This window comes from Trematomus bernacchii, unplaced genomic scaffold (assembly GCF_902827165.1).
Source record: "Trematomus bernacchii unplaced genomic scaffold, fTreBer1.1, whole genome shotgun sequence".
NCBI classification, from domain to species: Eukaryota; Metazoa; Chordata; class Actinopteri; order Perciformes; family Nototheniidae; genus Trematomus; species Trematomus bernacchii.
The window spans coordinates 46,645-118,733 of NW_022987780.1; the positions used below are offsets into that span (position 1 = coordinate 46,645).

Consider the following 72,089-nt stretch of genomic DNA (forward strand, 5'->3'; position numbering starts at 1 on the left):
GTCACGGTCAGTTTTCTATAGAACCTATGTGTTTCATGCCATGCTATTGTTCAGCTTTAGAATAAAGCTCGTTTTTGTTTCGAGACCGTTTACCTTTTCTGATAGTCTGCATTTGGGTCCTACCCTTCCACGCATCCTTACAGAAACATTACTTTCCAAAAATGGAAAGTTATCTTGGTCCCGCTGCCCACGTGAAAAACAGGGTACGTTTAGTGCTGCTAACGTAATGAAAATGGCTAGTGTTTTATTTAAATGGATATTTAGATAGTCAACTAAGAAACATAAAGTACTTGAAACGTACATTTTGGTAACAATTTTGAATATGATCATTTTCTTGAGCTTTAAACTCCTGGGGTCAAAATGACCACCAAGGATAGAGGGTGTAAAGCAAATGTGAAGATAAAGGAGGGTTAAGAATACATTATATAGCAGTTTTTTGTTTTACAATATCCTAAAGTCTATTTTTAACAAACTATTGAGTTGGCTTTTTCATTACATTTAAAATATAAATTGTACCTAAAATAATACGGAGTGAGCGGGGTATACATATTCACACCATATGCAATCATAGGATATTTTGAGTTCGAAAGATATTTGTCCAAATTGACTACAAAATAGTACAAATGCAAAACATAAAAAAAAAAAAATGTTGGTGAGTGAAGTCCAAAGTCGTATTATAGATTATTTGATAATTACAAGGTGAGAGAAAATAGATCCACATCGTCCTATTAAACTTGTATTTTTCAATTTGTTAGTACATTTTTCTCAGAAAAACCTTTTCTAAATGAAAGTAAATTATTTAAAAAGGTTGAATAGTTGAAATTGAACGTAAACTGTGTCAAACACCACTCCTGAAATTGACTTTGGTTGAAGTTTATTATAATATTGATATTATATAAAGATCTATATATAACATTGATTAAGCCTTACGGGTCCCTTTTAAAATATATATATATTTTGTATAATGTTCTGGGCTGACAGTGCCTTATTTTCAATTTGAAAACACATGGCAATTTTATTAATACAGCAGATGAAAAGATTTGCAATTCTTCATGGGTGTCATTGGCTCTCTAGATAAAGGCAGTATCTGTTTGCTAACCTCAGATATTGATTTATTTAAATAAGTGACCTTTGAATACATATTGCAAACATAGCCTTAAAAAGGTGCAGGAAAAGGACTTCAAATATTACTTAAAGACTGGACTTTTTAATTTAGTCAAGAGAAGAGAAAAGAGAAGAAAGGAAAGAAAATTGTTATAAGGGGTTATTAATGACAGACATAATATGGCTAGGGAGGCTGTGACTGGTTCAATCCCCACTGCAGTCAGCATGTCGTTGTGTCCCTGGGCTTCACCCCAAATAGCTCCTGTGAGGATTGTCCACAGTATTGAGTGTATGTAAGTCGCTTTAAGGTAAAAGCAACTAACAAGTGACATGTAGAGGTCAGTGGCACTCAGACTCTACAGGGGTCATTTTTTGATCATGGGGCATCACCCCTGTACAGCATCAGGACAATATCTCTATGGAGTCAGACACTGAAAGTGTGCTGGAGGCTGATGCGTTGACTGGGACTGATGGAAAGATGAGGCTGATGAGACTGAAGAATCTGCGAGGAACGAACTAGGGGCAGAGAAATAATCATATTTTAACCCTTTAATTGCCAGACCAAGAAGAAATCTATGGACAAATTATTTCTTTGCATTTTTTCATCAAATAGGACAAATAACCACAAACCATTTTTATTTTTTTTACTGACCACACAGTTTTGTTTTTATGAGCCTCTACCAACTGGTCGAGCTGGTCAACAATCATCATATAGTACAGTATTTGTATGCATCAAACTCAAATAAAACACAAACTCGAATACATTTTTTTCTTTTATGGAAGATGAGCAATATATACAACCAGATATATTCATAAAAAATTATAAATTATTATTGTAAAACAAAAAAGAAATGGAAAAAAGTAATGGAAAGTGTTTTTCATTATAAAAAGTTTGGCCTAACAACAAACAACTGGCCTAACAGCAAATGTCTACATCCTGTGTTGGCCTAACTTGCTCATCTGTGTGCAACTTTGGGCTGCATTTCATGCATGAAAGGTGCTATATAAATTATTATCGCTCTTTCACTCTGAGACTCATAAGGCAGTACTAGATTTAGTAATATTACCATGAATCTAGCCATTTATTTACCATATTTTATTGGAAAACATCTCTGAAACTCTGAAAAAGTCATATTGCTAGTTTACCATAAAAGGCCAATTCGACCAGTTGATTGAGCATATTTTCAAAAAAGTAATTACACCCTTGTTACAAAAGTTTTTTGTGCATCAAGTTATATAATTCTGTTCAGTAAGTGCTCTGACACTAAAATATGTCAAAAATGATATGGTTACCTTACAAAAGTTGACCAAAAAGAGTGATTTCTTCAGGAGTGATTTTTAGCATGCCAACTTTCTCAGTGGAAGATAGCTGAAGGGCTTTCTGTTTGAACCACAGTGACATCTAGAGGTTGTTTTGTGCATAACATGTCAACCAAACGATAGAGCTGGCTGAATCAGATGGAGTTACACTTTTTTATTTATTTTTCAACAAGATATCAAAACACAAAATGTGCTCTACCAAATGGTGGCGCTGGCTGCTAAAGGTTAAGACAGCATCATCATAAGAGGCCAACAAGAGTGACAGGGTGTGTCACTTTGCTGAAGGATAGACCAGCTATGCAGGATATTCTCTGAAGATTCCCGAAGGGGTAAAAGCTGCTGCTGGAGTACTGACTGGAAGTAGTGCTGATATCATGTCTACCATATCCTCTTAAAATACTCTGTCCAACAATATAAGTCTAATGACACATTTTTATTTAAGATGCATTCTTGTACTAAGGGGGGGAATTTGAAAAAGAATACCTGAAAAAGTACTTGTTGGTGTAGTTAAATTAGTATACTGAGTCAAACAGTATCACTCATTAAGAATTTATTGCAGAACATCATTTTATCTCTCATCAAAGATAGCAGAAAACAAGCATTATTCTACTCAAGAGGCGAGTTTGACAGAGTACACAGTAAAAGTACTCTGAATAGTATTTATCAATCCTCAACCTCCAAGCTATTTTAATACAGATTTGATGAAAAAAACCTCGATGCTGACTCGACCACGCAAACGGGAAATACGGCCGCATCAATTCAGCAGTGTCAGTAACATCAAACAGAGAGGTACTCATACTTTATTTATAAGATAGGGATTCATGGCTGACAGTGCAAGACAGACAGCCAGATAGACAGATCGCGAGACAGACAGACAGACAGACAGACAGACAGACCGACAGATGCGCAAACACATACGCACCCACACACGGACAGACTGTCTTCTGTATGTTTTGCATGTAGCCATATATTCAATGTATATTCGTGCAAACACGCACTGCACTGTCTAGGCAAAGAGTATGAACCTTTATTTTGAAGAGTACAGCGCAAGCAAAGGGCAAACTAGCCAATCAGAAGCAAGGAGGCACTGGAGACCCACCCACCTATGGAAACGAAACATTGAGTGGTATACTTGTTTTAACAGTAAGAACAGAAAAACGAAAAAACGAGTTGAATTTTCGTTTTTTGGTTTTGGGGCAAAATTGAAAAACAAAAAAACGACCCATTTCTGTTTTATTATTAGTTTCAATTAGAACTAAAAAACAAACGGTTAAAACGTAACTTGGTCCAATATTAATCTAACTAATGTTCGTTTATACATTTTAAGAATGGCGTTTATCTTATTTGAGAATGACGAAGGTACGTTTTAACCATTTGTTTTTTAGTTCTAATTGAAACAACAACAAAAAACAGAAACGGGTCGTTTTTTTGTTTTTCAATTTTGCCCCAAAACCAAAAAACGGAAATTCAGCTCGTTTTTTCGTTTTTCTGTTCTTACTGTTAAAACAAGTATGTTTCGTTTCCATAGGTGGGTGGGTCTCCAGTGCCTCCTTGCTTCTGATTGGCTAGTTTGCCCTATGCTTGCGCTGTACTCTTCAAAATAAAGGTTCTAACTCTTTGCCTTTACACAGTGCAAAAATGACAAGCTTCTGCTATCTTTGATGAGCGATAACATTATTTTATATATAAAATAACACGATAACATTTATTTCTGTCAAACACAAGCAGAAACATTACTTTCCAAAAATGGAAAGTTATCTTGGTCCCGCTGCCCACGTGAAAAACAGGGTACGTTTAGTGCTGCTAACGTAATGAAAATGGCTAGTAGTGTTTTATTTAAATGGATATTTAGATAGTCAACTAAGAAACATAAAGTACTTGAAACGTACATTTTGGTAACAATTTTGAATATGATCATTTTCTTGAGCTTTAAACTCCTGGGGTCAAAATGACCACCAAGGATAGAGGGTGTAAAGCAAATGTGAAGATAAAGGAGGGTTAAGAATACATTATATAGCTGTTTTTTGTTTTACAATATCCTAAAGTCTATTTTTAACAAACTATTGAGTTGGCTTTTTCATTACATTTAAAATATAAATTGTACCTAAAATAATACGGAGTGAGCAGGGTATACATATTCACACGATATGCAATCATAGGATATTTTGAGTTCGAAAGATATTTGTCCAAATTGACTACAAAATAGTACAAATGCAAAACATAAAAAAAAAAAATGTTGGTGAGTGAAGTCCAAAGTCGTATTATAGATTATTTGATTGTGTAATTACTGTCACGATCTGTCTGTGTTGTGTTTTGTCTTGTCTTTTTCTGTCTCTGGTTCCTGTTTTGTTTTGAAATGTTTTCCTCCTTGTGTCTTCTCTGTTCCTTCTTCCTGTGTTTGCCTTCCTGTCTTAGTTTCCCTGGTGTGTCTGATTGTTTGATTGTGTTCACCTGTTGCCCTTGTGTTTCTGCCTCCCTTACTCCAGCTGTGTCTCGTCTTGTGATTACCCCTCTCTGTATTTAGTCTTGTCTTCCCCTGTGTGCCTTGTCGGTTCATTGTTGGTTTTTCCTTTCTTCCTCCATGTCAGTCATGTTTGTTTCTCCTGTCTCCCACCATGTTGGTCACGGTCAGTTTTCTGTAGAACCTATGTGTTTCATGCCATGCTATTGTTAAGCTTTGAGAATAAAGCTCGTTTTTGTTTCGAGACCGTTTACCTTTTCTGATAGTCTGCATTTGGGTCCTACCCTTCCACGCATTCCTTACAGAATGAACCGACCAATTATGGACCCAGCGGATTATGTTTTTGATTTTGATGCTGAATTGCTTTCTCTGGATTACTCCCTTCGATGTCTTTATACTGTGTGGAGTGGAACCTCGACTAGCAGGGAGAAAGAGGCTGTCCTGAAAAGAGCACAAATGGAGGTGGATAATGTGCCATGGCTGAGGAGCTCGTTGCCTGAATTTCTCAGAGTTTTTTTGCGTAGCCCTGAGTGCCAGTCTCCATTCTCTGATCCTTTTTTGGGATCCCGCCTGGCGTTTGGAGGTCCACGGAGCCTCCAAAAGACCTCAAAGAGACGCAAGGCCAGGATTCAAGCCGTGGCCCCAGCAGCCATGGTTCCAGCCCCAGCAGCCATGGTTCTAGCTCCAGAACCGGCCCATACAGCCATGGTTCCAGCCCCAGTTCTGGCCCCAGCAGCCATGGTTCCGGCCTCTGTTCCGGTCCAGCACGCCATTTCCCATCAGGGAAATCTTCTGGGCCAACATGAGCAGACGATGCGAGCCTTAGTTGAAAGCCAGCAGTCCTTGGCTCGTCTCCTGTTGGCTCTACGGCCGACGCCAGCCCCCCGTGTCCTGTCGGTGGTCCGGCCGACTCCAGCACCCCGTGTCCTGTCGGTGGTCCGGCCGACTCCAGCACCTCGTGTCCTGTCGGTGGTCCGGCCGACTCCAGCACCTCGTGTCCTGTCGGTGGTCCGGCCGACTCCAGCACCTCGTGTCCTGTCGGTGGTCCGGCCGACTCCAGCACCTCGTGTCCTGTCGGTGGTCCGGCCGACTCCAGCACCTCGTGTCCTGTCGGTGGTCCGGCCGACTCCAGCACCTCGTGTCCTGTCGGTGGTCCGGCCGACTCCGGCCCCCCGTGTTTTGTCAGTGGTTCGGCCCACTCCAGCCCCTCGTGTTCTGTCGGTGGTCCGGCCGACTCCAGCACCCCGTGTCCTGTTGGCTCTATGGCCGACGCCTACCCCATGTCCTGTGATGTTGGAGGTCCCGCCGACTACTCTTCTGCCGGGGGTCCTGCCAACCCTATGTCCTGTGATGTTGGAGGTCCCGCCGACTACTCTCCTGCCGGGGGTCCTGCCAACCCTATGTCCTGTGATGTTGGAGATCCCGCCGACTACTCTCCTGCCGGGGGTCCTGCCAACCCTATGTCCTGTGACGTTGGGGGTCCCGCCGACAACTCTCCTGCCGAGGGTCCTGCCAACTCCACGTCCAGTATCGTTGGAGGTCCTGCCAACACCTGTCCTGCCGGGGGTCTTGCCAAATCCATGTCCTGTCCTGTTGGGGGTCCCGCCGACACCTGTCCTGCCAGGGGTCCTGCCAACTCTGTGTCCTGTCCTGTTGGAGGTCCCGCCGACACCTGTTCCACCGGGGGTCCTGCCAACTCTGTGTCCTGTTCCGTTGGGGGTCCAGTCGACACCAGCCCATGTCATGTTCAGGACCCCGTCTACGCCTGTCCCGTCGGCTCCGGTTCCTGTCCGGCCGATACTGGTTCCTGCTCGTCCTCCGGAGCTGTCCCGTCGGCGCCTTCCTGCCCGTCCTCCGGAGCTGTCCCGTTGGCGCCTTCCTGCCCGTCCTCCGGAGCTGTCTCGTCGCCGCCTTCTTGTTCGCCCTCGAGCCCGGCCCCCTGAGTGCCGCAGTCTTCGCCCTCGAGCCCGGCCTCCTGAGTTCTCCAGCCGCGGTCTTCGCCCTCGGGCTCGGCCTCCTGATTCTTCCAGCCGCTGCCTTCGCCCTCGAGCCCGGTCCCCTGAGAGCCGCTGCCTTTGCTCTCATGCCCGGCCCCCTGAGTTCGCCCGCTGTGGCCGTCGCCCCTTTTTGGACTCTGCCTTGCCCCCGGGCCGTCCGCCCGGGACCCCTTTCGGGCCCGTCCTCCGGACCCCCTCCACCCACCCTTTTGGAAGTGTTAGACTATGTTTTTTGGGACGTCTGGGATCCGTCCCTTGAGGGGGGGGGTTATGTCACGATCTGTCTGTGTTGTGTTTTGTCTTGTCTTTTTCTGTCTCTGGTTCCTGTTTTGTTTTGAAATGTTTTCCTCCTTGTGTCTTCTCTGTTCCTTCTTCCTGTGTTTGCCTTCCTGTCTTAGTTTCCCTGGTGTGTCTGATTGTTTGATTGTGTTCACCTGTTGCCCTTGTGTTTCTGCCTCCCTTACCCCAGCTGTGTCTCGTCTTGTGATTACCCCTCTCTGTATTTAGTCTTGTCTTCCCCTGTGTGCCTTGTCGGTTCATTGTTGGTTTTTCCTGTCTTCCTCCATGTCAGTCATGTTTGTTTCTCCTGTCTCCCACCATGTTGGTCACGGTCAGTTTTCTGTAGAACCTATGTGTTTCATGCCATGCTATTAAGCTTTGAGAATAAAGCTCGTTTTTGTTTCGAGACCGTTTACCTTTTCTGATAGTCTGCATTTGGGTCCTACCCTTCCACGCATTCCTTACAATTACAAGGTGAGAGAAAATAGATCCACATCGTCCTATTAAACTTGTATTTTTCAATTTGTTAGTACATTTTTCTCAGAAAAACCTTTTCTAAATGAAAGTAAATTATTTAAAAAGGTTGAATAGTTGAAATTGAACGTAAACTGTGTCAAACACCACTCCTGAAATTGACTTTGGTTGAAGTTTATTATAATATTGATATTATATAAAGATCTATATATAACATTGATTAAGCCTTACGGGTCCCTTTTAAAATATATATATATTTTGTATAATGTTCTGGGCTGACAGTGCCTTATTTTCAATTTGAAAACACATGGCAATTTTATTAATACAGCAGATGAAAAGATTTGCAATTCTTCATGGGTGTCATTGGCTCTCTAGATAAAGGCAGTATCTGTTTGCTAACCTCAGATATTGATTTATTTAAATAAGTGACCTTTGAATACATATTGCAAACATAGCCTTAAAAAGGTGCAGGAAAAGGACTTCAAATATTACTTAAAGACTGGACTTTTTAATTTAGTCAAGAGAAGAGAAAAGAGAAGAAAGGAAAGAAAATTGTTATAAGGGGTTATTAATGACAGACATAATATGGCTAGGGAGGCTGTGACTGGTTCAATCCCCACTGCAGTCAGCATGTCGTTGTGTCCCTGGGCTTCACCCCAAATAGCTCCTGTGAGGATTGTCCACAGTATTGAGTGTATGTAAGTCGCTTTAAGGTAAAAGCAACTAACAAGTGACATGTAGAGGTCAGTGGCACTCAGACTCTACAGGGGTCATTTTTTGATCATGGGGCATCACCCCTGTACAGCATCAGGACAATATCTCTATGGAGTCAGACACTGAAAGTGTGCTGGAGGCTGATGCGTTGACTGGGACTGATGGAAAGATGAGGCTGATGAGACTGAAGAATCTGCGAGGAACAAACTAGGGGCAGAGAAATAATCATATTTTAACCCTTTAATTGCCAGACCAAGAAGAAATCTATGGACAAATTATTTCTTTGCATTTTTTCATCAAATAGGACAAATAACCACAAACCATTTTTATTTTTTTTACTGACCACACAGTTTTGTTTTTATGAGCCTCTACCAACTGGTCGAGCTGGTCAACAATCATCATATAGTACAGTATTTGTATGCATCAAACTCAAATAAAACACAAACTCGAATACATTTTTTTCTTTTATGGAAGATGAGCAATATATACAACCAGATATATTCATAAAAAATTATAAATTATTATTGTAAAACAAAAAAGAAATGGAAAAAAGTAATGGAAAGTGTTTTTCATTATAAAAAGTTTGGCCTAACAACAAACAACTGGCCTAACAGCAAATGTCTACATCCTGTGTTGGCCTAACTTGCTCATCTGTGTGCAACTTTGGGCTGCATTTCATGCATGAAAGGTGCTATATAAATTATTATCGCTCTTTCACTCTGAGACTCATAAGGCAGTACTAGATTTAGTAATATTACCATGAATCTAGCCATTTATTTACCATATTTTATTGGAAAACATCTCTGAAACTCTGAAAAAGTCATATTGCTAGTTTACCATAAAAGGCCAATTCGACCAGTTGATTGAGCATATTTTCAAAAAAGTAATTACACCCTTGTTACAAAAATGTTTTGTGCATCAAGTTATATAATTCTGTTCAGTAAGTGCTCTGACACTAAAATATGTCAAAAATGATATGGTTACCTTACAAAAGTTGACCAAAAAGAGTAATTTCTTCAGGAGTGATTTTTAGCATGCCAACTTTCTCAGTGGAAGATAGCTGAAGGGCTTTCTGTTCGAACCACAGTGACATCTAGAGGTGTTTTTGTGCATAACATGTCAACCAAACGATAGAGCTGGCTGAATCAGATGGACTTACACTTTTTTATTTATTTTTCAACAAGATATTAAAACACAAAATGTGCTCTACCAAATGGTGGCGCTGGCTGTTAAAGGTTAAGACAGCATCATCATAAGAGGCCAACAAGAGTGACAGGGTGTGTCACTTTGCTGAAGGATAGACCAGCAGGATATTCTCTGAAGATTTCCCAAGGGGTAAAAGCTGCTGCTGGAGTACTGACTGGAAGTAGTGCTGATATCATGTCTACCATATCCTCTTAAAATACTCTGTCCAACAATATAAGTCGAATGACACATTTTTATTTAGGATGCATTCTTGTACTAAGGGGGGGGAATTTGAAAAAGAATACCTGAAAAAGTACTTGTTGGTGTAGTTAAATTAGTATACTGAGTCAAACAGTAGGCTATCACTCTCATTGAATTCTCAAATAAAACATAAACAGTGTAGTATTCTTTTTTTAGTAGACTACACTACTGGATAAATGGGTCTTTGATTTTCCTGCACAAGTTTTGTAAGACATTGTCAATGGATGTTTTGCTTTTCTTAAATGCGACCACCATTTTAATTAGAAAAAAACCACCGGTCATTGTGTAATACAAAATGAACATTTATATGTGAAGTATTCCTTATTTATAAGTTAGAGCATTTTTTCAACCAATAAAGAAACACTCAATCACAGTTTCAAAACTCATTACAGAATCACCAAATTCAAAGTTACATGGTTAAATATAGTTGATTATACATTTAAATCTACCTAACTTTATGAGTTAAGTCAGTCAATTTTTTGGGGGAAAACAATATATAACTGAGTATAAACAGAAACACAGAAATATGTTGACTTCAATTACGGTAAGTGACGCTTGTGTTTAATTGTAGAGGACTGGACAGGAGAGACGCTCACCAGTGTCTTCTACACCGGAGACCTCCTGCCCCTCGAGGCCTCTTACGGTACGTCCAGCGCCATATAGATAGAAGAGTTACGACAGCGGAAGTCCAAAATGCTTGATCGTCACGTGGTTCAGGGAGAGTCAATAGTTCCCCGGAAGTTCGTGGCGGGACATATGAATGCATGATTACCGGAGATAGAACTACGATTTTTGGTAATAAGTAGTGAATAAAGGTCTTGATTTGCAATATTTATACAACATACCGATATGTGTATGTATTTACATCAATGTTTTAAAAAATAAATAGAATCTGCTAATATTTATGGATAATATTAGGAATAGTGTGAACAGCTAGTTTACTTGTTAACATATACATGTTAGGCTGTTGCCTTGGTTAAAGAGCCTGTTGCTGTTGTGTATTGCTTTGAATTATTTAAAACAAATATTATCTTCTTAAACAGGTATGGTAGTCAGGAGCATCACTTCCTAATGTTTATTGATATATTTAGAGGGAGGGGATGGCAAGGAATGCTTCAAAATTTAGATTAGATTAATTTCTACCATTTTTTTAATTCATGGTGGTTTCAGTAATCCCATGGTACTTGAGGACATAAGTAATCTAAATGACTAATGTCATCTGTATGACTTTCAGAAAGGACAGGAGACCAACAGGTGACTATCAATGGACTAGCAGCAACATGATTATGACGTTAAAAGTGTTGTTTTAGGAACATCCATTGTAAATACATGGAATTCAATAAACATTGAATAGCATGTCATGCAGTTTGTCTGTGCCTTTTCCTCCGTGTTGTCCTGGCATATCGTCTCCACCATGGATTGCTGTGCTGCCTGGGGATGCTCCAATCGCTCAGAGAAAGGAGTAAGAATCAGAATGTACGGCTTCCCCACTGACACAGAGAGGAGGAAAAAATGGCTAGCTCAAGTCAGCAGGAGCAATTTAACAATCAAAACAGACAGCCGCAACAAAATATGTGAGGTAATCATATTCAAACACTGCATTTGCACTTTTTCCACAAAACGAAGACCACACCATTGGGAAGCTTAATGTTTGGTTTAATACAAATAACAGGGAAAGGCTTGAAAAACTCTGAGAGTTGAGACTCAGGGTGCAGGGTGAGGGTCTCAGTGCAGGTATTCAGGCTCTATTGAATCCCCCTCTGGTTCTTGTGCTGAAAGAGGGAGAAACAGACAGGAGAAAGGGTTATACACACCTATATAGCACACCTATTGGATGGGAAATTGCCTTGGGGAGATAAGGTGTGGTCTTTGTTTCCAACTGAAGTTATGGAACTTTATTATTTGTGAGTTTAACAAAGTATGACAAATGGCATTAGTAATGGATGTGATATGAATTTGTATAAAGTTGTCTCACATTCTTGGTCATATTTTACGTACAGTATGTAATGAGTGTATACATGTCCAGTAAGTCCTCCACCTGTAACATCACTGCCCCTCCACCTGCCATACAGAAGGTTACTAATATACACTAACAAGATTACTTATATAATACAGTGATAGAATACATGTTTAGTATGCTTACTTATATACAACAGTAGTATTAAATGTACCTTGTGTTTTCACTCTCACTTTGCCATCATTTCAAAATCAGCTGAGCTGCAACATAATACAGACAGGTAATAATCAACAGAATACACTAAAAACACTCACCCATAAATTACGTTTTTGTTTACTGTTTGGAAGTCTCAAATATGCACTCTAAATTAATATCAATAGCGATGTATCACACAAATAGCTCTCTTCCTTATTATTGTGTAACGTTAACTTTATTATACTAGTTTGTAGGTCTACTCCAAAATGGAGATCGTAATTTCTCCACCTCCACTCATTACAATCACACGTGCCCCAATGTTATATTTAACTAATATTATATTCCTCCACCCCACAAAAGAATCACGTTTAGAAGCCCTTTTTCTCTAATTCCACAACGTTGGATGAAATAACATTAGGAGAACGGATTAATAGCTGTTCATGGTTACCGTGTGTTGCTAACTTTATCCGGTATCCTAGCCTAATCTGTTTTCTGTAAACGTTCCCTAAATCTACTGATTTAGGGATAATCCACTAACATCCTTTAATACACATGTTCATTTGACTCAGATGTGCTGATAATATCTGCAATATAAATCTTTAAACGTCTTCTTACCTTTAAAAGTCCATCACGAACGGTCTATTATGCTGCAACTCTACTGTGTTGCTGGTCGCAAAAGTTCCCCGGAAGTCAGCGGCAAGCTAACTTCCGGGGAACTATTGACGGCTGCACGATCCGCCATTGCTGTAAAAAAACTGGTCCATTGGAGTGAACGGAGATGTCGTAACTCTTCTATTATACGGCTCTGGGTACGTCTACACAGCAGCGTTAAAAAAATCTTGGAGGTGGGCGTATCTGAAGCTTGGGGATTTTTTGCGAACAACCAATCACATGAATCTCCCGCCCGCGACATACGAAGCAAAAAAGCCCGAAGTAAACTGGATATAAACTCCCCAAAACAGGCGAAAACATACCACTGTCTCTGCCACCTCCCTCCATGCCTGGCTCCTCCGGTTTATATCCCGGTAGGTCTGGTCATAAAGCACCGGGTGATTGATTCGCTACCGCTAATTTCTCCTGCATTTTTTGGAATATGAGGAAATGACCTGCGGTATGTCTCTCCCAGCATACACGCCGTTTGATTGGCTAGAGCTTGAACTGTCAGATTTGCGTACACGGGATTTGATTGGCTGACGCTTCCACCTCAGCCTCAAAAGTTGAACATTGTTCAACTTTGAATCCTGAAAATCCTGAAAATCTCCGCTCGCCTGCCCACAATGCATTTCGGCGAAAAGTGAGGGAAAGTGACGTCACCCCATTCAAAGTGAATGGGCAGAAGCGTTTCAAGATTTTTTTAACGCTGCTGTGTAGACGCATCGTTAAACAGCGTCCAGTAGTTTCTGGAGTCTCTTGTTCTCCTCTTTGGAAAGAGAGAGCTCCTCCTCGTACTCTGCTATCGTTTTTTCAAACAAAGCAAATATATCTTCAGCAGCAGCAGTGAGTCGCTGCTTCTTCAACAACAGCAGCATTTGGACTTATTAGATTTGTATCACTTGCCAGCAATGAATATCTTAAGTGCTTTGACAAAAAATCCATAAAAAAATGTCATCTGTGGAAGCCGTAGTACTGTAAAAAGCACGACCAATCATTTTAGCCAGCCCGGCTAAAATAACTGGATGGCCTACCTGCCTGTCAGCCTTCCATCTGTGTACAAACTTATCTCGTGCCCTCATTGGTCATGTGCGCGTTCGTGTGTGTTGGAGGAGGGGCTCTGTAAGGAAGTGGCAGATTTTTTCCGGCTGTGTATTTTCAAATTCTAGCGCACTCGAGCTGGTTTCTCCAAAATTACCTACCCCACCTTTAATATTTCTTGCTGCTTAAGTAATCAAGTTACTTAATTAAGGAAACATGTAAATATAAGGATAAATACTTTCTAAAATGAATTTTCCATGCTGTCTCTGTACAGCCAGATCAATGTAACAGTGATGCTTACCTCAGCATTTGGACTGAAACAGTACACATGTGAGAGGAATGTGCTAAATGTAAACTTTAAGAATATTTTAGAATGTTGACGCTGCCCATGGAGTATATGTATACAAATAAATGGCTATTATTTCAACATTGGATTTGGGTGTAAATGCCCTCAACTCAAAGCTAAAGGAAAACAATGATTAATTCTGTATACTAATCATCAGATGGATAAATGTCGATGGCAGTGATGATGTGTGTCGATGTTGCGACGATACATGCTCCAGCTACTCTCCCACCGGTCAAACAAACCTCGGAAGTCTGATCCCTGAAGGTAAACTGTAAATCCTACAGTTGTATAACTTTCATAATCTGTGATCTGTCTGTGAAAACTGTCCCAACTAAATATGATTTGTCTCTCTCTTTCATTTTTATTCCTGTTTCAGATTTGGTGGCACGTGAAACTGTTACTCTGGGCCCTTTGATGGTTTTGCCATACAAGTAGGCGAAGCATAACAATCCAGACAATAAAGGATTCAATATTTGTCTATCAATCTCACCCTCCCTGACCAAACTTCAGCGTAATACTTACTGTATAGCTTAATACTAGCAAAACGATTATTTTAATGATTGTTTAGTAAGGAATGTTTATACAACATAAACATTAAAGAAACAAGAATGTTTAGTCTTTACTGTTAATACCTAACATGGCTCTAAACAAAGCCACACAACTGGTCTGATGAAACATCCCCGTAAATAAAAACAGATTACACTGAATGAACATTACATGTTGATGTCAGGATAGACGCGTATCAGTGTTTGAAAGAGGAAAATAAAATGTGAATTTCTCTTACCTTCAAAAAGCTGAATGAAAATAAGAATGCATGCCAAGCTCGTCTTCATGGCCTTTTCACTTATGAACTCACTAATAAATACCAAAGCTGACTCACATTGTACTCTTTCCTTCAGTCTTTGTGAGGTTTTGTGGACAGCCTCACTTTATTTATTGTTCTTCACCTCTGAGCAGGAAGGGGAAATCAAAGCAAGAACAGCCGTTGAAACGCTGCAGTTGGTTTTGCACACACTGATGTTTAACTGAATTTGAAATAAAACTCAGGATGTTATGCATCAGACTTTAAAACTTGTATCCACTGGATTAACACCACTAATGTGTACAGTTACACAAACAAACCCTTCTCAAAAAGTTTTTCTCAGTATTTCTTAGCAATATAAACATTGCTCCCCATGAAGTACTTTATATATAACACTTTTTTATAGTATCCAAGTCTTCTTATAGCGATCCTGTTATTGATATTATCAAGTGAGAAAAGAAGATATGATAATATCACTTTCATGATGTATCACCGGATATGTCTGGTGTCTGCAAGATGAGTGTGAAAGTGCAGGTCAGGAGGAGAGTCATCAGCAGCAAAGGGGTGGATATATATTAGAAGTTAGTGTCCTGTAAACATGTATGATAGTTTAAAAACAGTTTAAAAACATAATAAAATGACACCATAGACCACAATAATAATGTGATAGTGTGTACAAATTAAGGATCCAGGGGGATGTCAAAATGCTTCCTGCATGGTTTTCATGAACTGCAACAATAACATTTTATCTCAATCAGCCTCATGTCTTGAGTTCAGAGTGTGCAGCCAATTAAGCTGATGGGTGTCTGATTGGATGCAGGTGTGCTGCTCTGATGAGGATAATGATCGGCTAGAGTTTAAAAAGCTCCACCGCTCACACTGAACCATACTGTGAGTCAGTCAGGAAGACAGAGAGCAGCCGACCAGTTTCCTGTCATCAGTTTCACTTATGGAGGCCTTTCATTTTCAGGTTATCCTCCTTGTAGGACTCTGTGTTAGCTCCTCTTTTGCTTTCCCGCCCACACACGATGCTTCATTCCAGAGCCTTGCGAACACAGGCAGGTCAGAACTCGGGCAGCAGCAGCAGAAGTCTCCGGCTGAGGAACAGCAGCAGGTGAATACCATCAGAGTGACCTGTCATCCAGACTCTTTGGAGATTGTTATCAAAGTCGACATGTTTGCGGTTGGAGTTCCTGTTGATGGAGACGAGATACGCCTTGGAGAAGAGAACAACAACCAGTACTGCAGAGCTACAGCGTCTTCAGCAGATGAGTACAGTATCAGTGTTGGACTTGTGGAGTGCGGCACCAGACACTGGGTAACTTTTAAATATATTTCATTTCAAATATGATTCATTCTAGTTTTAAACACATCTACTCTCCACAGGTAACTGAGGACTCTCTGATCTACACAAACCTCCTCATATACTCTCCTGAGGCTTCTCCATATGGTGTTGTTCGAATGGAGGAGGCTGTAATTCCAATTGAATGTCATTACGAAAGGTCTTTGTCTCTTTTTGTTTTTAAAGCTCACATTGTAAAAATCTTTGAATGATGTCTGTCTTTTTTTTTTAAATGCATGTTTTCTGTTTCTTAGGAAGTACAGTTTGTCCAGTTCTTCACTCATGCCTACCTGGATCCCCTTCATGTCGACCCAGGCTGCAGTGGAAATGTTGGAGTTTAACTTGAGAATCATGACAAGTGGGTTTTGGTAATTTTCTCATGTTATGAGTTGTCATGTCTCTATTTGCACTTAGTACTTTTTTTCTGTCCGTGTGCAGGTGACTGGCAGTACAAAAGAAGCTCTAATGTGTTTCATCTCGGTGAGCCCATCAGCATCGAGGCCTCGGTCAGACTTGGGCATCACATGGGGCTCCGAGTGTTTGTGAGCAGCTGCGTGGCTACACTGAGCCCTGACATGCACTCCAGCCCCAGGCATGCCTTCATTGAAAATGGGTAAGGCTGCAAATTGCTAAATGGCAAAAAGGAAAGTATTTTTCTGACCCTAGAGGGAGCTGTTTAATGTGTAAGGCTGTTCAAGTGGTTTAATTCAGACACGAGCAATGCTGACTCGAGTGACAGGTTAATAAAAGATCAGTCCTTTAGTGTCGTCTTCAAGTTAGCCATTAGCTAAGGCTAGCTGCAGTTTGCTTTTTAATCTTTGGTATTCTAGTTCTTCCTTTCTGTGCCACTATTGGCAAATGCACATGTCAGATTTGTGCAGTTCTAACTCTAAATAACTACTTCCAGAACTTGCCTATATGACTAGAAATGTTAGTGGTGCATTGTCGGTAATGTAGACTCTGGTTATAGTAGTCAATGAGTGCTAATTTAGTGTTGCTCTTTTTGTTTTTCCTCATACTGTAGGTGCTTTGTTGACTCTCAGCTTCCAGGCTCAAGGTCTCAATTCTTAGCCAGGACACAGGATGACAAGCTCCACATGTCCATTGATGCCTTCAGATTTTATAATGAGGACAGAGGGGAGGTGAGGCTCTATTCAATTGCCTTAAACATGATTGTGTGTGCATGTTTCCCAACACCTGCTTTTCTCATAGCTCTACATCACATGTCACCTGAATGCTGTGGCAATAAATAACGCAGATGCACCAAACAAGGCGTGCACTTTTGTGAATGGAAGGCAAGTGAGATCCAGCCTAAAATATTTCAAATTACACACAAAAAACAAAGTATTGGTGCTGAATGTTTTTTTATTCATCAGATGGCGGTCCGCTGATGGTAATGACTACTTATGTGGGCAATGCAAAAGACCAATTGGAGTTGAGCAAACTCCCAGTAAGCCCAGCAGCCCGAGCAAGTTTAGGCCTCGAGGGTTTGTGAAGCCAGAAGAGCGTGAACCCCTCTGGAGGAGCGGACTGAAGACCAGTCCAGGTGGGGTGCTTGGAGAAACTTGTATGATGAATATTGGCTGCAGATGTCGTCATAATGATCAATTGTTTGTGACGCATGTTTTTGCATAGGTTTTAGACATGATGATGGCTGGGTAACTGAATTAACATGCATTGTGCTGGTTTGTGTTAGTGTGGGAACATCAGGCCAGAGTGGGTCCGATGATGGTCTTGCCAGCCAAGCAGAAAAGCCAGCCCATACCTGCAGAGGAGCGTTCTTCCATTCTTGATCAAATCGGCAGATCTACAATGTATGGCAGCCAGTGGAGGAGTGGAATAAACGGAGTTGGTAAGTCAATACCGGTATTCAATTATTCTCTGTTCATTTGAAGCCTTTAACAATCTCTAAATTGAGATTAAAATGACCCATAATGAAATCTTAATGTTGAATTGTTTTTCTGTCAAAGATCAGAGGAAAGGACTGCTTCCTGATTCATCATCCACCCAAAACCAGGTGGACTTTCTGACTTTAGCTTCTGAGCAGAATGAAGACGAAGAAGACAAAAGTGGAACAGAAAAAGGTAAAATGTGAAAAGTCTTAACCCTTTTTTAAATGGCACTCTACAATGCACCTTTTACATTAACACATTTATTCTGCGACTACAGATGAAGATGCTGAGGAAATTCCTGAACTTCTAGAAGAAACCTCTCCTGAGCCCCAACTGCAGTTGAAGGAAGTAGTGCTGAACAGTACCAACACAGCGGCGCTCGATGAAGTCTTCCAAACTGCTGCGGTTAATGTGGCTGTGCCCCCACTGTCCAACACCACTGCAACAGAATCTGACCTTTCTGAAACAATGGACTCAAAGAGATAATAAATTATTCAAATTTTAATTTGTTTGCTTTTTAATGTTGCAATACACAAGGAAAACTGATGACCTGCTCACAGCTAAAAACAATTAACAATTGTTTCCTAATTAGCCAAAGTATTCCATATAACGGTAAACATTTAGGGGGGACCCAAAATTGCAATTTGACATCCATGTTCCATGTCTTTTCTTGTGCTTGTCTGCTGCTAAAAATGGTACTACAACATGGCATTTATTTTCTGGGGTGTCATTTGCTTTAGTTGCAACAGCTGTATAAAGGTGATTTATTGGAGGTCAGCCAGTTTATATTTGAACTTCAGTTGCTGCAACAAAGCCTTTGTACATGAGTAGCCCCTTTTTAAAAGGGGAGTTACCATGGGGGCCCTGGCAATATAATGACCTGAACATTAAAATATAAACATGGTCTCATAACTTTGTGTCCAGGCCCATTGGGTTTTTTTGACTGGAGACTGAATTCTAATAGAGTACCCAGACCTCTACTAGGGTAGTCAATAGCCGCGTTCACACCGGAGTACTTTCACCGTACTTTTCGCGTTTTAGTTCCGTGAGTCGCGTTCACACCAAAAATCGTACTTAATCTCGGGTACTTTTACCCCCATTTTTAGAGCCAACTCAGAGAGCGTACTTTTCTGTGGGTGAAAAGTTCTCAAAGTGCCCCAGTGCTGATTGGCTGGGCGAATTGCAAACCACGCCCGTACAACTCTGAAAATGTTGTGTAGAGCCGCCATTGTTTTTCCTCGCTACAAAAACACAACGCTCCGTGCGTTGTGTTTGTTTTTGAAAGCAGTTATGGCAAGCATCAAGAAATGATGAGGTGTCGGCGCTTCTGGAGATCTACGCAGAGGACGCGACCCAGGGAATGCACTGAAGCCAGTTCAGTAGCTTTCACTCGACCTGGGAATGTGCACAGCCCCACGGCACACCGGCTAAAAATAAAGAAACTCGGGCAGGACTACAAACGGCGGATTCAGTGGCCAACGATGACGACCGCGACGAAGGTAAAATCAACTACATGCACTGGGGTTTTAATCTGCACAATAATGGTCTCAGATGTACTTTTATTTGCTCAGTAGATCAAGCTAGCCATGCTAGCCATAATAGGCTAACACTGGCCCCGAGCACACAGTACACACACACTGTAACTTTGTCTTGAAAGAACGTTACGCATCGAACTGATGTTCACAATCATGTTTATTTCATAATATTCATCATATTTTATGTTTAACTTGCCTCAACAACATTAAACAAAGTTCAAGCATACATGAAGCACTCTTCAAAAAGGAACAATCCTCCGTGTTTGAACCTCTTAAATCGCTGCATAGCCGATTTATTTGGACTGGATTATCCCAGAGGGTCTAAACATTCTTTATAACACAGTTTCAGATTTGTGAAACCTTAATTCTATTTGTGAAAATAAAAAAAAAGGGAGATTTCAGTGCTTTTTTTACATGTAGACCACATTAGACCAGGTCCTGATCTAAAACCACTATACCTAGACTCATCAAATCTGGACTGGATTATCCCAGAGAGTCAAAAGATTCTTTATAACACAGTTTCAGATTTGTGAAACCTTAATTCTATTTGTGAAAATACAAAAAACACATTCCTAGTATGTTGTAAACTACATGGCGACTAAACTTGTATATTGTATATTGCTTATTTTCCCCTCTTAGGAAAGCGGACACGGGATGCGAATTTCTTTGACACCGCCCAGGCGTTGGAGGACCGGCGTGCCGTGGTGAATGAGTCGCTGCGTGGAGATCAGATGGTGCTGTTCACCAAGGCCCAGGAAACGGAGGACAAGATGCTCACCTCGATGGAGCGCCAGGCAGAAGTGTTCAAGCAGCAGATGGAGCGCCAGCAGCACCAGGATGAAGTGTGGGCGCTGCGCCATGAGGAAGCGTCGGCGCAGCGGCAGGATGAGCGACAAACTGCATTTAATAACAGTTTATTTGGTATAGTTTTTGTAAATACTGACACACGACACACAACGTTGCACTAAGGTGTGCATGCTGCTGAGAATATCCCTACACCTGGGACAGTTTATTTTATATTGTTTTTACTGTTATGACTTTATTTTATATATAATGTTTACTGACATGTACAACTGACACTTTATTTACATTTAAAATTGTTCTATTTAATGTTATGTCTTGAGAGTGCAATAAAGAAAACCGACATGGCGATTAAGCTTATTTCTCCTGACACTTTATCTTTTGTGACCTGTGTAGCATCCTATACATCACATGTAAGTGATTATTCTGATACCATCATGTTTCATCGGTTATAAACTGGCAAAGCTTTATTTGTCATTTATTTATCATCAATGTTGCAACCTTGTGGGGGAATGGCAGGGGCACATACACAAATATGATAATTTATATCATTTTAAATATTATTTGACCTAAACTTTTAATTCCCCCCCATTTCACACAACACAACATGGAGTCCACTATGGGCCAAAACTAACATGTATGTTTGCATAGTGTTTATGGCAGACGGATGCAGTGGGTCTCAGGAAGATGTATAATAAAGGTGGGTTTGCTGCTGAGACTCCCTACAGCTGGGAGTTTATTTTATATTGTTATTACTGTTATTATATAGTACAACTGACACTTTATTTTATATTGACAATGTTTACTGACATGTACAACTGACACTTTAGTTACATTTAAAATATTTCTATTTAATGTTATGTCTTGAGAGTGCAATAAAGAAAACCGACATGGCGATTAAACAGATCCTGTATCAGTTTTTCTTCTTCTCTTGTTTTGTAGCGGGTTGCAAACAACTTTAAGGTGCTTACCGCCACCTACTGTACTTGTAATCTTCCCTCAGGGAAAAGTACTCCGGTGTGAACGCGATCTGTACTAAGTACCCTGGGGTTAAAAGCGCCAGGGCTCTTAGTGCCGGAACTAAGTACAGGAAAGTACTTGGTGTGAACGCGGCTAATATGTTTTAGAGGTACAATTTGATGGTTTACAAAGTCCTGAGTTGTTACTTTAGCTTAGCAAATCTATACTGTACACCTGTTTTTGGGGACTGATTTAAAAAAAAAAAAAAGTGACAATATGAATTTTTAGATAAGTATAGTTACAGATGGCATTATTTCAAGTCATCTGGGAAAAAAAACTGAAGCAAGGCTTTTACCTCTTAAGCACGACGGTCCCCCCAGTGGACCCCCCCCCACCGTTTTTTTTCGAGACTGTGTCAGGGCTTCTTAACATTTATGAAACTAATGTGTAGCACCAGATTAACGGGAAGAATCTCAGCTAACTGAAGATATGAACCATTTTTACCAAAACAAGGGTAATACCAAGCCACTGAATTAGCACTAAGCGGAAAAATGCTAACTCACTTAGCACAGAACTCAAGATAAAGATACCCTTATTACTTATCGTAACTGCACATACAATATCTGATTAAAGCTGAGACTCCACAGATTATATAGGTATAGTATCATCACTAAGCGATCCGAATTCGCGACAGAGGAAGCAAACACAGACATCACAACACGTACCTTTACGGAGCTTTTACGGGAGATCGTCTCACCGTAGCTGTCTATCTGATCAAAGGACGTGTTCAATGGCATTAAAACGAGAAAAAACGCGGCTGAATCGGTTTATCCATAGGTTAATAATATATCTGTCCCTTTGAAAACATTATTTATAATCCATAATTCAATCTTTATGTAAAAATCGGAGAAAAAAAGTTAGCTGCTAATGGTATGCAGCATCCGGTTTTGGCCACACGTCACTCTCACTCTTTATTTGTTAATGTGTTGGTGTGTGTAGAACTTTCCCTCGATTCCATTTGCTCTAGCGGTTATAAAGAGATTTAATTAATCAAAATCGACCAAGGGGGGCCATATGGAAAATCCACCCAAATGACCCCAGAAGTGGGTTTCTTTTGCTAAATCTCTCTAAAAAGGTCAAATTTCACTTGTTTTGCATCAATCTTGATATAGGGTACTTATTATATGTTGTACTTCAGATTCCTAAAGCTTTTAGTCTACTAACCCATCATCCAAGGGTAGTTTTCACTATAAGTACAAAATAATTTTTGGACGGACACTATAATTTACAGTTTTTTTACTATGTTCAATCTGAATTTTCTTTAAAATAAAAAACATCTATATTGATTCTGACTTTTCTACATCCAACTCACAGGTTTATCATTACTTTGAGAACAAAGATTATTAATTTAACCAATTTAGAAGGGAAGATATGGTCATTTGTTCTGGGAATGTCATTTTCAAGCCTGAGACCTGAAAAACAGGCTCAGGGTGGAACAGGTTAAAATATTGGCTCAATGCAATGGTAGCCATGACATCACACATTTGTTTTTAGACTAAAAGGCCGTGTGGAAGATGAAACTTCCTGGGATGTTTTTTGGTCCCTGCAACAAAGTGCCTGTTGGGACTCAAAGCCAGGAACCAGTGAAGCTGTAAATGTGGATACAGTGGACTGGAACTGAATCATACTCATATACCACATTAAAACCTACATGCACAAAATAAACTGAATGATGTTGAATAAAATGGGGCTGTATTTTAAATTGCTCTCCATTAACTGTAGTATATATTTCAACATTGATTGATGCATAAGGAAGGAAGCATCAGTGTAACTACTAGATGTAAACCCACATGTCAGGTGTGGGCCAATCACATGCAGGTATTTCGGTGTGACTGCAGCTTTAATTCTCATCAGTTAATGAGTAATTGCTTCCAGCTGTCCTCTCCATGTGATTAGTCTGCACTGGGAAGTATTTGACATTGAGAGTTTGAACCTTCTGCATCTTATTTAAATTCAGTATGGTTCAGATTTCCTAAATGATCACTTGTTTTACTGGTAGTGTTGTGTTTGCTTACTTTGCTTTCCTGTTCTGTTCTGATAAAAGAGCACAATGGTGACGGCAGCTCGGCCAGCCTCTGTGGCACTGCTGACACTTTTTGCTTTTGGTTTTGCAGACGCCATTCGAACTTTGAGAGATGGACCAATGATCGATGCTGAAGGAAGGGAATATAAAACTGCTGCATTAGGGTTTGACAGAGAAAGTCAAATCAGTGAACCACAATTCAATGAGGGATCCACTATCAGTGTACAATGCACAGAAGTGTCCATAATCATTGCGGTAAAGGCTGACTTCTTTAAAAATGGACGCCTTTTGTCTCCACGGGATTTTCTTTTGGGAGAAGTCAAGCATTCACAGAGCAGTCAGTGTCGACCTGTTGCTGCTGGTGACTCTGAATATGTATTTGAAGCTGGACTACAAGACTGTGGCTCCAAAGTGACTGTAAGTTGTTGATGATTAATAGAAGATGGTGGATATGTAACTGTGGTTGCTTAAAGGTTGGGTCGGTAATTTTGGAGAAACCAGCTCGAGTGCGCTAGAATTTGAAAATACACATTCCATGGAATATAACAAAAAGTGTATCTCGAGCAGGTTTCTAAAACTTACCTACCCCACCTTTAAGTGGTAGTTTTGATTTGTTGTGTTTTCAGAAGTGTCCCTGATTTTAGTTATTTTGTATTCTCTAGACATCTAAGGACTCTGTGATCTACTCAAACAAGCTGATAATCTTACTAGCTGCCGGGCAACATGGCATTAAAAGAACGACCCATGCTGTTATTCCTGTTTCCTGTCACTATAAGAGGTGAGATGTTTTTATTGTGTTGTGCAGAGAATCTTTTTTGTGACTTCTTCTTCTCGACTGACTTTGTTACCTTTCCGGGACAGGACAAAGTTTGATGGCAGTCACTCTCAGCAGCCGCCCCTCTCTCTTCCTGCTGTGTATTCAACAGGTGCTTTCTCTCTAAAGCTGATGACCGGTATGTGAGACCTATTCAGTGTTTCATTGAAGGTTTTTTTTAAGGGTGTATGTAGTATGTGGTGGATGAAGTAGTCACACACTTTACCTCAAGGACCAGTGTGTAGGATATAGTGGCATCTAGCAGTGATGTCGCAGATTTTAATTTCCAGGCATGTTGGAGAACTGGAGTTTTTTTTTAAATATATAATTTATGTATCTTTTTAAAGGAAGCGCCCACTAAAGACAATGTGTACATTAATTCCTTGCGTTGCATTCTCAAATAAAACATAAACAGTGTAGTATTTTTTTTTTTTTAGTAGACTACACTACTGGATAAATGGGTCTTTGATTTTCCTGCACAAGTTTTGTAAGCAGTGGCGGCCGGTGGTCTTTTTTTTTGGTGGGGCTCTTGACGTACCGTAAGTGACCTACCCGGGGGGTCCGGGGGGTTTCCCCCCGGAATTTTTTTTCGAGAAATGACCCCTTAAATGATGACTTCTGGTGATGTTAGAGGGGGGGGGGAAAGGAGAAATCGAGGCTTAAAAATATGAGAAGACTGATCAATACCTCCATAATCTTCAGTGTGGAAAATATTATTTATCAACCTGAACATCTACTACTTTACCAGGAATTTGTGTTCTCAGAACTGGTCTGTTTTTTTCTTTCTTAAAACTGTTCATGTTTTATGAACCAACACCTTCACCAAGTAGCTTTACAGTGAACTGCATGTGAGATATAAATTAATAGCATCTTTTCAGTAGCATTAATTATAAATATTTAAGTGGTTCAATACAAGTCACTACAGCATTTCAAACTGAACTGTGAATAAATGCAATTTAAAAAAAATAACCACAGCACAAAATGTCATAAATTGTGTTTTTTTCTTTGTTTCTCTGAGGATTATTTACAAACAGGCTTATTTACATATAGCAATAACTCAGAAATGAAAAAGCTACATCGTCTAACACGAACAACCAGTTAGCATAATGATAATATATGTGTTATGTACAATGTAACTGGCAAGGCTAGAGCAAGAAGAACATAAAGTTTGCAAAAGGTTTAAATAACTTCAAGTATCTGTCTTCAGATTACGTGGAGGTTTTAGTCCGATGGGAAGCAGATTTTAAGCGACACCGAAGATAAACCAAAAATGTGGTGGAGCTGCAAACCGTGTAGTGTTGCTGGGACAGAACAGGAGCTATAACCGTTGGAAAATACATCACAGACAATGCAACAAACGTGGAGACAGAACAATCACTTCTGTGATAAATGCCCACTTATTAATAAACTTCTAACAACCATGGGAAACCTCCTCTCTACATATAAAGTGATATCCAAGCATGGGAAACAAAAGACAGCATTTACCTGTTTGCATCCAGCTAGCCAAGCCTTTCTTGTGTACCAGCTACTTGTGAAGCCTCGTGTATACATTTTGTCTTTTTCACGAGATTGCTGCGATATATTCAAATCGGGTTGGTCCGGTGCAAGGTCTTTAAGCAACAATTTATCTGCCAAACTTCTCCTTTCGAAAGGATTGGAGATTAGCTCTTGAACAGAATTAGGTGGGGACCGAGGTCCGGAGACTCCACCTGCACACGAAGCCATCCTCATCAACTACTGCGTCAACCGGATACGAGTCACTGTCCAAACTACTCACAGACTGCACTGGGCGCTGACATTGGCGCCCGGTGACCGTCATCTTTGACGACGCTGATTGGCTGAAATTATATTTTCGCGGCATAGTTTACACATTACAGATAGCAACAGTCAGCTGCTGGTGGCTGCTGCTGCACTGGTTGAAGGCTCCTCTCTTAGCGCCCAGACGAGAGAAGGTGCATGGGCAATGCCCATGCAGGAAACATGTGACTTATCAGTAACTTTAGACATCGTAACACAATTTTAAACGAGATTTTATTGTAGATTATACATTTTACTGATACCAATTATATAATATTTACCTTGTTCATTAAAAATAAAATAAAAATATATATTTTTTTTTAAACATTTTTTTTTTTTTTAATTTTAATTTTAATTATTATTTATTTTTATTTTTTTCAATATGGGAAGAGGTGGGGCGGCGCCCCTAGCGCCCCTATGGACCGGCCGCCACTGTTTGTAAGACATTGTCAATGGATGTTTTGCTTTTCTTAAATGCGACCACCATTTTAATTAGAAAAAAACCCACCGGTCATTGTTTAATACAAAATGAACATTTATATGTGAAGTATTCCTTATTTATAAGTTAGAGCATTTTTTCAACCAATAAAGAAACACTAAATCACAGTTTCAAAACTCATTACAGAATCACCAAATTCAAAGTTACATGGTTAAATATAATTGATTATACATTTAAATCTACCTAACTTTATGAGTTAAGTCAGGCAATTTTTTGGGGAAAACAATATATAACTGAGTATAAGCAGAAACACAGAAATATGTTGACTTCAATTACGGTAAGTGACGCTTGTGTTTAATTGTAGAGGACTGGACAGGAGAGACGCTCACCAGTGTCTTCTACACCGGAGACCTCCTGTACCTCGAGGCCTCTTACAGCAGTCCTGATGCGGGACGCCTGTTTATCGACGGCTGTGTCGCCGCTCTGTCTCCTGACCCGAGATCAGCCCCCAGATACTACTTTATCCAAAACCATGGGTAAGAGAAGCTCAGAATACAGTATGATACTGATAATTGGCTCTTAAATTGCATTCAAATTTTAATTTTCTTTTCGTCAGGTGCTTCAATGATGCCAAAGAGGAAGGATCAAATGCACTTTTCAATCCCAGAACAAGATCTTCTTCTCTTCAGCTGCAGCTCGATGCCTTCCTGTTTCCCCAGGACACAAGGAACTCAGTGAGCCACTTCTATAACCTGAATGATTTTGTCATGTTTGGAAATGCTTCGAGGTTGTATAATGACATTGGTCTCTCCTTATATTAGATTTTTATCACTTGCCAGCTGAAAGCGACCTCTGAAATGCGGAAGAGCAGCCCCGTCAACAAGGCCTGCAATTATATAAATTCAAGGTGCTTTTATTACTTATTTTGTGAATTGTTGCTCCTTACTTTAATATTGCAAAAGGTTTGTCAGTGTATCATTTACAAAGGCTCATCAGGTTAACAATTCTTTATAAGCTAAAACTGGTTCAAATGTTTGCTATTAATATTTCTTGCTGCTTAAGTAATCAAGTTACTTAATTAAGGAAACATATATTTGTAATGAGGTCTAACGTTTACTGTAAATATAAGGATAAATACTTTCTAAAATGAATGTTCCATGCTGTCTCTGTACAGCCAGATCAATGTAACAGTGATGCTTACCTCAGCATTTGAACTGAAACAGTACACATGTGAGAGGAATGTGCTAAATGTAAGCTTTAAGAATATGTTAGAATGTTGACGCTGCCCATGGAGTATATGTATACAAATAAATGGCTATTATTTCAACATTGGATTTGGGTGTAAATGCCCTCAACTCAAAGCTAAAGGAAAACAATGATTAATTCTGTATACTAATCATCAGATGGATAAATGTCGATGGCAGTGATGATGTGTGTCGATGTTGCGACGATACATGCTCCAGCTACTCTCCCACCGGTCAAACAAACCTCGGAAGTCTGATCCCTGAAGGTAAACTGTAAATCCTACAGTTGTATAACTTTCATAATCTGTGATCTGTCTGTGAAAACTGTCCCAACTAAATATGATTTGTCTCTCTCTTTCATTTTTATTCCCGTTTCAGATTTGGTGGCACGTGAAACTGTTACTCTGGGCCCTTTGATGGTTTTGCCATACAAGTAGGCGAAGCATAACAATCCAGACAATAAAGGATTCAATATTTGTCTATCAATCTCACCCTCCCTGACCAAACTTCAGCGTAATACTGTATAGCTTAATACTAGCAAAACGATTATTTTAATGATTGTTTAGTAAGGAATGTTTATACAACATAAACATTAAAGAAACAAGAATGTTTAGTCTTTACTGTTAATACCTAACATGGCTCTAAACAAAGCCACACAACTGGTCTGATGAAACATCCCCGTAAATAAAAACAGATTACACTGAATGAACATTAAATGTTGCTGTCAGGATAGACGCGTATCAGTGTTTGAAAGAGGAAAATAAAATGTGAATTTCTCTTACCTTCAAAAAGCTGAATGAAAATAAGAATGCATGCCAAGCTCGTCTTCATGGCCTTTTCACTTATGAACTCACTAATAAATACTAAAGCTGACTCACATTGTACTCTTTCCTTCAGTCTTTGTGAGGTTTTGTGGACAGCCTCACTTTATTTATTGTTCTTCACCTCTGAGCAGGAAGGGGAAATCAAAGCAAGAACAGCCGTTGAAACGCTGCAGTTGGTTTTGCACACACTGATGTTTAACTGAATTTGAAATAAAACTCAGGATGTTATGCATCAGACTTTAAAACTTGTATCCACTGGATTAACACCACTAATGTGTACAGTTACACAAACAAACCCTTCTCAAAAAGTTTTTCTCAGTATTTCTTAGCAATATAAACATTCCTCCCCATGAAGTACTTTATATATAACACTTTTTTATAGTATCCAAGTCTTCTTATAGCGATCCTGTTATTGATATTATCAAGTGAGAAAAGAAGATATATCACTTTCATGATGTATCACCGGATATGTCTGGTGTCTGCAAGATGAGTGTGAAAGTGCAGGTCAGGAGGAGAGTCATCAGCAGCAAAGGTGTGGATATATATTAGTTATTGTCCTGTAAGCATGCACGCCGGCACAGTCCGATTCAGAAGCTCTCATAAATAATAAATATATATTTTTATTTTTAAAAAAGTGCTATTCACATACAAGACAATACAATGTGTCCAAATATAAAGGAGATAATAATAGGAAAGAGTGAAAGGGTCAATAACCCTTGATAAGAATGGGTTCGCCCGATATGTCAGTGGTTAGAGCCGGCAGCCCATATGCAGTCACCGCTGCCTAGTAAACCAGTTTTAATCCTGAACCAGCCGAACATTTCTGGCATGTCCTCCCCTCTGTCTCCCTCTTTCAACTCTAACATCTCCAATAACGGCCCTCTGGACCAAAAATAACTAAAAAGTATGAACAGGAAAAACAAAATGGATCAATCTAAAATAACATAAAATATTTAGGCAACAGTACAGGGTGAACCTCTGAAATGGATAATTAAGAATATAGTTTTGAACTTTATATGTTGTAAGTCATTTTAAATTAGTTGGGATGATTTTAAGTATTTGGAGGTTTTTTTCAATATTTTCTTTGTTTGAACTGCATGGATTGATTTTTACATGACATGTCTTATGTTTCAAAAATATAGATCAAATTGTATTTATGTAGCTCAAAATCACAAGTTTTACATTTTTATTTGATTTGATTTGATTTAGTCTGTACCAGTGACGTGCGGTGAGGTTCATGGCTGGTGAGGCACTGACTCACTGAGTCAGATTTATAAATATTATATTTTGACCTTAATCGAAATATTCTGTTATTTTCAAAAGCTTTTTTAGTCTGATGCTTCGATTCATTTTAAACAGACCGTTCAACAAAAGGATACCCAAAATCTAAATATTGGATTGTTCTTTCTTAGTAAGATCCCATTTTCATTACAAATGTGGTCTTACCTTGACTTGAAGATGAAGTCCATGCTATCCTTCTGGACAACAATCTCTATTACTTTTTTGTAAAAGTCCTCCTTATCTTCCTGTAGTTTCAAAAGTCTAGTTTGTTGTTACGTCTACCGTCTCTGCGTAGAATTACAGTAGCAACAAGAACCTGTGGGCTCACGTGCGCCCCCTTCAGTGCGGCAGAGGTTATGGCTGCCTCCCCTGGTGCATTTTCATTGCCGTTGAGACCAGCGAGCCTAAATATCATATTGTAACGTTCGACAAAGGGAGTCGGAAATAGGCTTCAAGTTCTTGGTGTTTAATAGCTCCTTTGTTCGCACACGGTCACAGGTTACATGTTACAGGTTGCAGGTTCATCAACACTCTGAGCTCTACTCCCTCACTCCCAGACACAAAACAGGGTCAACGTCACGACACCCCAGCCCTCCCCCCTCTGCTCCCCCAACCACAGGCCCGCACACCGACCAGCATTACTGTGCAGCTCCGTGATTGGCAGAGAGACGGGGGACGCTTGAGTGACACACCCAGCACCCTATGCAGGGTCGCTACACTACCCCCCTACTACAAAGTTCCTCGCCCACGAGGGACACATAAAAAACTAGAACAAAAACCTGCAACTAAACACTAACCCACAGCAGCGAGAACGTGTAACACATTTTTCTTTAGTTGAACTAGGAAGGTCTGGGTGGACTACCATCCCTTCCAGTGAGACCAGGGCGCATTCTTGCCCTCTACAGGAACCGAGGGGTCTCACTATAAACTTTAACTACCACACAAAGTCTCTGAACCGACTTGGGGGTCGTGTCTGCCTTCTCGGCAGGGGGGCTGGGGTCAGGGGGACAGGGGGTGCCGGTTCTGGTCCAGGCGGGGGAAAGGGGAAGAAAGTGGGGGGGAACTCAGTCACTGACGGGGGGCTGCTGCTCTGCTCGCCGGGGGACCTGGGTGGGGGTGTCGAGGGGGAGGCCGTGGGCCCCGGTGTCCCTTGGGCATGTGGAGAAGCGACTCCTCTGTAAGGGGCCAACCTGTCTCTGTGGAGCACAACTTTTCTCCCCTTGGGAGGCAGCTGCACTCTGTAGACGACTTCCCCCACCCTCTCCAGTACTCTGCAGGGACCAACCCACTGGCTGTCCAGTTTTGGGCACCGGCCTTTTTTCCATTGTGGGCTGTAGACCCAGACCAGCACCCCGGCCTGGAAGTGCTGCCCTCTTGTCCTGGTGTCATAGTTCCGCTTCTGTCTCACCCCAGCACTTTTCTGCTGATCGCGGGCAAAAGCGTGAGCGGAATCCAGGCGGTCTTGAAGTCTCCTGGCGTACTCAGGCCCTGGAGGAGTGTCCAGGGAATCTGGCGGTTGACCAAACGCCAAAACAGCAGGGGTGCGAAGCTCTCTCCCTAACATGAGGAGAGCAGGAGAACAGGCTGAGGACTCCTGGACTGCAGAGCGACATGCCATGAGCACAAGGGGCAGATGTTCGTCCCAGTCACGCTGGTGCTGAGACGTGAGGATGGCCAGCTGCTGGCCCATGGTGCGATGGAATCTCTCGACTAGTCCGTCGCTCTGAGGCCGCAAGGGGGAGGTGCGTGTTTTTTCGCATGCCCAGTTGTGTGCACATGGAGGCGAACACCCGGGACTCGAAGTTCCTCCCCTGGTCACTGTGCAGGGACTCCGGCACTCCAAACCGGCTGAACATGCCGGCCACCAAAGCATCTGCGACTGTCACTGCTTCCTGATCAGGGAGGGCATACGCCTCTGGCCATTTTGTGAAATAGTCTATGGCAGTGAGGACGTAGCGGTTACCCCTGCTTGACAGAGGCAGAGGCCCCACCACATCAACCGCTACTCTCTCCATTGGGGCCCCCACGGGAAACTGTTGCAGTGGAGCATGGGAACGACCAGGGGGACCCTTACGAGCCATACAAGGGTCACAGCGGCGACAAAAGTCTTCGACATCCCTCCGGCACCGCCCCCAGTAGCAGCCCTGGCGAAGGCGGCGGAGAGTCTTAGTGACGCCAAAGTGCCCGGAGCCTGCCGTTCCATGCATGGCCTTGAGTACCGCCTCTTGCAGACCCTTCGGGACCACCACCTGCCATCTCTTCTCTCCCGTAGCTGGCTCCTTCCACGCACGCTGCAGTACGCCCTGACACAGGCGCAGAGCCTCAAACTGAGACCACAGCCCCTTGGTTGATTTGGAGAACACTGCCACTTCCTCCCACGGTGGCCGCTGCTGCGCCTCGACCCACTGCAGTACAGGCTGTAGGTCTGTGTCCAGCTCTTGCTGTTGCTTCCACTCTGCCACGTCCACTGTCTGGAGCTCCCGGCAAACGACCTCTTCAACTTGACGAGCTGCAGCACAGACGGTGTCCTCCTCCAGCAGCTCCTTTTCACGGGTCTCTCTCTTCTCACAGTAGTGGCATCCGCCGGCGGCACACGGGCGGCGGGAGAGAGCGTCTGCGTTTGTGTGACGCACTCCAGCCCGGTGCTCCACCCTGAAGTCGAAAGCTTGGAGCTCTTCTAACCACCTGGCGACCTGCCCTTCTGGCTCCTTGAATGTCATGAGCCACTGTAATGCAGAGTGATCAGTCCTCACCGTGAACGCCTGGCCACACAGGTAGTATTTAAAGTGCCTGATGGACAGCACCACTGCCAAGAGTTCCCTGCGAGTCACGCAGTACCGTCGCTCGGCTTTGTTGAACGCCCGGCTGAAGTATGCCACCACCCGCTCCCCCCTCTGGTGTAGTCTGTGAGAGCACTCCGCCTACGCCCACTCCGCTAGCGTCTGTGTCCAGGGTGAAAGGCAGACTGGGGTTGGCCGGGGCGAGAACCGGGGCTTCACTCAAGGCACGCCGAAGGCTGTCAAACGCTGCTTGACATTGCTCAGACCAGAGGAAATCACTGTCTTTCTGTAGCAGCTGGAACAGGGGTGCAGCAGTGCAAGCAAAACCCCGTACAAACTTCCTATAGTACGAGGCCAGGCCCAGGAAACTCTTCAGCTCCTTCTGGTTGCGAGGATTTGGCCAGTCCGCGACCGCCTGCACTTTCTCTTGTAGGGTGCCGATGCCTTCGCCCCCCACTTTGTGGCCCAGGAAAGTGACCTCTCTCTGCATGAAATGGCACTTCTCTGGGTGTAGCTTCAGGCCAGCGGCTCTGATCCTTTCCAGCACCACTCTTAGAGATCCCAGGGCCGCCTCAAACGAGCCGCCATGCACCAGGATGTCGTCCAGGTAAACCAAGCACTGCTGACGGGGAATACCAGACAGCACCCTGTCCATCAACCGCACAAAGGTGGCAGGGGCATTACAAAGCCCAAAACTGAGGACCTTGAACTGCCATAGTCCCCGGCCGGTGCAGAAAGCAGTTTTTGGCCTGGCCTCTGGGGCCAGAGGGACTTGGTAATACCCACTGCGGAGGTCCAAGGAGGAGAACCACGACGACCCGGAGACCAGGTCCAGGGACTCATCGATGCGGGGAAGTGGGTATGAATCCTTCTTAGTGACCCCGTTCACCGGCCTGTAGTCTGAGCACAGCCGCCAGCCACCTATCTTCTTTGGGACCATGACTACAGGTGCTGCCCACGGGCTGTCGGAGGGCTCGATGATGTCTGCCTGCAGCATGCTCTGCACTGCCTCGTCACAAGCCTGCTGACGAGCCAGGGGAAGTCGGCGAGGGCGACACTTGATGGGGCGCGAGTCCCCTGTGTCAATCTCGTGTTCTACCAGATGAGTTCGGCCCACCTCCCCCTCACTCATGGCGAAACTGCCCTGGAACTCTAGCAGCAGCTGCCACAATTGCTCTTGCTGCTCGGGATTAAGGCCGCCACAGTTCTTCCTCCACACCTCCCATACTGCCGGCTGAGCCTCTTCCACCCCAGTCTGGGGTAACTGGGGAGGGGTTGTGGTCGGGTGGCACAGGCCGGGGGCGACAGGTGTGGAGTTGCCCTGAGTGGGCGTCACCGGGGATAAAGGCAAAGAGGGAGGATTATTTTCCGTTTCCAGGGTACTCACGGGGTGTGTCCCAGCCGGTTCAGCAGGGGTGTGGATACGGGTCATAGTGATCACAGGCCCCCCGTGGAAACTCACTGTGCCTGCCTGAAGGTCCAGGTGGCAACCAGACGCCCTCAAAAAGTCCAAGCCCAGAATACACGGATCCTGTACATCTGCTATCCACACCGGATGCTGCACTTCAACTCCCCCCACCGACACAGTCAGCATGCCTTTTCCTTTCATAGGTGCCAGCTCTCCCGTGACTGTGCGTAGACGCACCGCTGTAGGTTCTAATTGAGTCCCACTGGGCAACACATCTGATCTCACCAGGGTCACTGTCGAGCCTGTGTCCACCAGCGCAGTGCAGGGCACCCCTTCCACAGTGACAGGGACATAACAGGAATCCCCACCACCAGCACGGCCCACCGCCACGACAGGCTCCAAGCCTGTGCTGTCATCTTCTTCAGGAAGGAGTAGAGCCTGGCTCCCCTGGCTGTGCTGTCGGGCTCCTTCCTCGGCTGTCTGTGTTGGTGGCAATACGGCTGTGGTTTGGTTGGTGGGTTTTTGGGCCTGGATCCGCATCTTCCCCTTTATGCGGGCCCCCCGTCGTTTCCCTGGGACCGGCGTGCCTTGGGGCAGTCTCTGGCCAAATGTCCTGGCTGACCACACTCCCAGCAGACCCTGCTACTTGGCCTGCGTGTTGACTGCAGAGTCACAGCCCTTATCAGTTCAGTCATTTCGGCAACCCATGCAGGCTTCTCCTCCTCTCTGCAGCTCCTCACAGCCGGTAGTAACGGCCCTCCGCTGCTCCTAGCAGCTACACTCCACACATTCTCTCTCTCCACAGCCATCTCCAAAGCCGCCTGCAAGGACTGTGGATGCTGCAGCTGTACCTCGACCCTCAAGTCCGCAGGGAGGAGGGCCCTGATGAATTGATCCCGTGCCAGCTCACTCTGCACTCCGGGTGGCATGTGTGCATACGCCCGCCGCGTCAGGCTTTCCACGTCGTTAGCCAACGCCCGCAGCGTCTCCCCAGACTTCCTACAGCGGTTATTTATTTCATTCCGGAGCAGCTCTGGCGGGAAACACTGTCCAAACCGCCTCTTCAAAGCCCCCGCTAACGCTTCATAGCTGTGTCGGTCCTCAGGGCTAAGTAGTAGCAGGCATGAAAGAGCCTCGTCTGTGAGGCACAGAGCTAACTGTAGCGCTTTAGTCTCTATTGACCACTCCCCGGCATGTGCTAGCAGTTCAAATTGGGCATGGAAAGCCTCCCAGTCTGACCTACCCGAGTATTTGGGTGTTTTCACGGACGCGGCGGCTGCTACTGTTTGCTGGGCGCCGCCATTGTTGTTTACATCCAGAATGTCAATGGCGCGAAACGCCGCTGAGGAAGGAGTCATCCCCGCGTCTCTAGCCATCCTCACCGCCGACTCTCTCAGGCGCTCTCTCGCCTCCCGTGCACTCTTGAACTCCCTACTCATGTCCTTCGACCACCCGCATGCTCCATCCTCCTCTCCGTCACTATTTTCTTGCTTCACTCCCATCCTGCCGAACTCATCCATCTCCGCTAGCTCACCGGCTAACTCCGTGACGCAGTTACGAGCTCCCGTCAGGATAGACGTCCTTCGTTCGAAAAAGTCACTTCTGACACCAATGTAACGTTCGACAAAGGGAGTCGGAAATAGGCTTCAAGTTCTTGGTGTTTAATAGCTCCTTTGTTCGCACACGGTCACAGGTTACATGTTACAGGTTGCAGGTTCATCAACACTCTGAGCTCTACTCCCTCACTCCCAGACACAAAACAGGGTCAACGTCACGACACCCCAGCCCTCCCCCCTCTGCTCCCCCAACCACAGGCCCGCACACCGACCAGCATTACTGTGCAGCTCCGTGATTGGCAGAGAGACGGGGGACGCTTGAGTGACACACCCAGCACCCTATGCAGGGTCGCTACAATATATACGTGAAATAAGTTATTTAGAGACTATGGATGGCGAGGATAAATGTAATAAAGGGATCTACATACATTACATTGGTGACCTACAGTGAGATGGTAACAGGCATGTGCTTAGGGCCCGCTTTCCAGCCAGTTTCTGTGGGGTGACGCATTCTGAGGTGAGGCAGATCTCATCTGTGCCTCACCTCACCCCACAGTAACTGGCTTGAGCGCGCTCACAAAATAAGTGCCCGCGCTAAATTAGTGCCCGTGCTCCAGCAAGTTACTGTGGGCTTACGAGAGGCAGAGCACGTGCCTGCCTCACTTGTCATCGCTCCCGTAGCGGAGCTCGGCAAATTTGCTGATTTTGACTATAAAAAGCGATTAGAATCATACATAAATCACACTTACAACACAGATCAGTGGAGACATTTTATTATTATTACTATTTCGTTTTTCTTTAGTTGTTTTTCCGTTACATTGGAGTATGACAGGTGAGGCTCTGCCTCCCCTGCCTCCACTGACTGCACGTCGCTGAAACACACTAATGCTCGGATAATAGTGTTGATATAATACAGAATTTCTCTAAAACAGCTTCTGCAACAGCCACACATTGATTCAGTAGAAGCAGATAACGCAGCAGCAGGTTATTTAGTGTTCATATCAGCTCACCTTTAAGCAGCTGAACACCTGACTCAGTCTCTGGTGAGTCAGAAAAGTCCGAAAATCAAAAACAAGCCAGTGAATCGCTATTAAATATTTGAAACGCTCTGACTTTGGTTTACATTTTTCCATAACATTAAGGAGAAGATTATATATTCCTCATGAATTATTGCTTCCTTTCAACTCAAAACAATCTGACAAAACAAGATCGAGCCGCTAATTCTTTTGTCTTTGGTCTGTCACTCTGTGATTAAGCACACCTTTCATCTCTCTCTGTTGACAGCTCATTATCTTCTCGAGCTCTTTAGCTGGAAAACAACTTCTCAGCAGCACATCCTTTCATCCAGACTCTGTCAGGTTTCGGGGTGTAATAAGATTCTACTTTCAGTTCATAAATAAAAAAATGTCAGCAGTAATGAAGCCTGAAAGTCATTCTCATTTTGGACCAGAGATGCGCTCATTTAAATTCTCTCAATCTGGTCCCACAAATTGCTCAATTTTGTTTCTACCAATATTTGCTCAGGACATATTAGTTCATATTGACTGGGGTCCAGGGCAAAGCTGCCTCATTTGTTATTGCAATATGCCAGCACCACATAATACCAACAGTCTTTTAAATGTAGTATTGGTTTCCTCCGTTCTGAAACTCAGTTTGCTGCTGCCAGGAAACACTGTTTAATCCAGATCCAGCAAAGAGCAATACATGTCCTTTCAAAAATCCTAACTCTTACAAATCTTGCATGGTTTTGGCACTGTTTCTTATTTTACCTGCTTGTTTTTCTTTTAAAATTACTATCCCAGATTTCTTAAATATAAATAAATCAAAACAGAGGTAACCTATTGATTGGGATGCAGGTCAATAATCTTACTTTAAAAAATAAAAAGAGGTCATTTTCAGGATCACAATCTGTGCCAGAGGCCAGTGTAGGAGGGGAATATGTATACCTCCTTCTGGACCAATAGGGGGATACATTACTTAATATGAATGAAGCTACTGTACGGGTCGAAAGTCTTCCAGTCCTGACACAATCTGAGAAACTGCTGCAAGACATTTTGTACCGAATGAACTGAAAGTGAAGCCCCCCCCCCCCCCCAAACCTCTCCATCTTTAACACGTCCACACTCCATCTTGTTTCCCTCTTTGTGTATTCAGTTTTCATACTGGAAATGACACTGACGAAAAATCTGCTATAACTTATATTTATATTGAAGGTAAAATATATTGCTTTATATATATTGTAATTGGTTTCATAGTAGAAGCTTATGTAGGATATGGACTTACAGTGTGACCATTATGAAGCAAATATCCCTTTTAAAATGAATGGCATGATACTATAATAACTTAATACATTCTTTAAAAGTAATAATCTTTGTCAGAATTGAGTAGTTTTTACTTATTCCGCCCATTAAAAGGGATATTTCATTTCTTCAATTAAATTCATTATCTGATATTTCTTCATAACTAAAGCAGAGGTTACATGATATAAAACTTTGGAAGTGTTAAAACACTAAATGAAAAAAGGAATCCTTAATATATGTGTGTTTTATAGTTTGAAATGTTAAATGATGTAATCCCTCTGCATGAAGCTTGCAGTGTCTTGGTAAAAAGTTCCTAAAGATCCGGGCCATGTCCTGATTCCTGGAAGTGTTCCCTTTCCCTAAAGCAAACCCTGGAGCAGGAAGTATTTCAAAGTGGCAGTGAATGTTTGATCAGTACTCCATCAGTCCGTTTGAATTACCTCTTTAGTTGGAATGAAGAGCAGAAACTTTTTGAGACGTACTGATCTGGAATCTGGCTTGTTACTCAAACGACAGCAGGTCGGGGTGGGGCTCCAGGTCTTCAGCCCCTTTACTGCAGGGGGCGCCGTTCCCCAGCAGGATGTCTTCGCCCAGGCTGATGCGGCAGGAGGTCTTCCCCGTAGGGGTGGAGGCCAGACGGGACTCGGGCCCCGACGCTTTCTGCCAGACGTCGCAGGGCTTGGCTCTGGACTCCACCATCGGGGGGTCTTTGTTGATGAGGTCCGGCACAGAGAGCTGGGGCTGATGTTCCTCCTCGCCTCCGTCACTGCTCCCGTTCTCCATCTCGTTTTCTCCTCCACCTGTGACTCCATGGACTTTTCCGTTGCTCCCCGTCTTCTCCCAGCGATCAGCATTCTTCTCTGCGGGGCCCAGGGGGGTCTCCTCTGACCCCTCGTCCTCCTTTTGCTCCTCACTGCTCCTCGGCTCCTCTGGGCCGATGAGGGGCGACTTCTCGGGAGAGGAGAGGAAGGAGGAAGAGTCAGCGGGGGTCCGGGGAGGAGACCACGGGGGTCAGAGGAGATCATCATGTCCTGGGTGGTCTTCAGAGCCCGGGGCAGACGCTTCTTCCCCGTCGGGGGTGGTGGGTCCAGCCGGGGGAAGGAGTCGAAGGAAGAGATGTGACTGGGGGAGAGAATTGATACAGAGATATTAACAGACAGTAAAAAACATTATTGAGCATCAAAGTGATCCAGAGAAGCAAGGGGCCAGTTGAATAAAGCCTAAGTGGGATTTGACTCAGATGACCTGGGCTCGAGACAGACAAAGTCACACATTTGAAGACTTTAGACTTGGTTTGATAAAAATCATAAAAGACCATGCAACTGAACTTGGACTTCCTAATGGCTCGACTACACTTGGCCTTTTTGAAAAATATTTGATTACTTCCACCAAGATAATTTCTACCAAGATAACTTCTACCAAGCCCAAATATGAAAAATCTAACTTAACTTAAGGCTTGGGATCTGACTTTGAAAATGTTTTGCTAGTCATGTTGATTATTTTCTTAATTTCATTCAGAATGTGTGTCTGGTCTGCAGTGTAGTCGTATTTTTGAGCATGTAATTAACATCCTCAAGAAGAAATGATGGGATGAATGAGGTCATGCTGTAAAGATGCTCTTACATGTTCTGGGCTTGAAAACGCCACATATTTATTTCCACGCATTCTGGTTTTAAATCTGTTTTTAAATCCTTTTAAAACAGATTTACCCACCCAGTAAAGATTCAATGTATTTAAAGAGCTGCTCAAAAATCCCTTCTACTCGAATTATTTTTATTAGGAGAGACAAAAGAAAAATACTTCTGGAACAAATCCTTAAATATGATATGCAAAACAACCTGGATGAGTGTGTGCATGTGAGCAGGGAATGAATACACAGTTAAAGGCATTACCATTTTGACCGAGTAAGAAGCTGAATACTTCAGAGTTATTGAACTTCAGACGTCTCACAGGTGCCTTTGTTGTCATTATTCATTCTATAACCCCATTTCAGTGGAAACATAATAAATCCTTTGCCTTTCCTGCCTTATTTACAGTTATAGACTCTTCTGTCAGTAAAGGGTCATTTCATATTTTAACAGAAAATATGTCTTTCAGTGGTTTAATCAAAATAATTGAATGCATAGCCTTGGAAGCTTTTGTGACTTTTTTTACAAATGTATCCACAAAAAGAAATACATACAGTACAATAGGAGCAAAAAATGACCTTTTATAAGGTCTAATAAAAAATAAAACTGTCTTAACGAGTCTGTAAACTACTTTGTGATTGTCTTCAAGATTAAAGTTTAAATTAAGTTTGAGAAGTTTAATCTGACCAACAATAAGTACTTTCCTCCACACCAATATAAAGGAGAAATATGTGTGTGTGTTTACCTGTTTGCAGTGGTCTGATTGAGTTGCTCCATACAGCTCCACACCACAATCAACGTTCTTGTTGACCTCTGTGACCCCAATGTCCCCTAGGTGGCTGGACTCCTTTCTTCTTAACAAGTCATTGACCTGAGAGAAAGAAAGAAAAGGAAGGGCCAAAGATTGACAAACAGACAGAAAAAAGACAGAGAGGAAGAAGAAAGAAAGTCAGAAAAGACAAAAAGTACTCAAATGAACTCCACTGGTACAGCAATAAAGACATTACATGTACTCTATGACCCAAATATCAAGCGTTTAAAGAATACATGAGGTGTAAAGAAGTGAATCCTTGGGCTGAGCTCACCTTTGCCCCGACAGCCTTGCCCAGGTTAATGGCATTCTTAAGCCTCTGCTGTCCTCCGGAGGAAGGAGAGTCGACAGAGCTGGACCCCAGGTTGTGGCTAGCTGATGCTGGGGGGCGGCGGGCCGAGGGGGGGCCGGGCCTGGACGTCTGAGGACTCTGCTGCTGGGCAACGGAGTTCTCAAACATACTTTGGTCAACTGGAAGGAGAGAAGGAAGACGGATAGATTAATTCCCAGCAGGAGTTAAGAGATGATGTGTATCTGCATTAACAGCACATGCTGCAGACCCTCGAGCACTTGACAATACAAATGGGATGTTTGCTTTGAAATTGAGATAACAAACTCAGTTCTTGAAGGGCAGTGAGAGAAACACTCCACTGAAAATGCAGATGATTGGTCACTTTTCATAATGTTAAAAGTCACCCCTTGAAACTAGAGGGGCGCAAGTACTTGATGTGCAAGTGGTACAATTTTGGTGGAGTATTCCAGGGACCACCTCATGTTACTCTGTTGTCACTGTGCAGCTTTGCAACCAAATAAACTGACGTTGCAATCATCACAGCAGTTTCAAGGACATTTCGTGAGAAGACATGAAACATAGGAGGGCCACACAGTAACAAGGTATGTAATGATCAAAGACAAATATTTAAAAATAAATAAAGAAAACTGCAATGACATGCACAAAAAAATACAACAAATGAAAAGGAAGTGGACCAAAATGCAGGATCAGGAACATAAAAGGTGAACTCAGGTGGTTTTCATTCCACTTCAGACAGATGATCTTACCTCATGGAGAGAAACGTTTCTCGGAAAGCATTTAATGAAACATAGAATTATCAGATTTGAGAACAATCTACTCTTAAAGATGCATATTATTGAGCTTTTACTGCTTAACATGCTGCTGATTCATGTCTTCTACAAGAGGACAAGTCAGGAGAGCTAATAGGTAGGAGTGCAGCCTTGGCTTGCTTACACCTATCTGAAAGGGACATTGTCTTGGACAGATAAATGGAGAGAAAATATCCCCATTTGGAATCAGATAGAGCGTCAAACTCGGGCGGAACAGCTAACCTTGACTTCACTTTGCACACTCAAGCATTTTACTACACTTACTGTACCAATCAAGAGATCTACCAAAGCACATTAGCCAGGGGCCAGAGAAAATGTGAACTGATATTATGAATCAGCGCGATACAGAGGGCATTCAGGGTAACATCAAAGACACACAGAGAGAGAAGAAGAAGAACAGATAGCAAAATAAACATTTCCTTCACAGCATGCATGCAGTTATAAGAGTCATCAAAGCAATTGGAACAGCAAAGAGCTGCAAGGTGTAACATAGTGGATCTTGCAATTCATTTCATTATACTGTATAGTAGATTGTGTTCTGATATCTGTTTGCATTTGTGATTGTGTCTTATAATGCCCTCCCACTACCTCAATGCAGCAGCTTATTTGTAGCAGTACTTACCATCCCCTAGGTTGAAATATTTGCCTGCCTTATATCTCCTATTTTCCGTCTATTACTATTAAATATGGGGCTATGTGTGCACTTTGTTGTGATCTAGATGGGCATTAGCAATTGATGGATGAATGTTTTTCTTTATTGTTGTTTTGCTGTGATTTAAAATGGCAGACACCAGAGGTGTGGACTCGAGTCACATGACTTGGACTCGATTCAGACTCGAGTCACCAATTTGATGACTTTGGACTCGACTTGACAAAATCACAAAACACTTGCGACTCGACTTGGACTTGAACACCAATGACTCGGGACTTGACTTGGACTTGAGCCTCCTGACTTGAGGTGACTTGATAATTTAATTCAGGGGTCTCCAACACGCCGATCGCGAGATGCCGCTAGAAGAGCAGACTCCCGTCGGGGAGAACAGAATCTTCAGCCGCTGCAACTCTTGCTGAGAATCCATGCAGGCAGGGGCGGGACTTTATTTTGCTGAGCCACCATGCGGCCAATCATATGCGAGGACACACTAGGATCATACCATTATGTGAAAGAAGGGTGGGGGGCAGACGCTCCAAAGACAGCAGGTGTAGTGGTACAGGCCAGCTACAGAGCCACGGGGAGATGGGGAGACGGATTTAAATGCAAGCGCGTCGGAAAAAGTCAAGACATTTGCGAAAACCGAAAAAATAAGTAGCATCTGGCTGCATTTCAATGATATTGGAGAAAGCAAAGCTGAGTGCAGGATTTGTAAAATGAAAATAGCCTTCCGAGCAGGGTTTTGTTTTGGTAACCACTCAGGATTTATTGCCAGAGGTGGGAGAAGTTCAGATCTTGTACTTGAGTAAAAGTACCTGTGTGTAGGAATACTCGGTTACAATAAAAAGTCCTGCATTCAAAATGTTACTCAAGTAAAAGTAGAAAAGTATTATCATCAAAATATACTTAAAGTACCACCTGCAGAGGGATGTAGATTCAGGTTTTTTTCCGCATAAAGACCGCCTCGCTGCACATTATCCCTGGCATAAAGATAGAAGTGGGTCCCTTATAACATGTTGTACACAGTGGAAATAAACATTCTGGTTACCTTAACATCAGGGATCTTATACATTAAACTCCTTCTGAATCAAACCGTCACGATAGCCTTACCTTACTGATCCCTCTTACAATAGAGAAAAACACGTTACTTTACCAGCAGAGAGAAAATGGATTATTACATTATGAATGTGACTAATAAAGAGCAGTTTGATTATTAAGTATTATTCTGTTGATCGATGTCATTACATTTGTTGAAAAGCACATAAGGACTTGTTTAAGACTCGTTGTGTCAAAGTTTAGGACTTGGACTTGACTTGAACTTGCCCATCCTGACTTGAGACTTGACTTGGACTTGAGTGCAAAGACTTGAGACTTGACTCGGACTTGAGCGCAAAGACTTGAGACTTGACTCGGACTTGCAAAACAATGACTTGGTCCCACCTCTGGCAGACACTGTGATGTTCAAGGCAAATTTCCCACTGGGATAATAAAGTCAATAGCCGCGTTCACACCGGAGTACTTTCACCGTACTTTTCGCGTTTTAGTTCCGTGAGTCGCGTTCACACCAAAAATCGTACTTAATCTCGGGTACTTTTACCCCCATTTTCAGAGCCAACTCAGAGAGCGTACTTTTCTGTGGGTGAAAAGTTCTCCAAAAGTGCCCCAGTGCTGATTGGCTGGGCGAATTGCAAACCACGCCCGTACAACTCTGAAAATGTTGTGTAGAGCCGCCATTGTTTTTCCTCGCTACAAAAACACAACGCTCCGTGCGTTGTGTTTGTTTTTGAAAGCAGTTATGGCAAGCATCAAGAAATGATGAGGAGGTGTCGGCGCTTCTGGAGATCTACGCAGAGGACGCGACCCAGGGAATGCACTGAAGCCAGTTCAGTAGCTTTCACTCGACCTGGGAATGTGCACAGCCCCACGGCACACCGGCTAAAAATAAAGAAACTCGGGCAGGACTACAAACGGCGGATTCAGTGGCCAACGATGACGACCACGACGAAGGTAAAATCAACTACATGCACTGGGGTTTTTAATCTGCACAATAATGGTCTCAGATGTACTTTTATTTGCTCAGTAGATCAAGCTAGCCATGCTAGCCATAATAGGCTAACACCGGCCCCGAGCACACAGTACACACACACTGTAACTTTGTCTTGAAAGAACGTTACGCATCGAACTGATGTTCACAATCATGTTTATTTCATAATATTCATCATATTTTATGTTTAACTTGCCTCAACAACATTAAACAAAGTTCAAGCATACATGAAGCACTCTTCAAAAAGGAACAATCCTCCGTGTTTGAACCTCTTAAATCGCTGCATAGCCGATTTATTTGGACTGGATTATCCCAGAGGGTCTAAACATTCTTTATAACACAGTTTCAGATTTGTGAAACCTTAATTCTATTTGTGAAAATAAAAAAAAAGGGAGATTTCAGTGCTTTTTTTACATGTAGACCACATTAGACCAGGTCCTGATCTAAAACCACTATGCCTAGACTCATCAAATCTGGACTGGATTATCCCAGAGAGTCAAAAGATTCTTTATAACACAGTTTCAGATTTGTGAAACCTTAATTCTATTTGTGAAAATACAAAAAACACATTCCTAGTATGTTGTAAAACTACATGGCGACTAAACTTGTATATTGTATATTGCTTATTTTCCCCTCTTAGGAAAGCGGACACGGGATGCGAATTTCTTTGACACCGCCCAGGCGTTGGAGGACCGGCGTGCCGTGGTGAATGAGTCGCTGCGTGGAGATCAGATGGTGCTGTTCACCAAGGCCCAGGAAACGGAGGACAAGATGCTCACCTCGATGGAGCGCCAGGCAGAAGTGTTCAAGCAGCAGATGGAGCGCCAGCAGCACCAGGATGAAGTGTGGGCGCTGCGCCATGAGGAAGCGTCGGCGCAGCGGCAGGATGAGCGACAAACTGCATTTAATAACAGTTTATTTGGTATAGTTTTTGTAAATACTGACACACGACACACAACGTTGCACTAAGGTGTGCATGCTGCTGAGAATATCCCTACACCTGGGACAGTTTATTTTATATTGTTATTACTGTTATGACTTTATTTTATATATAATGTTTACTGACATGTACAACTGACACTTTATTTACATTTAAAATTGTTCTATTTAATGTTATGTCTTGAGAGTGCAATAAAGAAAACCGACATGGCGATTAAGCTTATTTCTCCTGACACTTTATCTTTTGTGACCTGTGTAGCATCCTATACATCACATGTAAGTGATTATTCTGATACCATCATGTTTCATCGGTTATAAACTGGCAAAGCTTTATTTGTCATTTATTTATCATCAATGTTGCAACCTTGTGGGGGAATGGCAGGGGCACATACACAAATATGATAATTTATATCATTTTAAAATATTATTTGACCTAAACTTTTAATTCCCCCCCATTTCACACAACACAACATGGAGTCCACTATGGGCCAAAACTAACATGTATGTTTGCATAGTGTTTATGGCAGACGGATGCAAGTGGGTCTCAGGAAGATATATAATAAAGGTGGGTTTGCTGCTGAGACTCCCTACAGCTGGGAGTTTATTTTATAATTGTTATTACTGTTATTATATAGTACAACTGACACTTTATTTTATATTGACAATGTTTACTGACATGTACAACTGACACTTTAGTTACATTTAAAATATTTCTATTTAATGTTATGTCTTGAGAGTGCAATAAAGAAAACCGACATGGCGATTAAACAGATCCTGTATCAGTTTTTCTTCTTCTCTTGTTTTGTAGCGGGTTGCAAACAACTTTAAGGTGCTTACCGCCACCTACTGTACTTGTAATCTTCCCTCAGGGAAAAGTACTCCGGTGTGAACGCGATCTGTACTAAGTACCCTGGGGTTAAAAGCGCCAGGGCTCTTAGTGCCGGAACTAAGTACAGGAAAGTACTTGGTGTGAACGCGGCTTATCTTACACTGATGTATGCATGAACATGACCTTAGTGCAATTTGAATACTGGGAAGTAGAACTGCATTTTACAAATGCCAACTGCATTATTGTGGAGGTAAGAATAATACATCCATTAGTTGGATGTCAAAATACTGCATAAAAGGTTACAAATATAATAGGGTAGCTATAGGAGTGGAAAATGGAAATGAAAATAAAATCCTCTTTAATCATCAAAGCACCGACCAACAGAAAAGTTTAGATTTTGCGATCTGGCACCTTGCTCAAGGGCACCTCGGCAAAGAGAGGAAATGGCACCTTTCAAAATACCAGTCCGTACTTTTGGGACTCCAGTTCCCAAGTCCTGACAGACTGAACTACAGACAAAATGTAGTCTAAGCACTCGTAGAGACCTATAATGTTGGTGGTATTCTCCGCAAGACTGTCAATTTCATAATGTGTTATTGAAATGACACAATACAGTGAAAAGAACCTCAGAGAGTTATTGTGACTGACTTGTGCTAGCATGTGCTATTTGGCTAACATGTTAGCTTGACGGCTGAAGTTAACTACGGCTTACAAATAGTCTTTACATTCAAAAATATTTTGATAAGTGGCTAAGATAAATGTTGTTGTTCTGGTGCTTCTTTAGCTGTGATTAGGCTTCATAAAATGTTGCCTCATTTTGCTACTCTTCCTTGTATGCTAGCACAGCTGTAAGCTAGTATTAGCTTTTTTGCCACATGTCTCAGCTGCTTCTGATGGATCTGAAGGTCCCATTGAAATTATACTTGCGTTAATTAATATCTTCTTTTCTGTTAGCAATACAGTGATAAAACAAAAACATTCAATAGCCATGCATGCTTTCATTAGATTTTTCATATTTTAAGCTAACTGCTTGGCTAAGAAGAAGGCCTATCTAAAAACTGTAAACTACAAATATTTTAAAATTTCCTGTGATTCAAAAGGCACATCATTAACAAGCATTGTTCAATGTTCTGCCTTTCTGCCAAGGTCATTTAGGTTGTACTGACTGTATATTGAGGCCATTGAGCAATCTCAGGATCAATAGTTTCACATTGCACAGGCCATAAAACATCCTTATTGATCCCACCAGACAATGAGACCACTATATTAAGAATATAATTATGACATGTCATACTATCAAGAATGTTTTTATGAGACTATAGTTTACTTTTTCATGACCTACTACTATATTATCATTTTTAGGACATGTTTACTATAACTTATGACAAAGTGTGTTAACAATTATTTGTTGTGAAATATTATATCATCATCATTATTTTGACATTAAATGATCAATTACTTTTGATGAAATACTATTTAATGCAATGATGAAACAAATAATGTTGTGTGTTGTAATAAATATGTCTGTGTTAATTATTTGAAATAAAAGTTAATCAATCAATATTTATATAGCCCAATATCACAAATGTAACATTTGTCTCAGTGGACTTTAGAGTTTGTACATAATATGAATACGAATATGAGGTCCTAACGAAGGTCTAACCATGGCTAACCCTTTGGCAATATTCCATCCAAATATTTGCTTCCTGTTGTTCATATTGGAATGTTATAATAGGCACTCAATCTTTTCATTCAGAAAATTATTTCAGCTGTCCATATCAGGATATGTTAAGACAAAGCCATGCAATTATAATAATACTTAGAAAAAAGAGGTCAGGACCTATCCTGGAAAGTGAAACACAGATACGGCAGATTTGAAAAAGTGAAAAAAAATGACACGGTCCAAATTGAGCCTAAAGAGTGATAAAAAAACGTCACTTTGTTCCACCTTATCAACACTGCCATTATTTTATGTAATAAAGGAATTATAGTATACTGTATGATGACTTTTTAAAGCGTAAAAAAAACAGCTCACAGGTCATGGCAAATATGAGAAGGCCCACAACAGAAGTACATTTAAGGTATTTATTGTAAAAAAAATGTAAAGTATGTCCATTAGTAAGAACAAAGAAGGCCAAAATGTGCAGCCGCTGGCAGGGATGATCCAGGAGACAGCAGAGAGCAGGTGAACTCTGCAGTGTTTTCCTCTGAGACTCCAGACCAGGTGCTCTGAATCTGGCAGCTCCTATGACGCCTTCGAAGACAAATGGAGAATAGTGACAAAAGCAGTCCTGATATCAGAGGTTAGGCAGAGCTGTCATAATGGCCTGAATTGACATTATATGACATAATATAATATTAATTTTAAATGACATACTGTAATAACTTTATTTATAGGATACTATACTAGCACTTTTTATGACATACTTTATAATAAGTTATTTAATCGGCATTCTATGCTATGACTTTTTAGTGACATAGTTTATGTGTTATGACATACTATATTATGACAGTTCTATGGCATACTGTTATAAATCATGTTAATCATGTTTTTAGATAGCATGCATTGAATTTTTACAAGATATATTATTATGTATTTTTCGTGACATACTGATATTTATATATGAAATACCATAGTACCAGTTATTTTATTTGACATACTTTACTAAGATCTTTTAAATATATATTATTTGATATGTTTTTAACTATATTAACAATGTTTTAACAAGATGTTCTGTACTGTGAAATGTTATGACATTCTATATATATATATATATTTTTTTTAATTACTATATTTATTGTATAGCCTTTTTTTGACTTACTATACTATACTTTTCTTTATCAATAACTTCACTATGTTTTTTTATGACTATATTCTCTGTTGTGCGCTCCTGACCTCTAGTGGCTGAAGTTGCATACATCTTCTTATACATGTTTTAACTCAGTTTAATATACTGATATTGTCAGGTGAAAAATCCACATGGTGGAATGTTGGGAAATTTGCAAAGAGGAAAAAGGCTTCAAGGAGTTCTATGCCTCCTAAAGCCCTTTACTCTGTCATGAAGACATTATATTAAATAGAGTTAATAGTTATTCTAGATGAATTTTTTCAAGACAGACTATAATTATCAATGATTTGAAGACATACTGTGGTATTGTTATGATAGTTAATAATACATTTAGATTAATTAAGACTTTTTTTAAATGACTATATTATGTTTTTTAATGACAATCTATGCTATGATTGTTTTATGACATAATAAAAACATCACTAGATTTAAAAGTATAATTTCCGTGTGTGTGTGTGTGTGTGTGTGTGTGTGTGTGTGTGTGTGTGTGTGTGTGTGTGATCCTGTCTCAGCAGTGCAGCACTCTCTCCTGCAGGACGCTAACATCTCCCAGTTGAAGGGAGGGTCAGACATCCAGGCCACGATCATCTCCAGCACTGCAACAGTTACAACTTATCAACACTAAACAATACAATACTTAAAAAGTATCCATAAACCTATAACCAATTAAAACGTATCAACATACATGAAATACTTATCTAAAATCTTTACAGAGTCTTATCTTAACTACATTCTATCATAAGTGCTTGAAACAAATCTAAAAACTAAAAAGTAATAACATATGTTTGTGTGTGTATGAGTGTGAGTGTGTGTGTGTCTATGTGTTGAAGGGAGGGTCAGACATCCAGGCCATGATCCTCACCAACACTGCAGGAACTGCAACAGTTAAAACGTAAAGGAATAAAACATGTTACAACTTATCTACACACTAAACAATGCAATACTTAAAACGTACCCACAAACAAATGAACAATTCAAAATGTAAAACTTATCAACATACTGAAACATGAAATACTTATCTAAAAACGTAAAGAGTCTTAACTTAACTACATTATATACAAGTGCTTGAAAGTTATCTACTAACTAAAGAGTAATACAAGGTGTGTGTGTGTGTTGTGTGTGTGTGTGTGTGTGTGTGTGTGTGTGTGTGTGTGTGTGTGTGTGTGGTGTGTGTGTGTGTGGTGTGTGGTGTGTGTGTGTGTGTTACTGCTCTCAGCAGGGGGGCACCAGGCCCTGTCTCCTGGAGGACGCCACAGCTCCCGGCTGTATATAGTGTGAGACATCCAGGCCATGATCCTCTCCGACACTGCCTTCAAAGTCAGTGGGGGAGAGGGCCAGAGGGCTCGGACAGGAGGGCCAGGGTCGTGGCCCCCCTCAGGCTCCGGGAGGGGTCCTGGCTGGGTCTGCTGAACCTTTAGGAGAGAAGGAGGAGAGAGAGAGGAGACCTGAGAGAGAGAGAGAGAGAGGAGACGAGAAGATAGAGAGGAGATGAGAGAGAGCTGTTTTCTCTCAGTGATTGTGCTGTTATGTTAAATGTCTGTTGTTTGTTTTTCATGTATTGTGTCTTGATATGTGTCTATGTTGATGTTACACATGGAGCTGCTGTGATGCAAGTACAATTTTAAAGTATTATTGTATCGTATCGTAGTGGTTTGGGATACATGTGTACGGTGACCATGGATCCACAGCAGAGTCTTTTTAACAGAAACACCAAACTGGTGTAAACATCTGGAGGACTCACCTTCAGCCGGACGTCCTCCAGCATGGCCTGTGGGGGGGGGGGTGGAGGGCAGTGGGCTGGGGCTTCCCTCACGGAGTCGTCTCTGCGGGGGCTCCTCAGGGTCTCTGCTTCCCCTCCTCTGCCTCTTCCTCCTCCTGCCAGCCTGTTAGAGAGGGACAGAGGGGGAGTTAAGGGGAGGGTCAGAGTTTCACTTATAGTCCTCTCAGACTAAATATCACTGCTTTCTCTGAAGGAAGAAACACTCTATTGCATGCATTCAGAGCTAGGCAAAGTACTTAGTTCTTGTACTTGAGGGAAAAGTAGAAAGTAGAGTGTAGGAATACTCTTTTACAAGTGAAAGTCATGCAATCAGAATGTTACTCAAATAAAAGTACAAAAGTATTGGCATCATAAATGTACTTAAGGTACCAAAGTACTCATTATGCAGATTGGCCCATTCAGAATAATATATATGATATGTTTTATAATGATTGATCATTAAAGAGTTTTCAAAGCTGGTAAAGGTGCAGCTAGTTGTAATGACTGTATGGTAGCTTGTGAATGTTACTCCAGGTGTAACTAAAGACTTATTCAAGTCCTTGATTATATTTCACAGTCTAATTATTCCTGCAAACAACTAAAGGTATAAAATAAATTATGTGGAGTAACAGTACACGATTTACAATTTACCTTGTAGTAAAGTAGAAGTACTTCCAAATTGTTTTTAAGTACAGTACTTGAGTAAATCTACTTAGTTGCTTTACACCACTGCATGCATTGTTAATGTGATTATTAGACACAATGTTTAAAAGAAAAAACCCTTTGATTAACTAAAACATGGAATATTTGGGGATTTGAATAAGATGTAATGATTGTGGCTTTTGTTTAAGGCCAACACTGACTCAAGTGATCACTAGATGAGATCAGCGTTATCTGCAGGTCTTTGCAGTAATAACTGGAATCAGACTCGCAACACTTCCACTCCACACTTCTCTTCACACAACCACTCCCACTCGTCTCTCAGCTCGCACGACACATCACATTTACTGATTACTTAGCACGTACCGAGGCGGAACCAAAACGCACCGTCGACAAAACACTACGTCTTCATCCAGGCGGCGCATGAAGAAGACCTGCAGGAGCAGGAACATCAGTGGGTCAGCTTCCTGCAGAACAAACAGCCAGAGACACTGAAGACAGGCTGCTTCAAGCGGAGGGACACAGGCCAACAGGACGAATTACAGCCATGACTTTGAGGGGGGGGGGGGGGGTAGAATGGCAGGATGTTCAGCTGAGTGTCCTGTGCAGACAGACTCTTGTCCTGGGTGATGTTTGGACCGCAGGGGGAGACACGGGTCGGGCTTAATGTTCTCTCTTGAGTGTTGATGATGACAGTCCTACCTTTAGTACATCTGTGCTGACCCAGGAGACATTTGTCCCTCACTTCCACAGAGACTTCAGTCTTCACGGGTGAAGACATCTTTTCAGGAACTGTAGGCCTCTGTTCGTCCCACGATGGGACACAATTTGCCTCCCCCATGTCCCCAGCAGGGGGAACTTGTTTCCATTTTATGATTTTAGTTTAAAAGGGGTTTGCGAACAATGTCCACATCTTCAAAACCTTTTGTTGTTTAAGAAAAGTGTCAAACAGGTTTTTTTTATTTATTATTTTGTAAAATGTGTGTGGAGCTTAGAGGAATTGATTATCATTAACAATTGTATTGCTTTTCAAATGATCACTCGGTTTTATTGAAATAAAATGTTGTAAAATGCAGTTTTGCTGAGCATAAAACTCTTTACAATTGTCCTCTCTTTAAACTCACTCACACACTTACTAGATCAAAAAGACACTTTTAGAGTTGACTCTTGTTTAGGGATCAACTATCTGACAAGGTGCATAGGTTGAAATGTGCAGCATGTGTTACACTGTAACATGTCATGTCATGAATGCCTAGATGTCCCAAAGATGAAATTACAGTTTTGTGAGTGTTGATTTCCCTATATTGACATAGGCCTACATTTGTTTGAATATATTAAGATGATACAGTCAATTATAGTTATTTAAAATCAGGTATCAGAACAGTACACACTAAAGACAAATATGCCTCTTTTAAACTCACTCACACACTTACTAGATTTAATCAAACAAACACTTTTAGAGTCTAATATTGTTTGGTGACCACATATCTATCTGACGAGGTGTATAAGTTCAAACTTTTCAGCATGTGTCACACTGTAACATGTCATGTCACGAATGCCTGGATATCCCAAACATGACATGACAGTTTTGTGTGTATGTCAATGTAGGACTTAAGGAATTAATCCTACATTGACATACACTTGTTGTTTGAATATAATGATCCAGGTAATTACAGTTATTTAAAATGATCAGGTATCAGAATATTACACCCTAAAGATCATGTTCAAAATAATGCTTCAAATGAGCAAAAAATCCTAACTTTTCTAACACGATATACACGTTTCGAGTGCAGCCTACCTGACAGGTGGTGGTGCTCTGGGAGCAGCTGGGCTCGGTCCTCGAGTAGTTGTGGTCGCAGAGATGAGACATCTGTAATGATTAACATATGTTTTGGGAATGGACTTAATTAAACACATCATATTTTAACTTTGATATGTGATCATTCCATTAACCTGGTGATAATAAGCTCACTGATTATGCTTAAACCAGCTATTTTCTACTCAGTAGGCTATAGCCTACATGTCAGTTTCTTTAATTGTTTGTAATGTCGATATTGAAAACGGACTACACAATCAAGAAAGATGTGAGGATGAACCTCTATGGTGTCTTTAAAACAATAATTTGGTGTTTAGTGTAACATATTTACAAAAGGTAACTGCCTATGTTGCAATATATGCTAACTGATATTTTCAAGAGCTAAAAAACAAGCTAGCAGTGTAGCTAAGTGTTTGAAAAGCAGCTATCTTTACAGAATGTATAGTTTGTCCTCATATTTAAATTATTTAACAGCAACAACTTAAAGGGAATTAAATGTATTTAGTATGTTCTACTTTAAGACTGAACCAGCTCCTTCACATGAGTCAGTTCATTGAGCTGTGGAGTTTGACTGCTACAAATCGTCGATAAAGCGGCTCGGAAAAGTTATTTAATCACATAAAAATAGTTATATCCTCACATTTGCCTCGATAACTTTTAGTAAAGTTTTACTATGTTAATTTGGGGTCGTCTTTCAGTGATAGCTTGAAAAGAGAGCAGTTTGGTGGAACTCGTCGAGTAACAGCCTTCTCCTCCAAAGTCTCAGAGTGAAATGGTGAATTTGGAATCGAGCTTTTAAATCTATACTGTACGTAGCTCCATAGCAACCTGCGTCATGCGTCAACGTAACGTGACTGATTAGAAACTTAAGTATCGATATCTTATTTACATTTCCATGTATTTATTACAATTAAAATATTTTGTTTTTCCTGCTCGTTTTGAAACACTAATTTGTTGTACAAACACAATGTATGCACCTGTTTTTGGATTGTCATGCTTTAGAAACTTCGAGGATATTCCGTCGGTAAAATGTTGATTAATTATGTCAATAGTTTCAACACATAACAGAGAGGACGTAAACATCACATATATTTAGGCATTAAAACGTAGTTCACTTGCTGAGTATGTTGCGTGGTGTAGCAATTTTGGCAATTTATTTCTAATGAAGATAGGCCTAGGCTACGTGTCTGAGATAAAGCAGTCCCCCGTCCCCTGGTCATAACCAGTTTTTAAAAAACATTTAAAAACGGTGTGTTACATGACTGTTAGCCGTACTTAATGCCACCAACGTAGCCTACCTGAAATGACAGCATGTGAAATTGGGTCAAAGGACGTCAAACTGAGGAGAGAGGATGAAGAGAGACTGCAACGAGGAGGAGATACGGAAAGAGTTAAGTTTGATTACGTTTTAAAATGTATCTCTTTTTCATTTATTACGGACACAACGTCTGTGTTGCCTTAAATGACGGGGTTTAAATTTCATTCTGGACTTTAGAAACATAAATATTTCACCATCATTGATAAGCTGTTCTGGAAGAATATTAGGATCAGACTTTTCCGTATTATTTTTGAACAGTTTCTCGGTGGGTGCTGCTTGCAAAACAATAAGTAACTTTGATATCAAAATGAATAATAACAGAAGATATCGTTGATACCTTCGTTCTATTCTGGGTCATTGAGGATGTAATGATTTCACTTGACCCCTAGATGGAAGTGTTTTAGCCGAGTATGATTGATTATGCTGTGTAGCCTACATGTTTATTATAGAGAAAGTTGTAGGTTCCAAATCATTGAGTCAGCCTACATGTATAGGCTAATCTATCAAACTATACAAAAACTATATTAAGTTGTGTTAATTGTTATAACAGATGGCAATGTGTATGGTCTATGGTTAGTCTGTGATCCATACAGTATTCGACTTTTGAAGTGAAGACAGGTAAAAAAACATAGCTCATAAGATGTATTCAATGTGTAAAGCATAAAGTGCACTCTTTTCTGAGAGCTCTGCTCCAGAGGTAAATGTGAATGTATTACCTGCCTCTGCTGTTTCTTTGTTTGTATAAGGCATTTGATTATTTTTCCTCAGTTCCTCTGGGAACCCCATTCGACTGGTCTCCCAGAGGAACTGAGTAAAAATAACAAGAATGCATTTTATCTAATTCAGGCTCCATTTTCTAGCCTTTTTAAGTAAAAAATAAAAACTCATATTTCCCCTGTGGCATATCGAAATAAGAAGTTGATTTGCATTGAAAAAAAACAATCATACCTAACTAGCTTAGGCCTACAGGTCTCTGTTTCTGTACCCTGAAGAAAAACAAGATTTAAATACCTAAACACACTGCTTTTAATGGCTTGTTAAAATAACTACTTTTGCAGTAAAGCCCCTGTGGCCAGTTTCACTGCGCAGACCAATTTAATGTTGCCTCAGTTAACAGTCCGTCCGTCTGATCGTCTGTGTGTACTTCCCATCATGTTGAGAGGCCTTTCTCCTGACAGCCTGCTCTCATAAAGAAGGGCCTGTCTGGGCTTTGAGGAGCTGTAATAGACCTAGATGACAGATGGATGGATGGATGAGGTATGGAAAGAGGGAGCTGTAGATTAGATGTAGGCCTACACAGCAGACCTTTTTCTCTTCTAAGACGTGCTGTATTTTGGTCAGTCATGAGTGAACAGAACACAAATGGTAAAGTCAGCCAGGAGTACTTAGACTGTGAGAGACGTGAGCAGTTAGCGTCTGAGAGAGGCAGACGGAATAGCAGGAGCAGGATTGGAAGAATAGGGGAAAACCATGACGTTTATTGAAGGCAGTACAAATACTGTAATTTTCACCTGTTCTGAAATTGTCCCTAAAGAGAAATGAACACATATGATTGAAAAGCTGGAAATCTTGTGGATCCAATGAGTCCATTTGTATTCATGTGTGATGATGTTAGTCCGCAGAGTAGCCATTTGTTGGCGTGACAACATGTTTTGAATCTTGACCTTGTTGTTTACAATGAGCTGTCATGACCTTTAGAATAATCACAGCCTCATAAAACTATAGAAGCACAAACTAAAGGGCCTTTAGAGGATGTAAAGCTTACCTAGATCTATTGTCAATAAGAGGGTTTCTTAGCACGTGTTCTTCTATTCCTGGAAATTCCACGATTTGAAAAGTTTAGAACGATGCACTATTTTGTGCTCCAGTCAATCCTCAAATTAGAGGGTGTTGAACATGTTGTCTTCAGTGAATGCAATGTTTTTTTAAATGTCTGTTTTCTGTGTTTCTTGTTATTTGTTCTTGTTTTTGCAAAAGGAGCTGCAGTGATACATGAAAAATGTCAGACAATAAAGCATTATCGTATCGAGAATGCCCTGTCCCCTTTCCCTCTAAAAAAAGAAGATAAATGGTTAATGTGCTGACTGTAACACCATTTTGCTTATTCCCCCAATTTGAATTGATTTAAAAGTGTTTGGGAGAACTCTTGTGATGCATTTTGCGCTGTGGTTGTCAGCGTACAGCATCAGCTTAAATGATTAGATTTTGGTTTTGGAGTCTTGATGAAGATGTTGGGGTGCTACAGTGGATTGGCTCTCAGGTTGTCTCTCTCACATTCGCACACAAACACAGAGCCATAATCTTTCCCCATGCTGATCAATAAATCTAATAAGAACTTCATGCTGCCAGCCGGCAGTGACTAATGGCTGACTCCAGAGGGTGGAGAGAGCTGTCTGTGTTGGAGGGAGACAGAGAGAGCAAGGATGACTAACCATGGGTATGTGTGTGTGTGTGTGTGTGTGTGTGTGTGTGTGTGTGTGTGTGTGTGTGTGTGTGTGTGTGTGTGTGTGTGTGTGTGTGTGTGGTGTTCTGGGGGATGGTGGTACCTGTGGTCGGCACAAATAGAGACATTTGAACAGAAATCAGGCAGCGACTGAGTCACCATTTATTCACAGTATTTTACTGTATGAAACAATAATGGTGGTCTCGTCAGTCCCGTCTCTTAAACTGGAATCACAGACACTTGTAATTTGCAAAAGCGTATAATTGAGGGCTAGAGAAATCAATGTTAACTAATAGCGTAAAAACTATGCTGTGGTCAACAAATACCGTAATGCAGTATACACAAGGGTCAAAATGGCATAATATTTAGTTGCGTCCTTTTCCGGCTTTTGGTGAGCCCTTTGAACATGTTATTGAGAACTGTGTTGATCAACCGCCGAAGACCAAGACTGGTAATCAGTTCTTACTAACTGTAATGTGTGTCTCTACCCGTTTCCTGAGAGTCTGGGCGAAGGGATCACATCCCTGCAGACAGAGAGAGAAATACAGAGACGTTAGACGATGAATTTATGAATAATTAATTACAGCAGCATACTGTCTATGACTATTTTAAGCATGAAATGGTTAATTGATTGGTGCAGGAATGAGTCTTATATTATGTAAATGAGTCAGCATCTAGAAGCTAGGCGTTTTTTCAAAGAGTTTTTTGTTACCTACCTGAAATAAGCTAAAGAGATTTTAACGTTTTAATCTACGACATAAAATACGTCAATAAATACCTAACTCAGAAATATCTGAAGCTTGTATGAGTCATTAAAACAGTGGTTGCTAACAAGTGACACAATTATACTATCAAACATCATTGTGCCAAACACAAGTCAGACATTATTTAGAGGTGGTGATGTGGTCATGTGACCGTGTTGTAGTTCGTTGATAGCCTAACGTTAGCTTCTGGCAATTGTATTGATGCTTCAACAATGATACAACTGGTGTTAATATGTTGAGATCACCAGCTGATAACAGGTGTAAGCAACATACATTTCTGTTTGCCATAGATCTTATTGTGTGCTATAATTCAAAATCATGGAACAATCCCATTGCCTTTTTGTTGAGGGAACCATGGAGATGCTTACGTCCTCCCTGCACAACTCTATAAAAAAGTGTCTATATGTCAGAGCTGTATATCTGCCTGAAGATTTAAAGGCATCTCGCTTCAACAGGCATTACGCCAGCGACACCAAAATAGCTGATTATTAAATGTCTGCTCAGTAAAATCTATCATACAATGCACCACTGTTTCACTACAAGGTAAACAGATGTAGAATCATATGACAGATGCAGCAGCTGTTCTGTGAACGTACTGATACTCCCTGAATGCATCCTGGTCGCTTACATCACCTTCTAATCCTCTCTCAGAAGATGTATCCAGTATATGGACGTTTCTCATTTGCTCACTCTTTATCTTTGTCGTTCCCTCTCACCCAGTTAAGGTGTTTGTTTAGCATGCACGCTTTAAGTAATCCTCAGAGTGCCAGTGTGGATTACCATTCTGGCTCCCACTTCTGCTCCACCATCACGAAGGCAAGGAGGATGGAGGCTGCTCAACATCAGTGCAGATAAAGTCTAAAAGCTTGTGTTGAAAACCTTGCCAGTCCAGGTGAGTACAGTATAATATATAGGACTGTGAAATGGGCCAATTTGCACAATGTTTTTCAGTAACATGGACACTCTTCTACCCACTCAAGTAGGGCTGCATTGAACGGTTTCATTATCCATTCATCTGAAAAACATTTTCTTGATTATTCCTTTAATAGCTTTGTTTTTAAAAAGGAAATTGTGAAAAGATCCATGCCAGTATCTCAAAGTCCAAAGTTTAAATGTCTTGTTTTGTCAGCCCAAATAAATTATGTTTAATATATCATTATGAAAACGAAAAAGCAGAACATTTGAATATTGAGTGGTTGAAAATGACTCGATTATATAAAACGTCTTATATGATTTTTCTGTCAAGCAATTCAGCCTTTAGTCGACGAATATTTTCAGCTGTGCCGAAGCAGGGGGAGTGCCTTTTCAGTTATATTTGACCCATTCAAACAAGGGGTTAGATGTAGGCTACCGTGGGAATGCAGATTGCCTGATATACCTGATATCAGTGTTTGTGCGAATGCTGGTGCCTACACTTAAAAGTATCTTGAGATAATAAAAGGGTGTGCTCAAAGAAATGACTAAATACAAGTTTTATACGCTAAAGTGTAAAGCTATATTTCTGGTGCTTAAATCAAATCGTATTTAATTTATCATCATGATGTGGGGTACGAACATATTGCTCTTTTATCACGGCTTTCCTGAGGATTTCCTCATTCATATTTTCTTGTTGATCTCATTTAACTTGATTACAGAGGTGTAAAGTAACTAAGTAGATTTACTCAAGTACTGTACTTTAGTACAATTCTGAGGGGTTACTTGTACTTTACTTGAGTATTTCCATTTTATTCTAATTTGTTATTATATTCCATTACAATTTAGAAGTTAACATTGTACCTTTAGTTACTTTACATATGTGGATTAATGATACAAAAATATATATAATCAACACTTAATTAAGACTTTAGTTACACCTTCACATGCCACCCAGCAGTACATCAAATAATTTAAATGTGTTGCACATTTACAAGCTCTACAAACACATTAATACATCAATGGTTATAATGACAACATATAACATATATGGTTTCGAAATGGACCAATCTGTATGGGGCGAGTACTTCTACTTTTGGTACTTTAAGTATATTTAGATGCCAATACTTTTGTACCGAGTAACATTTTGAATACAAGACTTTTACTTATAACAGAGTATTCCTACACTTTGGTATTTCTAATTTTTCTCAAGTACAAGATGTGTCTATGACAGAAAAAGAGAGAAAATAAAAGATGGAGGGTTTACAGTTTACAGTTTTCTTTTTTAAGTGTTGATCCCATTGTTTATTATGAATCTATATCTGCAAAGTAACTAAAGGTACTACATAAATGTAGTGGAGCAAAAGTACAATGTTAACCTCTGAATGAGTAGAAGTACAAAGTAGCATAACATGGAAATACTCAAGTACAAATACCTCAAATGTGTACAGTACCTGGGTAAATGTACTTAGTGACTTAACACCACTGCTCACATACCACATGCCTAATGTGTGTGTAGGTGTCTCACCTTTCGGATGCTCCCGCTGTGCCCACTGCCCTCTGCGGGTAAACTTAAGGGCATTTCGTCGTCCGAGGTACCGTCTGACAGCGACATCTCCAACTCTCTGTGGAGAGTAATGCTATTATAATTTTACTCAAAACTGTCACTATTTCAACAGACTTGGTCTACATCACACTTCATTTAAAACAAGACGCTAAAGATAATGGAATACACAGTTTCAACGTCAATATTTTTTAACAGAAAACGTTTAGTAAGCTAACGAGTTACGGTTTTACTACTTGCCTTGTCGCAGGTTCCTCCATCGTGAAGCAACGAAAAAGTCGGTCAAAGATTCCCTACATTTCTCCCAACTTTATATATTTCCAAGTAAACACAGAGCTTACTTATATATACTTATATATACTTACTTCAGCCAAGAGTATAGTGAACAAAACTACTTTTTACTCCTCAAAACAACCCAGCTTCAACTCATTATATTATGCTAGCACCTCCTCCGCTCGCTTTTTTTCTGACTTGTGTGCAGCTGCAAGAGCTTATTCACAGAGGCGGGCCGCAAATGAAGAAACAAGCCAACCACGTTTCGTCTTGTAAAAGTGACTGTAGATCTGACAAATCAGAGGGCGGATTAGGGTCGAATAAGAGCCTGATCTGACCAATCACAAGTCGCTTCAAGCGTCCCCCTACTCAGCGGACCGTTGCTACGGTAACGTCAGGGCTGTGGCTTGTGTGTGGGCTCTGAAAAGATTGTAAAAGCTCCACCGTGGGAGTGAAAACCTGAATATAAATGATTAAAAGTTATTTTATGTTTATGTTTAACCAATCCATAGGAAGAGTCAGTGTGTGTCCAGTCCAGATATATAAAAAGTGTAACTTAACGAAATGCTCGCCAGTTTTAAAGGATATTTTTTTTTATCACAAAATTACTTTTTTTCTAATTGCTGAGACATGGAATATAAAGCACAATTATTGAAACTGACACTGATGTAGTAAACCTCAGCTCAAGCTTTTAAACAACCAAAAACATTATCAGTTTGGCACCCAATTTGCAATTCAACATGGCACTTTTTGCAAAATACGCACACATTCTAAACAAAGGAATCTTACATAAAGTCACTCTTTTGCCAGTTCAAGATTATTGGTAAATCTATAGAAATAGGCTAAGTGATAACATTTACCACAATATATTGCTATGATATCTGCCTCTTAAATGTTGTGAATTGGAAGAATGAAATGGAATACAATTATTAGGTCCATCAGTTATTATATTATTATACATTGACAGTTGCTGATGGGGAGGAGTCCAGGAGGAAAGAGACTGTTTATGACCAGGTGCTTTACATCTGGCTGTTTCTGTGATACCTTCAAGGACAAACGGAACATGGTAACAGAGAGAAGCATACTTTTTATCAGACTCAGGCAGGGAACAATAACTTTTTTTATGAGGGACTGTATTACTACGTTTTCTTCCACTATATTAAGAATATAATTATGACATGTCATACTATCAAGAATGTTTTTATGAGACTATAGTTTACTTTTTCATGACCTACTACTATATTATCATTTTTAGGACATGTTTACTATAACTTATGACAAAGTGTGTTAACAATTATTTGTTATGAAATATTATATCATCATCATTATTTTGACATTAAATGATCAATTACTTTTGATGAAATACTATTTAATGCAATGATGAAACAAATAATGTTGTGTGTTGTAATAAATATGTCTATGTTAATTATTTGAAATAAAAGTTAATCAATCAATATTTATATAGCCCAATATCACAAATGTAACATTTGTCTCAGTGGACTTTAGAGTTTGTACATAATATGAATACGAATATGAGGTCCTAACGAAGGTCTAACCATGGCTAACCCTTCGGCAATATTCCATCCAAATATTTGCTTCCTGTTGTTCATATTGGAATGTTATAATAGGCACTCAATCTTTTCATTCAGAAAATTATTTCAGCTGTCCATATCAGGATATGTTAAGACAAAGCCATGCAATTATAATAATACTTAGAAAAAAGAGGTCAGGACCTATCCTGGAAAGTGAAACACAGATACGGCAGATTTGAAAAAGTGAAAAAAAATGACACGGTCCAAATTTAGCCTAAAGAGTGATCAAAAACGTCACTTTTTTCCACCTTATCAACACTGCCATTATTTTATGTAATAAAGGAATTATAGTATACTGTATGATGACTTTTTAAAGCGTAAAAAAACAGCTCACAGGTTATGGCAAATATGAGAAGGCCCACAACAGAAGTACATTTAAGGTATTTATTGTAAAAAAAATGTAAAGTATGTAGTAAGAACAAAGAAGGCCAAAATGTGCAGCCGCTGGCAGGGATGATCCAGGAGACAGCAGAGAGCAGGTGAACTCTGCAGTGTTTTCCTCTGAGACTCCAGACCAGGTGCTCTGAATCTGGCAGCTCCTATGACGCCTTCGAAGACAAATGGAGAATAGTGACAAAAGCAGTCCTGATATCAGAGGTGTCATAATGGCCTGAATTGACATTATATGACATAATATAATATTAATTTTAAATGACATACTGTAATAACTTTATTTATAGGATACTATACTAGCACTTTTTATGACATACTTTATAATAAGTTATTTAATCGGCATTCTATGCTATGACTTTTTAGTGACATAGTTTATGTGTTATGACATACTATATTATGACAGTTCTATGGCATACTGTTATAAATCATGTTAATCATGTTTTTAGATAGCATGCATTGAATTTTTACAAGATATATTATGTATTTTTCGTGACATACTGATATTTATATATGAAATACCATAGTACCAGTTATTTTATTTGACATACTTTACTAAGATCTTTTAAATATATATTATTTGATATGTTTTTAACTATATTAACAATGTTTTAACAAGATGTTCTGTACTGTGAAATGTTATGACATTCTATATATATATATATTTTTTTAAATTACTATATTTATTGTATAGCCTTTTTTTGACTTACTATACTATACTTTTCTTTATCAATAACTTCACTATGTTTTTTTATGACTATATTCTCTGTTGTGCGCTCCTGACCTCTAGTGGCTGAAGTTGCATACATCTTCTTATACATGTTTTAACTCAGTTTAATATACTGATATTGTCAGGTGAAAAATCCACATGGTGGAATGTTGGGAAATTTGCAAAGAGGAAAAAGGCTTCAAGGAGTTCTATGCCTCCTAAAGCCCTTTACTCTGTCATGAAGACATTATATTAAATAGAGTTAATAGTTATTCTAGATTAATTTTTTCAAGACAGACTATAATTATCAATGATTTGAAGACATACTGTGGTATTGTTATGATACTTAATAATACATTTAGATTAATTAAGACTTTTTTTAAATGACTATATTATGTTTTTTAATGACAATCTATGCTATGATTGTTTTATGACATAATAAAAACATCACTGGATTTAAAAGTATAATTTCCATGTGTGTGTGTGTGTGTGTGTGTGTGTGTGTGTGTGTGTGTGTGTGTGTGTGTGTGTGTGTGTGTGTGTGTGTGTGTGTGTGTGTGTGATCCTGTCTCAGCAGTGCAGCACTCTCTCCTGCAGGACGCTAACATCTCCCAGTTGAAGGGAGGGTCAGACATCCAGGCCACGATCATCTCCAGCACTGCAACAGTTACAACTTATCAACACTAAACAATACAATACTTAAAAAGTATCCATAAACCTATAACCAATTAAAACGTATCAACATACATGAAATACTTATCTAAAATCTTTACAGAGTCTTATCTTAACTACATTCTATCATAAGTGCTTGAAACAAATCTAAAAACTAAAAAGTAATAACATATGTTTGTGTGTGTATGAGTGTGAGTGTGTGTGTGTCTGTGTGTTGAAGGGAGGGTCAGACATCCAGGCCATGATCCTCACCAACACTGCAGGAACTGCAACAGTTCAAACGTAAAGGAATAAAACATGTTACAACTTATCAACACACTAAACAATGCAATACTTAAAACGTACCCACAAACAAATGAACAATTCAAAATGTAAAACTTATCAACATACTGAAACATGAAATACTTATCTAAAAACGTAAAGAGTCTTAACTTAACTACATTATATACAAGTGCTTAAAAGTTATCTACTAACTAAAGAGTAATACAAGGTGTGTGTGTGTGTGTGTGTGTGTGTGTGTGTGTGTGTGTGTGTGTGTGTGTGTGTGTGTGTGTGTGTGTGTGTGTGTGTGTGTGTGTGTGTGTGTGTGTGTGTGTGTGTGTGTGTGTGTGTGTGTGTGTTACTGTCTCAGCAGGGGGGCACCAGGCCCTGTCTCCTGGAGGACGCTCACAGCTCCCGGCTGTATATAGTGTGAGACATCCAGGCCATGATCCTCTCCGACACTGCTTCAAAGTCAGTGGGGGAGAGGCCAGAGGGCTCGGACAGGAGGGCCAGGGTCGTGGCCCCATCAGGCTCCGGGAGGGGTCCTGGCTGGGTCTGCTGAACCTTTAGGACACAGAGAGAGAGAGAGAGAGAGAGAGAGAGAGAGAGAGAGAGAGAGACGAGAGAGAGAGAGAGAGAGAGAGAGAGAGAGAGAGAGAGAGAGAGAGAGAGAGAGAGAGAGAGAGAGAGAGAGAGAGAGAGAGGTCAGACAGATGTAAACCAGAGCTAAATCCCAGATCAAAGCACGCTAAAGGGTCTTTGAGCATGTTTTCTCTCAGTGATTGTGCTGTTATGTTAAATGTCTGTTGTTTGTTTTTCATGTATTGTGTCTTGATATGTGTCTATGTTGATGTTACACATGGAGCTGCTGTGATGCAAGTACAATTTTAAAGTATTATTGTATCGTATCGTAGTGGTTTGGGATACATGTGTACGGTGACCATGGATCCACAGCAGAGTCTTTTTAACAGAAACACCAAACTGGTGTAAACATCTGGAGGACTCACCTTCAGCCGGACGTCCTCCAGCATGGCCTGTGGGGGGGTGGGGGTGGAGGGCAGTGGGCTGGGGCTTCCCTCACGGAGTCGTCTCTGCGGGGGCTCCTCAGGGTCTCTGCTTCCCCTCCTCTGCCTCTTCCTCCTCCTGCCAGCCTGTTAGAGAGGGACAGAGGGGGGAGTTAAGGGGAGGGTCAGAGTTTCACTTATAGTCCTCTCAGACTAAATATCACTGCTTTCCCTCTGAAGGAAGAAACACTCTATTGCATGCATTCAGAGCTAGGAAAAGTACTTAGTTCTTGTACTTGAGGAAAAGTAGAAAGTAGAGTGTAGGAATACTCTTTTACAAGTGAAAGTCATGCAATCAGAATGTTACTCAAATAAAAGTACAAAAGTATTGGCATCAAAATGTACTTAAGGTACCAAAAGTACTCATTATGCAGATTGGCCCATTTCAGAATAATATCTATGATATGTTTTATAATGATTGATCATTAAAGAGTTTTCAAAGCTGGTAAAGGTGCAGCTAGTTGTAATGACTGTATGGTAGCTTGTGAATGTTACTCCAGGTGTAACTAAAGACTTATTCAAGTCTTGATTATATTTCACATCATTATTCCTGCAAAACAACTAAAGGTATAAAATAAATTATGTGGAGTAACAGTACACGATTTACAATTTACCTTGTAGTAAAGTAGAAGTACTTCCAAATTGTTTTTAAGTAAAGTACTTGAGTAAATCTACTTAGTTGCTTTACACCACTGCATGCATTGTTAATGTGATTATTAGACACAATGTTTAAAAGAAAAAACCCTTTGATTAACTAAAACATGGAATATTTGGGGATTTGAATAAGATGATTGTGGCTTTTGTTTAAGGCCAACACTGACTCAAGTGATCACTAGATGAGATCAGCGTTATCTGCAGGTCTTTGCAGTAATAACTGGAATCAGACTCGCAACACTTCCACTCCACACTTCTCTTCACACAACCACTCCCACTCGTCTCTCAGCTCGCACGACACATCACATTTACTGATTACTTAGCACGTACCGAGGCGGAACCAAAACGCACCATCGACAAAACACTACGTCTTCATCCAGGCGGCGCATGAAGAAGACCTGCAGGAGCAGGAACATCAGTGGGTCAGCTTCCTGCAGAACAAACAGCCAGAGACACTGAACACAGGCTGCTTCAAGCGGAGGGACACAGGCCAACAGGACGAATTACAGCCATGACTTTGAGGGGGGGGGGGGGGGTAGAATGGCAGGATGTTCAGCTGAGTGTCCTGTGCAGACAGACTCTTGTCCTGGGTGATGTTTGGACCGCAGGGGGAGACACAGGTCGGGCTTAATGTTCTCTCTTGAGTGTTGATGATGACAGTCCTACCTTTAGTACATATGTGCTGACCCAGGAGACATTTGTCCCTCACTTCCACAGAGACTTCAGTCTTCACGGGTGAAGACATCTTTTCAGGAACTGTAGGCCTCTGTTCGTCCCACGATGGGACACAATTTGCCTCCCCCATGTCCCCAGCAGGGGGAACTTGTTTCCATTTTATGATTTTAGTTTAAAAGGGGTTTGCGAACAATGTCCACATCTTCAAAAACTTTTGTTGTTTAAGAAAAGTGTCAAAACAGGTTTTTTTTATTTATTATTTTGTAAAATGTGTGAGGAGCTTAGAGGAATTGATTATCATTAACAATTGTATTGCTTTTCAAATGATCACTCGGTTTTATTGAAATAAAATGTTATAAAAATGCAGTTTTGCTGAGCATAAAACTCTTTTACAATTGTCCTCTCTTTTAAACTCACTCACACACTTACTAGATCAAAAAGACACTTTTAGAGTTGACTCTTGTTTAGGGATCAACTATCTGACAAGGTGCATAGGTTGAAATGTGCAGCATGTGTTACACTGTAACATGTCATGTCATGAATGCCTAGATGTCCCAAAGATGAAATTACAGTTTTGTGAGTGTTGATTTCCCTATATTGACATAGGCCTACATTTATTTGAATATATTAAGATGATACAGCCAATTATAGTTATTTAAAATCAGGTATCAGAACAGTACACACTAAAGACAAATATGCCTCTTTTAAACTCACTCACACACTTACTAGATTTAATCAAACAAACACTTTTAGAGTCTAATATTGTTTTGTGTGTATGTCAATGTAGGATTTAAGGAATTAATCCTACATTGACATACACTTGTTGTTTGAATATAATGATCCAGGTAATTACAGTTATTTAAAATGATCAGGCATCAGAATATTACACCCTAAAGATCATGTTCAAAATAATGCTTCAAATGAGCAAAAAATCCTAACTTTTCTAACACGATATACACGTTTCGAGTGCAGCTTACCTGACAGGTGGTGGTGCTCTGGGAGCAGCTGGGCTCGGTCCTCGAGTAGTTGTGGTCGCAGAGATGAGACATCTGTAATGATTAACATATGTTTTGGGAATGGACTTAATTAAACACATCATATTTTAACTTTGATATGTGATCATTCCTTTAACCTGGTGATAATAAGCTCACTGATTATGCTTAAACCAGCTATTTTCTACTCAGTAGGCTATAGCCTACATGTCAGTTTCTTTAATTGTTTGTAATGTCGATATTGAAAACGGACTACACAATCAAGAAAGATGTGAGGATGAACCTCTATGGTGTCTTTAAAACAATAATTTGGTGTTTAGTGTAACATATTTACAAAAGGTAACTGCCTATGTTGCAATATATGCTAACTGATATTTTCAAGAGCTAAAACAAGCTAGCAGTGTAGCTAAGTGTTTGAAAAGCAGCTATCTTTACAGAATGTATAGTTTTGTCCTCATATTTAAATTATTTACAGCAACAACTTAAAGGGAATTAAATGTATTTAGTATGTTCTACTTTAAGACTGAACCAGCTCCTTCACATGAGTCAGTTCATTGAGCTGTGGAGGTTTGACTGCTCAAATCGTCGAATAAAGCGGCTCGGAAAAGTTATTTAATCACATAAAAATAGTTATATCCTCACATTTGCCTCGATAACTTTTTAGTAAAGTTTTACTATGTTAATTTGGGGTCGTCTTTTCAGTGATAGCTTGAAAGAGAGCAGTTTTGTGGAACTCGTCGAGTAACAGCCTTCTCCTCCAAAGTCTCAGAGTGAAATGGTGAATTTGGAATCGAGCTTTTAAATCTATACTGTACGTAGCTCCATAGCAACCTGCGTCATGCGTCAACGTAACGTGACTGATTAGAAACTTTAAGTATCGATATCTTATTTACATTTCCATGTATTTATTACAATTAAAATATTTTGTTTTTCCTGCTCGTTTTGAAACACTAATTTGTTGTACAAACACAATGTATGCACCTGTTTTTGGATTGTCATGCTTTAGAAACTTCGAGGATATTCCGTCGGTAAAATGTTGATTAATTATGTCAATAGTTTCAACACATAACAGAGAGGACGTAAACATCACATATATTTAGCATTAAAACGTAGTTCACTTGCTGAGTATGTTGCGTGGTGTAGCAATTTTGGCAATTTATTTCTAATGAAGATAGGCCTAGGCTACGTGTCTGAGATAAAGCAGTCCCCGTCCCCTGGTCATAACCAGTTTTTAAAAAACATTTAAACGGTGTGTTACATGACTGTTAGCCATACTTAATGCCACCAACGTAGCCTACCTGAAATGACAGCAGGTGAAATTGGGTCAAAGGACGTCAAACTGAGGAGAGAGGATGAAGAGACTGCAACGAGGAGGAGATACGGAAAGAGTTAAGTTTGATTACGTTTTAAAATGGTATCTCTTTTTCATTTATTACGGACACAACGTCTGTGTTGCCTTAAATGACGGGGTTTAAATTTCATTCTGGACTTTAGAAACATAAATATTTCACCATCATTGATAAACTGTTCTGGAAGAATATTAGGATCAGACTTTTCCGTATTATTTTTGAATAGTTTCTCGGTGGGTGCTGCTTGCAAAACAATAAGTAACTTTGATATCAAAATGAATAATAACAGAAGATATCGTTGATACCTTCGTTCTATTCTGGGTCATTGAGGATGTAATGATTTCACTTGACCCCTAGATGGAAGTGTTTAGCCGAGTATGATTGATTATGCTGTGTAGCCTACATGTTTATTATAGAGAAAGTTGTAGGTTCCAAATCATTGAGTCAGCCTACATGTATAGGCTATCTATCAAACTATACAAAAACTATATTAAGTTGTGTTAATTGTTATACAGATGGCAATGTGTATGGTCTATGGTTAGTCTGTGATCCATACAGTATTCGACTTTTGAAGTGAAGACAGGTAAAAAACATAGCTCAATAAGATGTATTCAATGTGTAAAGCATAAAGTGCACTCTTTTCTGAGAGCTCTGCTCCAGAGGTAAATGTGAATGTATTACCTGCCTCTGCTGTTTCTTTGTTTGTATAAGGCATTTGATTATTTTTCCTCAGTTCCTCTGGGAACCCCATTCGACTGGTCTCCCAGAGGAACTGAGTAAAAATAACAAGAATGCATTTTATCTAATTCAGGCTCCATTTTCTAGCATTTTTAAGTAAAAATAAAAACTCATATTTCCCCTGTGGCATATCGAAATAAGAAGTTGATTTGCATTGAAAAAAAACAATCATACCTAACTAGCTTAGGCCTACAGGTCTCTGTTTCTGTACCCTGAAGAAAAACAAGATTTAAATACCTAAACACACTGCTTTTAATGGCTTGTTAAAATAACTACTTTTGCAGTAAAGCCCCTGTGGCCAGTTTCACTGCGCAGACCAATTTAATGTTGCCTCAGTTAACAGTCCGTCCGTCTGATCGTCTGTGTGTACTTCCCATCATGTTGAGAGGGCTTTCTCCTGACAGCCTGCTCTCATAAAGAAGGGCCTGTCTGGGCTTTGAGGAGCTGTAATAGACCTAGATGACAGATGGATGGATGGATGAGGTATGGAAAGAGGGAGCTGTAGATTAGATGTAGGCCTACACAGCAGACCTTTTTTCTCTTCTAAGACGTGCTGTATTTTGGTCAGTCATGAGTGAACAGAACACAAATGGTAAAGTCAGCCAGGAGTACTTAGACTGTGAGAGACGTGAGCAGTTAGCGTCTGAGAGAGGCAGACGGAATAGCAGGAGCAGGATTGGAAGAATAGGGGAAAACCATGACGTTTATTGAAGGCAGTACAAATACTGTAATTTTCACCTGTTCTGAAATTGTCCCTAAAGAGAAATGAACACATATGATTGAAAAGCTGGACATCTTGTGGATCCAATGAGTCCATTTGTATTCATGTGTGATGATGTTAGTCCGCAGAGTAGCCATTTGTTGGCGTGACAACATGTTTTGAATCTTGACCTTGTTGTTTACAATGAGCTGTCGTGACCTTTAGAATAATCACAGCCTCATAAAACTATAGAAGCACAAACTAAAGGGCCTTTAGAGGATGTAAAGCTTACCTAGATCTATTGTCAATAAGAGGGTTTCTTAGCACGTGTTCTTCTATTCCTGGAAATTCCACGATTTGAAAAGTTTAGAACGATGCACTATTTTGTGCTCCAGTCAATCCTCAAATTAGAGGGTGTTGAACATGTTGTCTTCAGTGAATGCAATGTTTTTTTAAATGTCTGTTTCTGTGTTTCTTGTTATTTGTTCTTGTTTTTGCAAAAGGAGCTGCAGTGATACATGAAAAATGTCAGACAATAAAGCATTATCGTATCGAGAATGCCCTGTCCCCTTTCCCTCTAAAAAAAGAAGATAAATGGTTAATGTGCTGACTGTAACACCATTTTGCTTATTCCCCCAATTTGAATTGATTTAAAAGTGTTTGGGAGAACTCTTGTGATGCATTTTGCGCTGTGGTTGTCAGCGTACAGCATCAGCTTAAATGATTAGATTTTGGTTTTGGAGTCTTGATGAAGATGTTGGGGTGCTACAGTGGATTGGCTCTCAGGTTGTCTCTCTCACATTCGCACACAAACACAGAGCCATAATCTTTCCCCATGCTGATCAATAAATCTAATAAGAACTTCATGCTGCCAGCCGGCAGTGACTAATGGCTGACTCCAGAGGGTGGAGAGAGCTGTCTGTGTTGGAGGGAGACAGAGAGAGCAAGGGTGACTAACCATGGGTATGTGTGTGTGTGTGTGTGTGTGTGTGTGTGTGTGTGTGTGTGTGTGTGTGTGTGTGTGTGTGTGTGTGTGTGTGTGTGGTGTTCTGGGGGATGGTGGTACCTGTGGTCGGCACAAATAGAGACATTTGAACAGAAATCAGGCAGCGACTGAGTCACCATTTATTCACAGTATTTTACTGTACGAAACAATAATGGTGGTCTCGTCAGTCCCGTCCCACAAAAAACTTAGATGTCTATATATAAGCTTCTGCAGTGACGTGCAGTGAGGTTCATGGCTGGTGAGGCACTGGCACTGACTCTTCAGGTTTACAAATATTATATTTTGACCTAAACCAAAATATAATATTATTTTCAAAAGCTTTTTTTGTCTGATGCTTCGATTAATTTTAAACAGACAGTTCAACAAAAGGATACCCAAAAAATGTAATTTTATCATTTAAATATTGAATTGTTCTCTCTTAGTAAGATCCCATTTTCAATAAAATGGCGGTCTTACCTTGACTTGAAGATGAAGTCCATTTTCCTATCCTTCTGGACAAACATTTCTATTACTTTTTTGTAAAAGTCCTCCTTATCTTCTTGTAGTTTCAAAAGTCTATCATAAATCTATGGATTAGATTTATGATAAAAAAATTATAAAAGTAGGGTAGACATGTGGATGTTATCCGGCTAATCAAAACGTGCATTTATCTAACAGGTACGTTTCCCACAGATCTTATTTCGAGCTATTTTCTAAAATCCTCTGGAGAAATCTCATTGCTTTTTTGTGCTTACTTCCTGGTTTTAGGACGCGCCACTGCAGCTCTCTCGTCTCCTCTTCAAGCACCACACTTTTCACGGCACACATACTTACAGCCAATCAGCTCTGAATGATTTGAGATGACGTATGGTGGGGATGGTAGCTCCGTGCCCCTCTGGTCATTATTTTTTTGCCACACACATTACATTACAAAATACTCTGAGCATGCGCAGTGTAGTTTTTACAGTCACCGTTCACTTCACAGCGAGAGGAAGGGGCATAATCAGGTTTTGTCCCACATGGCTCTAAACAGCTCAATAGGCACACACTGTGACTGTAGACACACTAATTAGAAGAACACA

At 40.7% G+C, this 72,089-nt stretch overlaps 2 protein-coding genes, 3 long non-coding RNA genes and 1 pseudogene across 5 annotated transcripts; 3 read left to right on the plus strand and 3 right to left on the minus strand.

Annotated features, from left to right (window-relative positions):
* Positions 1-14,121: 14,121 nt before the first annotated feature.
* LOC117497358 lies at positions 14,122-15,003 on the plus strand. Its single transcript, XR_004557374.1, has 2 exons — positions 14,122-14,249; positions 14,362-15,003. It is a non-coding gene; the product is annotated as an uncharacterized LOC117497358 (long non-coding RNA).
* A 733-nt stretch (positions 15,004-15,736) lies between these two features.
* Positions 15,737-18,526, plus strand: LOC117497353 (zona pellucida sperm-binding protein 3-like). Its single transcript, XM_034149315.1, has 10 exons — positions 15,737-16,105; positions 16,174-16,289; positions 16,384-16,487; positions 16,568-16,742; positions 17,154-17,271; positions 17,342-17,424; positions 17,506-17,675; positions 17,826-17,981; positions 18,100-18,213; positions 18,299-18,526. Exons 1-10 carry the CDS (start codon positions 15,737-15,739, stop codon positions 18,505-18,507), a joined length of 1,614 nt encoding a protein of 537 aa, XP_034005206.1. The 3' UTR covers positions 18,508-18,526.
* A 4,735-nt stretch (positions 18,527-23,261) lies between these two features.
* LOC117497354 (zona pellucida sperm-binding protein 3-like) lies at positions 23,262-28,690 on the plus strand. Its single transcript, XM_034149316.1, has 8 exons — positions 23,262-23,817; positions 24,063-24,178; positions 24,262-24,353; positions 26,815-26,986; positions 27,067-27,184; positions 27,272-27,357; positions 27,854-27,960; positions 28,073-28,690. Exons 1-8 carry the CDS (start codon positions 23,428-23,430, stop codon positions 28,129-28,131), a joined length of 1,140 nt encoding a protein of 379 aa, XP_034005207.1. The 5' UTR covers positions 23,262-23,427; the 3' UTR covers positions 28,132-28,690.
* A 9,084-nt stretch (positions 28,691-37,774) lies between these two features.
* On the minus strand, positions 37,775-40,896 carry LOC117497360 (annotated as a pseudogene).
* A 15,948-nt stretch (positions 40,897-56,844) lies between these two features.
* LOC117497351 lies at positions 56,845-60,016 on the minus strand. The gene is made up of 2 exons (XR_004557373.1): positions 59,918-60,016; positions 56,845-57,237 (listed from the first exon to the last, which is right to left on the minus strand). It is a non-coding gene; the product is annotated as an uncharacterized LOC117497351 (long non-coding RNA).
* A 5,906-nt stretch (positions 60,017-65,922) lies between these two features.
* Positions 65,923-68,737, minus strand: LOC117497361. Its single transcript, XR_004557375.1, has 3 exons — positions 68,534-68,737; positions 67,221-67,292; positions 65,923-65,999 (listed from the first exon to the last, which is right to left on the minus strand). It is a non-coding gene; the product is annotated as an uncharacterized LOC117497361 (long non-coding RNA).
* Positions 68,738-72,089: the final 3,352 nt, after the last annotated feature.

What these genes read in the sequence shown, in the direction of transcription:
- LOC117497353 (XM_034149315.1), top strand. Translation starts at nt 15,737, where the DNA reads ATGGAGGCCTTTCATTTTCAGGTTATCCTCCTTGTAGGACTCTGTGTT. An exon ending in TAACTTGAGAATCATGACAA is followed by an intron (nt 16,488 to 16,567) that starts GTGGGTTTTGGT and finishes GTCCGTGTGCAG; the next exon opens with GTGACTGGCAGTACAAAAGA. An exon ending in CAAAAGTGGAACAGAAAAAG is followed by an intron (nt 18,214 to 18,298) that starts GTAAAATGTGAA and finishes CTGCGACTACAG; the next exon opens with ATGAAGATGCTGAGGAAATT.
- LOC117497354 (XM_034149316.1), top strand. Translation starts at nt 23,428, where the DNA reads ATGGTGACGGCAGCTCGGCCAGCCTCTGTGGCACTGCTGACACTTTTT. An exon ending in TGCAATTATATAAATTCAAG is followed by an intron (nt 27,358 to 27,853) that starts GTGCTTTTATTA and finishes ACTAATCATCAG; the next exon opens with ATGGATAAATGTCGATGGCA. An exon ending in CGGAAGTCTGATCCCTGAAG is followed by an intron (nt 27,961 to 28,072) that starts GTAAACTGTAAA and finishes TTCCCGTTTCAG; the next exon opens with ATTTGGTGGCACGTGAAACT.